Genomic DNA, 72,089 nt, shown 5'->3' with positions numbered 1-72,089 from the left:
AGGTTCTTTTGAAACGGGAATGGAATTCTCCTTGTGCGAATTCTAATCTAGTGGGTATAACTGTAAATAAGGAATTGATAGTTATGGGGTTGGAATTGTCTCACAATTCATGAAAAGTCCCAAATTTGTTCACTAGAAAGAAGCAGAGTGAGTCATCAGGTTTTAATGAAGGGAACACCCTATTCGTAGGAAGATAACTTGAAATTAGTCGGGCATACTATTTCTCGTCTTATTGTACATGTGTGCTTTGAAAAGATGACCACATTGAAGGACTCAATAACTACTCTGGTAAAGTTTATATATGTTAAGCACTTATGAGAAAACCGATTGCTTAACGACAATAGAGCATGGAATATGTCAAAGGATTCAATTATTTAGTCAGTCATAAAAAGGAAGTTGGTGTAACTAGCATCTTTCCAACAAATCAACTCCAACCATAATGTGAAAGGTAGGTTAACTACAAAACCTCTTTCCCACTTTGTAGTATTGTTGCCTTGAATTCCAATGGTATCTGGTTGCTTAGATCCACAAAACTCATGCCAGGTAAACTTTGCAAGATACAATTGTGACGTGAAAGCTTGACACATGCTCTAGTTTCCCTCTAAATGAGGATAAGTCAAAATATTATGACAAGATTAACAGTAATTTGATCATACACTCTTGAGGTATTGCATGGAATAAACAATACACTATCAATTCACTAATGAATAACTCAAGATAAACTAATTTCTTATGCGTCACTCTTGGGATTCTAAGATAAAGTGCCTAACATGCATGGGAAAAGCTTCCTAGAATATAGTACCTCCTACTTAGAAGTATGTCCCCTACTCAAGATATAGAACCCTTCCTTACTATGCACTTTTCTTAAACATAAATTTGTGCATAAAACAGAACTAAGAAAAACACCTAAATTAAGAAAAGTGAGTATCTAAGTCAAACGATAAAAGAATACTAAATATGGTTCTATCTAAGTTTGGGAAACACTAAACAAGCATGCTTACATACAAAAACCACAAGATTCCTAAAATTGATGCACTTCTTTCATCGTTGCTACACCCTCATACGAAAACTATAATCTACAGCATGTATCCCAAGGCTGCGTGCATCTACTAAAGGTGCAGACTGAAAGGATCTATTGAGAAGAAGTATTTTTGAAGGAGAAACACCTTCAAAACAACAAATGGAGTCTAATGTGCATTCTACCCATCTGCACACAGGACAAGGTTGCTACTCAGTACACTTTTCCCCTAAATGGAAACTTTAGTATATTGCTACTCTACTGAAGGAGAAACACCTTTAGAGCAACACAAATAAAAATCTAACATATATTGTCACTAAGGTATCAGTTGTAGAAGATCTCATCATATAGGTAACAACTTCGGTAACTGAAAAACCAAAAGGTGAGCTACATAAATCATTTGAAATGATAGATTTGGGCATACTTTATTATTTTTTAGGAGTGTTAGTATTGAAAATGCGAGGTAATATGTTGCATCTTTATGTCATAGACCAAGGATGTGATTAAATATATAGAATATTAAATAACATGGTACAAGTCAGTTGCAGGTTCTTTTGAAACAAGAATGAAGTTCTCCTTGTGCAGATTCTAATCTAGTGGGTATAGATTTAAATAAGAAATTTATATTTATGGGGTTGTAATTGTCTCACGATTCATGGGAAGTCCTAAAGTTGTTCACTAGAAATAAGTAGAGCGAGCCATTAGGTTTATGAATGGAACACCCTATTCAGAGGGAGATAACTTCAAATTATTCGAGCATATTATTTCTCATCTTCTTCTACGTGTGCGCTTTGAAAGATAACCACCTCCAAAGACTCAAGAACAACTCTAGTAAAGTAATATGTGTGAATCACTTATGAGAAAACCCATCACTTAATGACAATTGAGTGAGGAATATGTCAAAGGACTCAATCTTGAACTCAGTCATAAAAAGGAAGTTGGGGTATCTAGCATCTTGCCATTAACAAACCAACTCCAACCATAATGTGAAATTTAGGTTAACTATGAAACCCCTTTCCCACTTTGTAGTATTTATGCCTCTTGAATTCCAACAGGTATCTTGCTGCTTAGATCCACAAAACTTGTCCCTGGTAAGCTCTGCATGATACAATTGTGACGTGAAAGCTTGACGCACACTCTAGTTTCCCTTTAAAAGAGGATAAGTCAAAATATTATGATAGGCTTAACTGTAATTTGATCATACACTGTTGAGGTATTGTATGGAATAAACAATATACTATCAATGCACTAATGAATAACTCAAAATAAATGAATTTTTGGTTGTTATAGTAGTGCCACTCTTGGGATTCTCCAAGGAGCCTTTAATTTATACACATTTGGAATATTTACTTGGTCTACATAAAGATTAAAAAGTAGTAGTTATCACTCTTTGCCCTCCCATGGAAGGTCTATACAAAGTCAACAATAATTTGATTTAAAAGTGAGGTATATCCCTCACAAATAGGAGTCCGACTCTGCAACTCTAATTTAGTGGCAAGGAAATATTCAACTGTAAATTCCTGATCTCCTACAGTGTAAATTTCTAGACAAATGGCTAGCCTAAATCTATCCATTGTCCACATATCCTAGAAAACCATGTATGTCTAGACTCTGGTTGTGTGTGAGAGAGGGGGGAGATCACATAAATAATCCATTATCAAAAGAAAAAATTAAAGCACAACATTCTATGGAGATTTTTTTTAAATTTTATTACATACCTTAGAAAGTTTGAAATGACATAACTGAAGCTTCCCTCTCCTTCCACACTTCATTAAATATGCCCCTTCCAATGCAGATGTGGCCTGCAAAATCACAATCAACAAACAAAATCTGAAAAGTAATTTTAATGAATTAAAGTAGCTTTGTTATACCTCAAGCAAATGGACTATGAGAAATTGGATTCATCATGCTCTACAAAAGATGATATAGAAAGATCTAGTCACATTTTTAATTGAAACAAAGCTAAATTGGATTCATGCTCTTCAATAGACAATATAATGAGATCTAATGACATTTTCAACTCAAACAAAGGTAAGTTGAGTAAGCTCAAGCTCCAAAATGATGGCATCCAACTTCTGAGTGGCAATTACTGTATATATCTAGCTAGAGGCTATAACATAAAGATATTTTTTATATGTGAAGATCAAAAAATGAAAGGAATGTGAAATTTTGACCATCAACTATAAGTTCCTTTCAAGGAATAGACCAAACCGTAACATTGTTATCAAGATAATCAACTCACCCATGATAGTACACTTCTAGTAGTTTCATGATAAAAATAAAACTCAATAAACTTCAAACAACATAAATTAACCAACGATATCTCTGAGTTTGGTTACCTAAGGATTATATCATACTAAATTTAGGGTAGCTTTAGTGGAACCATCGTCGACCTGTTGAGGCTTTTGAATGTTTTGAGGGTGGAATATACTAATTGTAGTCATCCCAACTCAATGGCCTATAAAAATGACTAGATCTCTATAACTTTTAAGATATATTGAACCCAGAACCATGAAGGAAAAAATAAAAAATAAATAAATCTAAATGATAATGCTAGTGCAGATAAAAGTGGGAGTTTCTATTGGGTAGCCAGACACACTTATGTTTTTGTTTGATTATTTGAAAATTTTCCAGCTAGTCATAAGGATAATTATGAGATTATGTTTTTTCAACAAAATTTAAGTGAGGTAAGTGATAATCATGAGATTTGTTTTTGAATGATCCCATTTTTAAGGCTTTTAAGTAAAATATTTATTATTTCATGATTTTAAGCTAATTGATATTTTCATTTTCCCAATGTATATGCATGAAAGAAAGGAATCTTGTTTACAATGTGGATCAAAGTTTGATATTTAGTTAGTCTTTTTCTGATTGATAAAGTTCCATAACCTTTTGGGAACACAATTCTTCAAGTTCTGTCACAAACATGAGTCCTAGTAGATTCGAGTCTGGAATATTTGAATCCATTTCCAATATCTTCTTGAAAATTAAATAAAATTATGGATTTGCATATTGTGTATCTTCCTAGGAGATATAGAGACCAACCAATTGCTTGAAGAAATGTTTGAGCTAGGACCATTGTAATTTGCACCCTATATATTAATACAACTAAGAAATATAGTCAACCACACAACATTATAATTGGAGGAATCAAGAGAGATTTAACTCCTAATTCTAGCAGATAAATGAACATGAATACACAACCTGTGGCATCATAAACATAATCTATTTATTTATTAGCTCCTCCTCTAATCTTTAATGCAGAACACAGGTCCAAACCATGGTTTCCAGCAAATGATTAATGCCACATGCATACTAAGACTCCTCTGAGCACATTATCTCTTTGTTACATAGAGGCAGGCTTGTCCCCTTATACACAAATATTACAATCATTATATCCTAAATTTCTTGAAATAAATACATATAAACCCCCAAATACCAATACTGCCACATTTTTTGGGTGTTAGATACCCGCTACGTAGTGCATAGGAATCTGATTCATGGTCTTACTATAATTTCTCTTCTTGCGATTTCGCTCCAAAATCCATCCCTAGCTCCACATGATTAACAAACCCAACAACTCCCATAAATGGGTCAATAAGTGGAGGTGTGTCATGCTCTACTGCCCCTACATTGAGCAGAAATCTATATAGTCTCGTGTCTAAGATGCACTTCCCATCTTGTGAAGCTAGAAGTTGCAGATCTGCTATTTCTATATTTCAGAACTCAGTCAATTGTCTGCATTTGATGGTGTTAGAGTCGGTCTGGTCAGTCCTCCGCCAGAGATCAAAACTCTTTATGCATTTCATTTTTAGGAGTCCAGCTCCATTCACCCAGCTGCATTCCGCTAGGAGCACGCCATAATCTGACGGAAAAGGTCATGCTAGTCATTTCCCCTCATGTCTGGCTCCTGCTGGCTTAGGTCTTTTGTCAATGATCACTAAAGTCCATGACAGTCAAGGTCTGGTCCTTTAATGGACAAAAGTCATTTTCGATAATTAGGTCTAGGGATTAATCAATTTGGCCTTCAACCATGTCCAATAAAGCCATGCAGGCCAGAGTGAGGCCCTTACAAAGTTACGATTCAGTGAGTTTCATCGTCATGTGGACAAATTTCGACTGTTCTTCAAAACTCTGTTTTGAAGAAAAGTCAAACGGTGTCATTTGTGATAAAATTTTCAAAAAAGTCATCGGTTGATTTCTTCAGGTGCAGTCATGGTTTCCGTGGCCAAATGCCCTATCATGCAATCCCTCCAAAGAGTGTCGAAAACTTCATCATTTTAGCTAAAAATTCAAAGGGAAAAGTGAAATTCAATGTTGCATTAAATCAATGAAAAGTGTCAAAATGAAACATTATTAAAGTGGGTTTTGAAGAAGCAAAAATTAAACCTATGACTCCAAGGACTTTATATACGAGTTTCCACAAGCAACCAAATCATTGTGCACACCAAGGTCATAGAGAAACATAGCAAAGTGATTGAGGGTGCAAGCATGCATTTGGAGTAAGTTTGGGGTTAGTTTCAGGAGCGGGGCGCACACACAGAGGGGCGCGACGCACATAGCAATCTCTATATAAAAGTTGAAAATAACAAATTGCTAATTCTTGTTGTTTATGTAGATGATATTATCTTTGGCAGCAATGAAGAGACTATGAGTCAAAACTTTGCCTTGGTTATGCAGAAAGAATTCGAAATGTCACTACTTGGAGAATTGACATATTTTCTTGGATTGCAAATCCAACAAAATGAAGGAGGTATCTTCTTATCTCAAACCAAATACCTCAAGCAGATCTTGAAGAAGTATGGCATGGAAGAGTCAAAACCAGTATGTACACCCATGGTTACAGGATGCAGCCTCAGTGCAAATGATGAATCAGCAGCAGTTCACCAACCCACTTATAGATCCATGGTTGGGAGTTTGCTTTATTTGACAGGTACTCGACCAGATATTACACATGCAGTAGGAATGGTTGGAAGATTTCAAGCCAACCCAAAGGAAACTCATCTTCAGGCAGTCAAAAGAATCTTCAAATATCTTCAAGGGACCCAAAACTATGGCTTATGGTATCCTAGAAATACAGATCTCACTCTTCATGCTTACACAGATGCAGATTGGGCTGGAAGTGTGGATGATAGGAAAAGCACAAGTGGTGGTGCTTTCTTCATGGGTTCCAGATTAGTATCTTGGTTCATCAAGAAACAGAGTTCGATTGCCTTATCTACAGCTGAAGCAGAATATGTGGCTGCAGCATCTTGTTGCACACAACTTCTTTGGATGATGCAGACCTTGCAGGACTTTCAAATCACTTGCACTCCACCCGTCTCTATCTTATGTGATAATACAAGTGCAATCAGCATTTCAAAGAATCCAGTCATGCACTCAAAGACCAAGCACATACCAATCAAGTACCATTTTCTTCGGGAACAAGTGCTTGAGCAGAAGGTCAAGTTGGAGTATGTTCCTTCTAAGGAACAAGTTGCTGATATTCTCACAAAACCATTGCCCAGGGAAACTTTTGAATATCTCAGACAAAAGCTGGGAGTAGTTGATGCTTCATCCTGCTGTTGAAGTTTGTTTACAGAAAAGTTAGTATACGCAGGTTACGGAAGGGATATCCGCGTATATACGCCGATTTATGCGGGGTAAGTCGCGTGTCTGTTGGACGCTTGTTGCAGAAAGTATATCCGCGTACATACGCAGTTTCATGCAGGAGAAATCGCGTATATGAAGTTCTGAACAGCAAGGGCAAACTCTGGAGTTCTGAACAGCAATGGGTATGTCAGAATTCTTCAGGCACAGTTTCAGGGGGTGCAGCAGGCACAGGTTCAGGGGGAGCAGCTTAAAAGTCTCATAAAGCATTGTTGGCATTCAGATGTTTTGATTGTTGATTTCAGGAAAAGGAGCTCAGAAAGAAATCCTGGTTGCTGATCTAAAAAGATGTTTATCATATGTTGCTGGTGACTTTCATAAGTCTTGGTCTAGATCTGTTGTCTCTATGTCATGTATCTCTCTTGTGATATCTCTTTTATGGTGTCAAGGTCATCTAACGGCCTATGTTGGTTTCCCCACTATGCCTGGGATGAATGATGTAATATAATTGACTGTTTCTGATGTGTCCCCTCTTGGTAGGGAGTATGGATGTATGTATTGAGTCCTTTGGTGATAGGAAGGTCCCTTATGGTGTATAAGTCTTGGTTCTTGTTGAAGAACATCTTTTGCAGATCTGGCCTACTGTCAGGGGGAGCATGAGTCAGCACAGCCAAGCAGAGGTATCAGCATGGCCTCAGGGGGAGCACAGCCCTTTGCCCTTGATGTCAAAGGGGGAGAGTGACTTGGTGTGGTGGTTGCCATCAAGTCCAAAGGGGGAGATTGTTGGCATTATGATTCAAGTGTTGTCCTTGATGGCAACTCACTCAGAGGTTGGTACAGGTGCTCAGAGGTTGGTACAGGTGATGGCAACTTAATCAGAAGACAGATCCTAGTACAGCATGCCAAGGAAGTTCATATACGCAGGTTCGTTAAGCCCAAGTCGCGTGTACACGCCGGTTGGCTTCATCAAAAGCGCGTGTATGTGGAAAAGTACCTTTGGTCCATGGCGGTTAGTCCTTGGAAGTTGTGCCTATGGTTTCGGACCATTGTGTCTCGACGGGCGTGTCGATCCCTAGTTTTGAAGTTGATGGTATTGTGTTACTATGGTTTTGGCTCTTGGTATTGAGCAAGGCCTAAGGCTATATAAGGAGAAGAAGATCATTAGGCAAGATCATCTTTTGAAAAGGCTTGAATATCTGAAAAAGAAAGAGATCTGATATGCAGGTTCTGGGTTGCTTGATCTAAGCCAAGGAGAGATCACATAGGTTGATGGAAGACTAGATCTAAGTATAGATCGGGATCTAATGGTTTGAAATGCACTATCATGATATGGTTGATTATGCGTATTTCTAGATCTGCATACTGTCGCAATGTTATGTTCTGGGTCTAACTGATGTCTGGTACAACTGCAAATTGAGAGAGTTTATTTTTAGATCTGTACGCAGGTTGGCTTCGGTAAAAGCGCGTGTATACGCGGGTTTTGCTCATTGAAGTAGCATATATATTTTGAAGCTTGATTTTGGGTTTACAGTTGGGTCTGACTGTTATTGCAGAGTTCTGTAGTCTACTCTGTGTTCTGGTAACTGGTGATTGACAGGGCTCAGTGGTTCAGCGATTCAAAGTTTGGGTGTTTTATGCTTCAATGATCTATTATGAAAAGTGAATGAATTGTGGTCTTCAGATTGTAATGTTGTGCTTCAGGAATATCCAGTCTGAAAATGTATGAAAAGTGGTACCTGAAAGAAAGAAGATTGTAGGTCAGCACCTACGTACTAGTATCTTGGCTAGTACAAGAGCAAAGGGGGTTGGAGCTCCCTTCCAAGGAAGTTTGGAGAACGAGAGAAGGTTGTAGCCTTCTGCAGGTTGTAACCTGCGTACTGGTATAAGGCTGCACCAGTACAAAAAGATTGTAAACTGAAGTTTCATATTAAAGAAAGATAGAGACAACTTGCAGCAGGTGGTTTTCACCCACATTGGGTTTCCACCTTATATCTTGGTGTTCATGTGTGTGGCTTTTGATCTGTTCTGTTATACTGCACCTGTTTATTGTTAATGTGGTGAATAATGTCCTGATGCACTTAACTGAAGAATAAGCTAACTAAATTATGAGTTTTCCTCTTATACGCTGTTTTATTTAGTCACAGTAGCGTGTACACGCTGGTTCACTTAACTGAAGTAGCGTATATGTTTCTGAGCATTGAAAAAGTTTGATTGATCTGATAATACTGATTCACCCCCCCCCCTCTCAGTATTATTTCCAACATTATCACCCCTCATTTCCCCTTCTTACCATTTTTCCCTATCCCCCCTATCCCATTTTTTTCCTATTCTCCCTACCCTAAAATATTACCAAACCCCTATTCATTATCCCTCCACTCTTTGGTCAATATAAACCCAAAAACCCTACCCTACCAAATCTCCAAACCCTCCTATATATCCCTAAACAAAACCTCTCCCCATAACCCCCATTCCCATCATATTATTCCCCTCCTAATACTCCCTTTTTTCATTGTTCCCCTTGGTGGCAGATATCACAACAAAACCTAGTTTCACACCATCATCAAAGGGTAGCCCAAGTACAATACACACAATATTCATGTCATCTGAGCATTCATCAGAGTATGATATGGAGACACAAAGTGATTCATCCTCGGAAGAACAGGCTCTCAGGAGACATCACAAGAGTGGCAAACATGTTAGGGATGAGCTGACCACCCTCACAGAATTGTAGGCATGCCCTTTTGCTATGTCATGTTTCCAACATATATCATTTTTTGAATTTCATCAGAGGGTGGCTAATGTTCGAGTTCATCATGAGTTGGCCCATCTTTTTGTGCTTCATGTACATGGATATCACTCTATCTTGGTCTGGGTCACCTTCACACTGACACCTGAAACTGTCTCATTAACAACTGGCATACCGAATGTTGGAGAACCGTGGCACAAGAAACAAAAGGTTGATCGACAACATTATGAGCCTTACATTAAGGCTAGTTGCTTGAGGCAGCTCACAAGAGTCTTTCCATTCAGATATTTGAGAGATGAATATGCTCCACTCATGAGGTTGATCATGAAGTATTTCAGCTATGAGGGGAGGTTCTCTCATCTATACGCCTATCACATCAGGTTTCTCATGCACTTTACCAGGGTATGGATGATGAACATCCCATTTTTCATTTGCAGGGGCATAGAGAGGATGAACACCTTCATGCAGCACAAGACCCCTCAGCAGCAACTTGACAGTGTTTATCACTTTGCCCGTATTAAGATTTTGGTGGTTCATCAGCTGGGATTGCAGGGCATTACTTGGGATGATTTCATCTCCCGTGACCTCTTCAGCACTTCACGGGTATTATCAGAGGTTAAGCATAAGGGTGAACCTTCTCATCAATATGAGCGCCATGAGACTACTAGTGTGTCAGTTTTCATCACATATCAGAGGGGTGCTAGACATTTGTTTGCAGCAGCAAAGCGAGTGTTATCTCCACCCGGGGTGGAAGGGGCCTCACTTCCGACATCAACACTACAAGTACAGGATAGAGGTAAGGAGCCAATGCATGATGAAGGGCCTTCAGGTGGGACATCAGGTGAACGAGAGACCGAATTCATCTCATTCATGATGATACAGATACAGAACCGACAAGTGCACAGCTTAGAGAGATCATCTAGGAGAAACAATCAAAGATCAAAGCCTTATCCCTTGACTTGGAGAGGGCTAAGTGGAACATGAAATATCTAGAGCAGAGGAACAAATAGCTTGAGGATCAACAAGCGATCATGGAGCTACAAAACATTTGTGAGCATCACCAAGCTGCACAAAGGAGAAGAGTTGAGCTCACGTCATTGGAGCAAGAGATTAATGAGGATCGGGAGTCCAATCTCGAGAGAGTTAACATGCACTTGGATAGGTTGTTGGACAAGGCCGACAAGGACCATGCATTGCTGAGACACATGGCTTTCCACTACATGGCGTGAAACAAAGTATGAAAGGCCCGAATCAATAATTTGAAGGCGAAATTGAGAAAGGAAATCAAGAAGAAAAAGAGGCAAGGGGAGCTCGATCGACTTCAGATATTGCCTAAAGCCTCTTTGGCCCAGCATAACACTTGATAGGGGTAATTATGGTTACATGGAAAATTTTTGGTCACAATGCTTAGGATTGGGAGCTCCAAATCACAAATGGTTTGCATTTTTGGATTCATCACGAAAAATCATGACTACTGGTGTTTGGACAAGAAATTTGGGCATGATTTGAGTCTCGAGGAGGTCAAAAACACTCAAAAAATGACCTCTCTGCCCCTATTTTGACACACAGGAAGCAGTCTTGGGAGAATGAATATTTGGAGGGGCAAATGCGCACCCAATTCAGAAATTCCACTTGGGTTGGAAAGTAGACAGACCAGGCTTTCCAACAAACACACTTGGGCACATTTTGGACTCTTGTAGATGCCTCAAAACATCCTACAAAGTGGCACAGTGCATATAGAATTGGGTGCGACGCATATAGAGAAAAGGGCCAAATTCACCTCCGTTTCGCGAAATTTCAATTTGTGACCTTCTCCAAGTGGGCCCACTCATTTACACTATACTTTTCTTGACAACTAAGGAAATGTTTAAAAATCATTTTCACTAAAGGTGGGCTCCTATCCAAGTGGCAAAGGAAGGCGAGCAGTCACCCAAGCCATTTGTAATTTTTTTAATGCTGCACCTGTAACTAATGGTTGGCTTTCCACTTCCACTTTGTAATGATTCGAAAAACTCCCCAACTCTTGGTCATTCTATTTCCCCATGGCATAGTCTATTTATTGTATGCAAACCATTTGCAAAAGGTTGGCTTGTAATTTTTAGGGGACTGTGGGAGAGAAACTCAGTTCTTCATTGTATATTTTGGCAGAGGATTAACGAAAGGCAGCAGCTCTATTTCATGAGATTCATGTGGTTGTGAGGGTAGAAAATGTGTCTCTTATGTTTCATATGCACTTTGTAATGTTTCACAGTTCATTTCATATTCATTTCCCGTGAAATTGTCTAAGTTAGATAAGGTAGAATTCATTTTTATTGCTCTTCCTGTGGGAAAATTTCATGTTCAGTGTTCTTCTTCTGTTGAAAAGGATTCATGTACTTATGCCCTTTTCACCCTCCTAAGCAATTCCTCCATTCCACATTATTTCAAACTAAATTGCTATACTTTCCGCTTGTCTTGCCTCACGAAGTAATCTGTGCATTTGTATTAAATTCTCTGCTCATTGCTGTCCAATGGTCCCATACCATCCCAAAAACTCAGTCATTCATAAAAAAATTGTTTCTTGTATCCATATTTACTTACTAGTCTAAGATCAACATTTCATTGTTAGTCATCTCAGACCATTCCGTTTACTTATTCGCTAAGCATGACTTGGAGAGAGCCCTCTCCTGTTCTGGTAGGGCTAGCTACCAGAATGAGCGTGGTTTGTGGTTACCCTAAATTTTTCCTTCCTTCAGCCTAAGGCAAATTTAGGTCCTAAAAGATGGATCCTCAACCTTAGGAACATCTAGGTAAATATCAAACTTGAATCTAGATAGGTGCTTGCGAATGTCATATTCATGAAGTCCTTGAGGCATTAATTGCTAAGTACTTACCAAGGAGCATTTATTTCTTAGTAGGTGGTTACATTTACTTTAGGAGTTACACTCCCTGAGGGATTTAATTAGCCAATAATGGTGCGTTCCTTGAGGCCATTAATGGCCAGTTTTTAACCCCCTCCTCTTGGATTTTATAATGATAGAGGGCACACTATTATTTTAGGTAACAGAGTTGTTTGTGTTGTATCTTTCACACATGTGTAGAGCTTGATCATGATGTCAGACTGCTATAATGTTTCCATGTGGTGACCATTAACAAAAGGGACATGATAGATCTGACTCAACACCTAGTTTTTTTAGAGTTTCCTTATATATTTCTAAAAGATTTTTTTGGCCTCCCACCCACGTGTGATCTCAAGTTCACCATTGAACTCAATGCGGGATTATTCCTATATTCAAGGTTCCTTATCAAACAATTTAACCAAAGTTATATGAATTACATATGCATCTATAATAATTGTTGAATTTTGGATTGATCTAGCTTAATGCAACATTTTGAAGTTACTAATTTTGGTGATGAATAAGTATTAGTCCTTGGAGGTTTGCATTTCCTATAGATTTTTGAATAACATCACCATCTAGAATCAATATTAGTTCTCATAGATTGATGACTTCTTTGATCAAATGAAAAGGACCATAATATTCTTAAAGATTGATTTGTGATTTTAATACCACCAATTAAGAATTTAGAAGGGCATCCCAAATATTGCATTCAAACCATGATTAAGCAATTATGATTTTATTATGTTATTGTTTAAGTTTACAAATTCCCTCGTACTCTTCATGAAAGTAATGAATGGGGTCCATTCTTTGGGCTACATTACTTCTAGAGAAGGTATAGTCTTGGACCTCGCCAAATCAAGGCCATTATGGAATTCCTGACACTGAAGGATGCTCATAAGCTACGCTATTTCAATGGATTGGTTGGGTATTATAGGAGATTCCTAGAAGAATTATCCAAGATATCTAATGCCATTACCAAGGTCAAGAATAAGGTTAAGGAATTTGTATGGATATAATAGTTTCAACAGACCCTTTTAAGGCTTACAAAATTTTAAACCACTACTCTAGTCCTAAAATTGCTAAAAATGGGCCAAGATTTGTAGTATTTACATATGCTAGAAATCATATTATTATGTAATGAGTAATTTATCATTTTATGGAGTGGTTCATTAGTCAGGAAACAAGATCATTGTGAAGGCATCAATAGGAAGTCCTGATTAGTTGGCTAGACACTTGTGTTCCTCAACTATGCATGGAGGTCCCCATCTTGAATTAAGTTACCATCAAAAGTAGATGAATTCCTCATTGTTTACTTCACAACATTCCTCCATCTACGTTAATCACATGTGCATGTGTATGTGTATATACTATCATTTGATCAAGAGTTTCATGAAAATTCCCATGTTGTAAGACCCTATTTTTTCATCTTGAGAAAATGGAGTCCTTTCCAAGTCACTCGCATAGTTTATGTTGTCATAAGAAAAGTAGGTGCTTTTCCTTAAAATGTGAACATTTCATTTAAAGCATTGTGATAATGTGGTTTCAGTGAGGCATACAAATATGGAATGAGCATGCACATTTGGGATGATAGTGTTATTTTTTTCTTGAGGCGTGAGAGCACATCTAAGAAGACTCTAACAATGGTTGAAGAGGTTGAATAGTTAGAGAGGTTCAGGGGTCGTAGTCTCACTTAGAGGTGTACACAAGAAAGTTAAGAACTATGAGAATTTTTGAAGCAACCTTAAGACATTTTATGAGCTGAACAAAGTCAACTTAGTAGTGGTACTAAGTGAACATTCCTTGATCGAAGTTCATACCCTCTCCTTGGCACTACCACTTTTCAAGATGAAGAAGAAATATGAAATATATGCACAATCCATTAAAGAACTTGGCAAGGTTGTTGCAACATATATAGTGGTTTTATCTTATTGCAAAAGGTGTTGGAACTTAGAACGTGACCAGTGTAGTAGATTTGTCATGGAGTGTTAAGGAGGTGCATCTGATAAGGAGTGAATTATACAAATCTATCAAATAGGCCATATTGTGTTAAGATATTATTATTTTGGGACATCCAAAGTTGAAGGTGTGTTTTATTGAGGTGTAGTCTAGAGGCCACATCTTATGGGTATCTTGGAATTTTGGTGTGTGTTAGTGGTGTTACTACATTGTGTTTGAAACTTTGATGAGAAGTAGCTAGAATGTGTTCCATGAAGGAAGAAAGCCCACAAGTTTGAGATGGCTTAACCATTTGGCATTGTAAGGTTTTTTATGCCCTAGTTTTGAGGAGATAATTAGAACTAGCATAGAGTGTGATGGGTTGTACCATGGACTTAGGTCGACTTGCATGGGTTGAGATGTAAAGGCACCCCGTGAGTTGAGGAAAACGATTGCAATTCTTACTTGTATAAAGTGTTTATAATATAAGATTAATGATTTTTTGATGAAGAATGGAAGGGGAATATAAGAAAGGAGAGGTAATAAGGTTTGTTGTAAATAAATCAAAAGCAAGGAAAAATGTCTCCATAGTAGGATTTTTCAAGTTTCCTCCTCAATAGGACTAAATTTTAGTTGGAGCTAGGGAGTTGGCATCACCAAGACATAACATACCCAAGCTAGTCCATTAGATATATTCGTCTTTGGCAAAGGTTGCAAAGGCTAAGGTGAAAATCTCCCCTTTTCTAATGTGGGTTTTTAACCTTCCATTTGAGAATGCTAAAAACAAGGTCATGATCTTGAAAGCTTGATTTTACCAAAACTCAATGTCAATGCTTAATCCATGATGTGATTCTTTCTATTTGGGTTTGGCCTTGAACATTGAGATCTATCTTTGGGTCTAGTTATCAGTCTATCGTTTCATTTATGTGTTGAGAATATTTTAAGGGATATAGGGGATAAAATGGTTATTTTCCAATACCCCTCCCTTGAAACCCTAAAATGAGATGGTGTGCCCCTTTTTTTGTCGTAATATTTCAACCATGAGTTCTTCCTATGTGGATGCCCTTGTTGAAACAAAGGAGGGGTATACATTGTAGGTGTCTTTAGAAGTCCTGACAAAGGTGAATGGGAATGGAGTTTACATCTTATTGAAATGCCTTCTATTCCACCATTTGAGGTGTTAAAGGGCACTAACTTTAAGGTTCATAGATGAAACCTCACAAAGATCTTATAAATGAGAAGGTAGGTGTGATTTAGCATATGATTGATTCTTCAACGGTTGACTTTTTGGGTGAGATTTCCCAGTAAAGGGAAAATATTGAAGCCTTACCACCTATAGATTAAGTAGAGTATCAGTAAATGTTTCCTAAGATTCAAACAGTCTCTCCATATTTTGTCCATGAGATCCATGGCAATTATGTTCAAGTGTCAATAACTCATGTTAAGATATCATCTTTGATTCAAGGAACATATACTTCTTCAAATAGTGGTGGAGAGTCCAACCAATGAGGAGGCAACATTGTTCATTTACAAGGTTGGCATCAATCAAGTATTATCCCTCTCTGACCAACTCTAATATAAGGAGTGTGCACAATGGACGTATTATTGTAAAAACTTGCAAACATTGGATTATCTTGAATTTCAAGGGCTTGAAGTGGTTACCTCAACCTACAAATCTTTAAAGGAACTATATGTTTTTCAATTAGACCCTTGTGGTCAAAGAGATGCAAAAGAGGAAGGCCTTATGGCTATTTCTAGGGGCACAATCTGTCATTTTTTGTGAGATTGGTTATGTTTTTTCTTCTCCTAATTTAATGTTAATAACCTAGTTGTGTTTTCATTTAGTAGGTCTGTAATTTGCTAGGTCAATGGATTGTATGATGTTAATTTTGCAGAAAAAAATAACATTTATGACAAAGTTGAAAGATCTCCCTTAACCAAACAATCTAATGACATAATCCATGTCATTGTATGGATGGTGCTAAAGTTATTTCTAAATTTGATAATTACTCAAAAAGAATAGTGAGGGAATATTTGGAGATCAGATTGAATCAAAGCAATATCAAGCAATATATTAAGAGGGATGATGGTACCAAATTCATGAAGCATGGACAATTGATGCTTCAATCACTGCAAAATTCTTCAGAAAACAAAATTGCCCATAGTTTTCCATATATATATATATATATATATATATATATATATATGAAGTATTGAGATCATTTTAAAAATGTGGGCAATTCTGTTCTTATGATGATGATCCATGAGAGTGGATCAAAACATAGAGATTTATCAAAAACTTGAATGCAATTTCCTTAAATTATGTACATTAACTACGAATTTGAAACTATAAAAAGACACAACACAAGATATTATGTCTTTCAAGTTGTTATCAAAGTAATCGTTTTTTAATATACTTATAAACAATATATAGGAAAAAAGGGGTAATTAAGAAAATGATATGCTTTTAAATGACATCGCATATTCTATTTGAGGGAATTTATGCCCCACTTAAAGACAAAAGATCAATAAAATCTTGGTTCCTACTTCTCTCTCAGATTTTTCTATCAGTGTGCACTTTGACCCTCCATTCTAGGAAGAAAGGTATCAACTACCTTTTTCCATACTAACCATGTCAGGTGAAAGAGGATGAGCAGGTGTTGCCCTAGTCTAGTCTGAATTTTCCTTATTGAAAGCTTTGGTCCTCTAGTTCTGTGCAGTTCATTATTGTATCTCTATTATACTCGGAAATCACTTGAGTTTTGACAACATGATCATTTGGATATTTTTTACTTCTTATGAGTTTACCTAATAGGTTGAACCATAATAACTAGTTTAACAGTCTATATGAGGTGAAGTGGTGCTCATAGTGATGTGATGCATGTCAAAATAAGGTATATTATCATAGCAGCACAAACTTCATAAAAATCATATTTGTGTTCGTAAATAATAGTGCAAAGGCAATGTGAGTCTCAGGGGGAAGCTCAATTGCCGATCGAAATAACGTGAGTCTGTGGTAACTAATCAATCCAAGCTTTAAATCCCCCCTTTTATGACCTGATTCACAAAAAGGAGGACAGGGCATAGACCCCATAGGTTTATTGCTAGCCCCATGCCACATGCATTGCCAAGTTCCTCTAGGTTAAAAACAATAGTGCAAATGTAATGTGAAATGATATTTCTAGAGAGACAACACTTTCATATAAGAAAATATCGGAATTGATAGTTATAGCAACGAATATATGTTGAAAAAAATGCAATTTAAATATTCATTATTAAGATGTTATGTGTAGAAGTAAAATCCGACCATAAAATATGTTAATAAAAACAACATAAATATTAAAAGCTAAGTTTAATCCAAATTGGTCAGTGGACATGGTAGCATGAACATGAAATCAACTTGATTCACATAAAATTCACATAAGAAACACTTTGATATTTTAACCAATTTGATGTGCCACTGCAAACTACTAAAAAGCCTTAATTAACTTAGCTTCAAATATGCAAGCAAATAAAATTGACTAATGATAAATAGAAGATAATTAAATAAAACTAACCTCTATAGCTTGTTATTCTTCATGCTTAGCCAATATATTCTCTAATCTCTCTCTCTCTTTCCAGTCTCTTCACAAATTCCTCTCATTCTTTTATTGTAGATTTAGCAACTTCAATAGCTTCCACATGTGCAACCATTTGTTCCTTCTTCATTTTCCTCTGTATTTGTTCATGCCTCTCAACTTCGGCAACCTATGAATCAGATCCCGAATTTGAATCTGTATCTGTGTCTCACCTTTATTAGTTTATGATGAACTACCATGGACATCATCTAATTCAACTTTGGCTCTTTCTTAGCCTTCGTTGGTGCATCTTTTCATGTCCACAACCTGCAACTCTAAAAAATCTACAACGAACATCTTTCTTTACCATGTACACTGTCCCATAGTATGGAAGTGATTTCTTTCCTAGTTTTCTCAACAGATGCACGGTAGGAGTCTTCCCCTTTCCTGTTGACTGTCACATTTTTCTAAGTTAAAATTAATCATTTGAAGTTCTTCAACTTCATATTTTCATCCATTTTGACCATGGCATCCAACTTCTTTTAAAGTCACTGATATATTTGTATCTTTAACATGAAATTCAAATGTGAATTGTTCCCATGGTGTCAATCCCAATGAACGTTGGGTTGTTATCGATGGTCGGGATGGGCTCTTCTTGGTTCTTGGATTGTACTAGTTATTCTTACATAGATCGGGGCTAAAAGGCCGATTACAAATGGGCCGGATGGATAACAAATAATAAATATTTCAATGGCGTGACTGCTTGCCTATTTGCTTCTGGTTCATTGGCCGGATCAACTAGATTTTTGTCTCGATCCATTGATGAATGAAGACATCCAGAATTGCTAGGATATACCCACTTACCTTTATTTTTGGTGTTACCAGCTACATACCAACCTATTAATACTGTTGCACATGAATAGATAGGAATTCCCTATACTTACTGTGTTGGACAAGAAACCCAACTCAAAGCTACCATTCTTAGAAATCCTAGTTTCTCTACCCATCAGAGAGGCGCCTAACACTATTCTATCCCTGCGGTTTCATTTGAAGAAGCATCATAAGGAAGATGAGGAGGTGAAGTAGTTGTAAGATTTGGTCTGTCATCCTATTTTCACTTGCCATTCTGAAATCTTTCTCCATAGTAGATGATAAAAACACATAGATTCAGGGAGGAATCTTATGAACTAAAAATTAATTCGGATTGGACCTAGGATTTGAAATTTGAGTGATGAAACTGTAACATTGAAAGGGTCAATATGTTGTATCTACAATAAACATGGAATAGACTTCACAATTGATCCAAATGGTCGCCATATCCAGACTAAAAATGGGCTGGCTGACAGGGAGATTCATGTTGAACTAACTTTGAAATTGACTCAAATCGCCTCTACACAGTAATGTTTAAAATTAGTAACTTGAATCTCCTCCACACAATAATGTTGAAAATAAGTTTGGTGACGAAGCTCTCTATCTTGAAACCTAGAAAACTAACATGAGAGGGGATGGATTTCACATTTACTCTATTCCCATATGAGGTACTTTACATATCCCAAGTGAGGATGATATACTTCGAGAGTAGCTAATGCATTAGATGAACTGGCATGTATGATATCTACTCCCTCATACAAAAATTCTTGGTTGTTACTCTCATACCCGATGGATGAGTTACCCAGAATATTGATAGGAAAAGAACCTGCGTAAACCTGTGTCAAGAACGAATTTGCATTAATAAAAGGAATGGCTAGTTTCTCTCATTCATAAAGCATCAGCCTGTGTCCCTTCAAGTACTCATTCGCACTCTTTCCTCCTCTTTAGAAATATTTACCAAAGTGTGGGAAAACCAGTTGCATAACACTGAAAGTAGTCAAATCCATGCTTTGGTGAGCCTCAGACTTTAAGTGGAAGATGTATCTATCCCATATTTCTATCTAACCACCACGGAGATCTAGAATCCAAATGGGTAAAAGTTCGAGGGGGTCCCAACCCTTCATGATCTGCAAGAAACAATATATATTTCTAGAGTTTAAATGTTCAGTAATACCTTTGGGGAGGTGTTTATCTCCAACAATTCCATAAAACCTATCCCTTCCAATCAGTGATGTCCTGCCTGAGCCAATGAACCAGCAAAGGTTCTCAATTGACCATTTCCTAGTCATTAATAGACTTCTCCAAATGTATGATGCTAATTTTGTGCTTTTTGCACCCTGTTTGATCCAGTCCATAAGGTCTCTGTTTTCACAGGTATTTTCCCCTAATGATGTCATTCCAAATCTAGAGATAGCCCACCATAAGCTCATGGAAAGTAGAGCCCAATCAAAGAATTCAATCTTTTTGATACCCTGTCCTCCAAATTTTATCCTTCTGGATAAAGTATCCATTTTAACTAAATGTCCGTAGCACCTAACGATATAAGTTTTGTTATGATGACCTCAATGTGGGAGATGATCTCTCTAGGATGTCTAAAGAAATGCATCCAGTATAAGGGAATTTTCTATAGTATATATTTTACCAAAACAACCCTGCCTCCAAGGTACAACCACTTGTGAGTCAAATTATTTACTTTCCTACCGAAGATGTCGATGAGCCATTTCCAGTCTGAATTTAAGCATTTATTTTGTTTCAAGTGAAAACCCAAAAAATAAGTGAGGAAGGATTCCACCAGAGCATGTGAAACACAGAAAATATCCTGCACCTATGCATCCTCTACCGCAGAGTGAAAAATGTTTGATTTATGTTTCTTTATAATCAAACCTGATGCATTATTGAAAGAGAAGATTATTTGTTGAAGATGTAGCCATTGATAAAAAAAAATTCACAAATATGTCTATCGGCCCTACAAAAAGTAATACAGCTAGAGATGCAAAGTTTAGGCATATGTACCAAAGTATGGGAAAAGCAGTTTCGTAACATTGAAAGTCTAGTCAAATCCATGATTTGGTGAGCTGCAATCTTTATCCAGCTGATCGAATTTTGTAAGTAGTATTGGAAGCAAAGAAAGTATAGCCACGAGCAGATAAATCATATGCGGTGGAGGATGTAAAGACAAATGCAGGGGTAGGAGCAGAGCGTGTTGATTCGAAACCAAACAGGCTCTGAATATAGGGGGTAGGCAAGAGATATGAATATATTTACATGCTCAAGTAAACTCTATGCCACTTGAAGCTTGGAGAAATGCATCCAACAATTATTGTGAAGCACATCTAGGGTGCTCAGCCTTCATTCTTTCAATTCTCTGACTAGTCTTTCTTTGTGCAAACCCTTTGAACCGACATTCAAATTGAATATTTTCATAGCGGGGTTCAAATTGACTACTTTTAGCACATAAAATTGTGGTGGAAAACCTAAGCTTAAATTGTTGTGGGAAAATGATTAAAAACTCAACCAATACAAAAGAATATGGTTTGACAACAACTTCGTAGATACTACTTTAAATAGGTAATACATTAACATAAAGGAAATTGTTAATACATTAAAATTGTGGTGGGAAACTGATTCAAAACTCAACTACTACAAAATAATATGGTTTGACAACAACTTTAGTAGATACTACTTTAAATAGGTAATACATTAACATAAAGGAAATAGTTAATACATTAATATAAATGATACAAGATTCAAACTCAAAATATAGCACATAATATTTGAAAAGAGTAAAGTGATTCTTTTTAAATATTTTATTTCTCTTTTTATAATTTAGTTTAATTTATCTTTGAAGATATTAAAACACCATTTATTTTAATGAAGATGAAATAATTTTTAATGAATAAAGTATAACTCCCCAAGGTAGATGTTACACAATTTGAAGAATCCAATAATATCATAAGAAATTTATTTAATTCCACTCAGACCAGTTTGGGATTCTTCCAAAGTGAAACTTTGAAAAGCTCAAGGAAAAAATTATTTCACCATAGAAAAAGTGAAAGTGTCTTTTAGATGTTTTTAGTCCCCTTGTTATCCATACATCTAATTATTGTGGAAGAACTCCAATATATATCTTAATTGGAAGGAATAGTTTCAACAAGGAAATTGATATGACCCTCAAGAACTAAATCCAAGAATTGTTCTTTGTTTAATATGATACAGAAATTCATATTCTCTTATAATATACCCACTCCCCTATGTGGCATTAAGGAGGTGAGTTAATGAAAATTTTCCTCTGTAAGTACTATAATAGGATCTCTTTTGAGCTTGTCTATGTATTTTTCTCAACAATAACTTTCCAACCATTGTATTCTTGCTTAACTATGAGTCATGTATAGAAAGATACGACCTTCTAAAAATTATTCATGTTCTCTTTTTCTCAACCACACTAGCAATCATACTAGTGATGTGGCAACAAGTTCACCATGCATTTGTATTATGCCATGTCACAATAGTATAATTCACCCTCGGGTTCACATTTATTGAGACATTCATCTTTTCTTAACAGCTTATTGGGTTTTTTATTTGTTGTGTATGATAAGCATTATCTTATCATGTACCCATCCCTCTAAGTGGCCTTAAGGAGGCGAGTTAATGGATTTTTTTCCTCTATATGCACAATTATAGGGTCTCTTTTGAACTTGTATACATTTTCTTCTCAATAATAACTTTCCAACCATTGTAATATGGCTTAATTATGAGTCATTTGTATATATATATGACCTTCTAAATATTTCTTTAAGTTCTCCTCTCAACCACGTTGTTGGGTCGCTAATATACCATTATTATTGTCACTTTTGAATACTTATTCCACCCATTTCTACCATTCTTCATCACGTTATTTATCATAATTTATCATATAATTCCATTTTACAATGATTTATGCTCTTATGTAAAAATATTATTTATTCTCCTTTATTTCTAATAAATTGATGATTATGCATGATTTTATCAATGATAGTTTTAATAAATCAGTTGTAACATTATTCACCATTTTTAGCCTCCAAGATAATTTCCAGATTGAAGATTTGATCATTAAAAGTGCCAACTCAGAAATGCGATGGAATAAGAAGTGACAGTTTTGCGGTTGAGATTCTGAGGAAATGAAGATGAATCTAGAAAATCTAGAACATGGGTTTTGTCCAGAACGGACCAAATTAACTTTATGAAATAATGGTTTACACAAATTCAACTCTTATTGAGATAAACACAGGGTTCTTTGAGCAAGATTTTCTCAGATTCGCTATCTGGCCGTTTTCCAAATCTCAGCTGCAAAGCCAAATTTGCCTTGCTCTTGTTGAAAGATGGAAGGAAATATATCTTCTTGTTGATCAATTGGTTGGAAACAATCTAATTTTGTAATAGAAATCATGTTGTAATTAACTCTGTTGTAACTTCTCTCTGATCTCTCTTTATTTAAATGAAAACAGAGATCAGAGAGCGGGATGGAAAAATGATGGAGAATTGAGGATTCAGAATTAGAGATTCAAGAATGATGATGGGATAGGATAGAATAGGAGGAAAAGGAGATTGTTGCATTGCCATCGTAATTCTCAAATCTTTAGCTATTGTAATAATTTCACAGTTTGATGATGAATAAATGAAAGGGTCGTTGTTCACTCTTCTCATCTGAAGTAGCCCAGCAGCATCCGCTGGCGGCTAAGGGCCCAGCCACTGGTGGATTATGCTGCTGTTGTGTATTATATCTTTCCAATTTCCACCGTGTGATGGTTTGATTTAATTCTTATTTCTTTGAATCGTATTGCCTTACAGTTTCATGTTTTTGCAGCGAGCTGTTATAATATTTTATGAAATTGTTTTATTGCACAAGCTAAGATTGAATCGCGTGGCTGTTCTTTTCCATCATGACAGAGGTTATCATCCTTCTCAATGTATATTGTTATGCTGTTCATTTCAAATGTAAAGCTTCGTTGTTCATTCCAGACCTTGATATTCATTATAGACTGTTGGTTATTCGATTCCTTTAATTACAGTTTGTTGTCCATTTACTTTGTTGTTCATTTCTGTTGATTAATTGCAATAGTTTGCTTTTAAAGAGTTTTCCTAGTTTACTTTCAATGGCAGCTTTAGTTCAATTTCTATTTCCTTTTAATTTCTTTAAAACATGACTGTCAACTGTAGAGAACATTGGTTATTGCTTCCTCATTCCCAGATTGATTGTCTTGTTCTAGTTTGATTTCAATTGCATCAATCCCTAGAGGAATGAGTTATTGCTACTGTATCCTCAATTGATGTTTGCTGAGTTGGATTTCAGAGCATTTGAGTTTATGTTATTGTTAGATTTCTTTTTCAAGAATTCATTTACTTTTGGATTTTGAGCACTATACTACAAAACATTACTCTTGAGTAAATAGCCGCCTTAGACTAAGTACACTCTTGAAATAAAAAGTCGTCATTGGGTTGACAATTAATGTGAAGGTAATTAGGAGTTAAAAAGACACCTATTTATCGCTCGACATTTTGGCACCGTTGCTGGGGAGAGTGTAGCCATTTTTAAAAGAGTAGTGTGCATCCGATGAGTGTCTGTTAGGAAATAATTGGGTATTAAAAATGGAAGGTAAGAACCTACGTACGGAGCATGTAAAAGCCCTGCTCCCCCGCTCGCTTTTCAACAGAACTGTTAAAGAACTTAGAGTAGAAATAGATGTTTGAATTCTTGTGTGAATGACTAGGAAAAAAATAGTTGAAAAACGAATCACATGATTTCACTCAGTGGTGATGTAAGCACCACCCATTTCACTAACTAATTGACAGGAACATTTGAAGAAGGAGCCTCGAAGAAACACATGAAGAACATCTTCTATTATGGTAAGAAATGGCTCACATTTTTACTTTTGAATTTCCTATCAAAGATCTAGGAGGAGTGACAAAAATGCACATAATTCCCCCATCTTTACCAAATTTTCATGGTTTAGCAAATGAAGATCCAAATACATTCTTATTTGAGTTCGAAATACTTTGTAGAGGATATGATTATTGTACTAATGATCAAAGATTGAAAGTGTTTCCTCTTACTCTAAAAGGAGCAGCTCTCTGATGGTTCATGAGCCTAGTTGGGAATTGTATCCAATCATGGGAGGACATGAAGAACATATTCTTGAAGAAGTACCAAGACTATTGCAAATCCAATGAAGATATTTTCGGTATGATACAAGGGGAAGATGAAAGTTTGGAGGACTATGTAGATTGATTTCAATACAACCTTCAAAAGTCAAAATATAAGCATTTGGAAAAAGAGATCTTAAAAACACTCCTTCTTAAAGGAATCAAAGATAAATTTTTAGAACTCTTAAATATGATAGGAAAAGGTGATGTTTTTCAGTTATTATATGATGATGTTTGTGAGTTGTGCATAAGGTATTCAAGAGGAATCTCCAAGGCTGGTAATAATTTTAGAGATGTTTGTTCTTTCTTTTCCAAATCTGCTACAAGAATAGGAGACATAAGAGCTGAAATCAATGCTTTATTTGAAAATTTTAAAGTTGATTTTGTTAGCTCTCTAAATGAAAAATTGGATGTTTTGCAAGTTCATAAAAATCAAGAATTTGATGAAGTGTTTTTCACTCATGACCAAAAGGAGCATCCCATAGATACTCACTCTTCCTTATCTAGGATGGAAGTAGCATATCAAAGAGATAAGGAAGCTGAAACAAGGTCAATAGGTATGGTTCAAAACATTTCTTCTCCATTCTCTTACTTGCATAATCCATTATGGAATACTCACATGTTAGAGCAGCCACGCGAATCACAATATAACCACCACCAATCTTGTCTACAAGTTTGGCACGGTTCGCCTTATGATTGCCTGACTACTCTCCCTCATCTTGTAGCACAAGAACATTCTCCATATTCTCCACCAGCTCTTCCACAACATCCTTCTTGCATATCAAATTCATCCACTCAACCCAAACAACCACATTATCACAATGCTCCATTCCTTACACATTTTCCTGCTCAACTAATTCCACACCCTCACCAAAATAAACCAGTACAACATGCTTACAGTGTTGAACTGCCAAACTTACCCAACCTTCCCACCCATTCTATCTCACATGTGCCACTAGAGAAAACTTAGAATGAGATTCAGAATGTTTCAAATTCAAAAATTGTAGAAGCTATGGAAGAAAATGAGGTTTCTTTTAGGTTGCACCAACAAACCATTTTAAAAGCTCAAGAACTTCATGGTATGATGGGAAATCAAGAAAGTAACGGATATATTGAAGATTGGTTTCACTCCATCACGTGTTTGCATCATCACTCCATACTTCAACAATTTTTGTTACCATTTTTTCAAGGGAAGTTGGCTTCTCATACCCTAATTTTTATCAACATGCATTTTTCAAATTTGGGTATGTGCATACGTAAAGCCTTATTTCTAAAATGGTTCCACTGGAAATACTCTTATACATAAACACATTCGATTCTCAAATAAGAGTAGGATAGTGGAGAAAATAAAATAAATAAACAAATAAAACAAACACATCTTTTTTATTTTTGTAAAGCTAGTTGTTTTTTGTTGCAACATGCTATGGAAATCAACATCGCTGATAACTTTTTAATTCATTTGTGTATGTAGATGACTTATAATGGAAATAATAGTTTTACAAACACTCATATTCACTTTTATCATCAATTTGAAAAAATGCTTGAATATCACATTTTTTTTGGCTTGTGGGCTTGATGAAATTTCTGAAAAACAGTCAGGATAGTCATGTTTTGAGGGACCAAAATGCAATATTTTAAAAAAAGTTTCTATCCTAAGTAGCCCTTGATGTATACTTTCCAAACCAATTTTAATCACTCAATTTTGATTTGAAACGAAAAAGTTCGAACCAAAACATTGACAGGGTGTCTAGCGGGTAGCTTAGGAACAGAGTTGGGACAGTTAGTTTTTGGAGGCCTAAATGAATGAATTATTAAAACCTATTTATATGGTAGATTCCCCTATGAATATAGTTTACAATGCAATTGGAATCACTCATTTTTGATATCTTATGGGGAATTTATGATCAAAATACTGACTGTCTATCGTAAATCAACACCCTTAAAACTATGTCTTTCTGGTTGTTCCTTATAGTATTTGACCTATCAATTCTTCTTGTGTTAAAAACATGTTTCTATTGGAGATAACTAAATGAATCTACTTTCATTTCCAATTTGAATCATTCAAATACGACATCAAACGAAAAATTTATGCTTGAAGTATCAACTGTTGGTCTAAGCTCGGTAATTGAAAATGACTCTGTTATGCAGGTTGTTCTAACTAAAATTGAAATATCATATCATTGAATTTTTAAAAGCTGTTGCTACTGGAGATAAAAATTTTAATTAGCTCTCATTTGGCTTTGGAATCACTCAATTTGGACGAAAAACAAAGAAGTTGTGATCAAAACACTGCAAGTTAGCATGATTGGCCACTGCTCTCCCGCAAGTGACAAATAAATTTTACTTTGTTATTTTCTCCATGGATTTGTTCTATAGAGTAACTACTTGTTAGTTTTTTGCACAATTCTTGGATTAGGGGAGCCTTGAACCTCTCTTTCTCCATGATTTAATGTTTTATTGTAGGTAGACACTCGTTTTTTTGCAGGTCCTAGGAGAAAAAGAATGTCAATTTATGGACGAGTGATTATTGAAAGAAATTTTAAATGAAACAAAGGTATTTCATCCAACTCATTACCCAACGGATTCATAATAAAAGAAATGAAGAATTGATTTTCATTTGAAGATTCATGTCATGCCTTTTCTGCCAAAACATTTTTCGAATAAATCATTTTTTTGACATAACATCATAGCTGTTGTAACTTAATTTATTTATTTACATTTTTTTTAAATAAAATGTTGTTTCTTTTCTGATTTCTCTTATATTTTTTGTTTCAAGTGTTGCTTCATTCAAATTGTAACATATCTTCAGCATCAATGCCATGAACAGCTAATTTGATTTTTGGCATGTTTGCATTTTATGATTGTCCATTTTGTTGTTCCTTTTTCACGTTTTGCTGTTCATTTTTGAAATAAAACAACACATTTTGTTGTTCCTTTTCGAAATGGAATAACACTTTTTCACTTTCACATTTTGTTGTTCCTTTTCAAAAGGAAGCAGCACGTTTTTCTGTTCCTTTTCAAAATGGAACGACACTTCTGCACTTTCACGTTTTGTTGTTCTTTTTCGAATGGAACAATACTTCTGCACTTTCACATTTTGCTGTTCCTTTTCGAATGGAACAACACTTCTGCACTTTTCATTTTTGTTGTTCCTTTTCCAAAGGAATGGCACTTGCGTTTTTTGCTGTTCCTTTTCCAAAGGAATGACACTTTTCATTTTTGTTGTTCATTTTCTAAAGGAACGACACTTGCGTTTTTGTTGTTCCTTTTCTAAAGGAATGACACTTTTAGTTTTTGCTATTCCTTTTTCCAAAGGAACGACATTTTCATTTTCACACTTTTTTTGTGTATTTTTGCTTTTTGGTGTGCATTTCCTTTCTTGTTCCCTACATGGAACACCACTTTTTGAGTGTTTTTGTTGTTCCTTCAAAAGAGAAAAACTTTGGGAGTATTTTCGAGAGCAACCCTTCCTTCCTCTTGCGGAATTATTCTTAGTTCATCTCAACCAAATTTTACTGATTCCCTTTCATGGCATGAAGTACACTATTTTTATGAGGAAAAGAATTATAGATCCTATTGAAGCGAGTTAATATCATTTACGTTATGATCTTTAACATGACAGCTCCTTGATGACAATTTATTTTCAAAAGGACACAATTATTTATATATTATTTTACTGCATTGTTTTCTACTATACATGATACTGATTGATCATCTTAATACCATGTTGGTTCCATCCTTCCTGGTTATAATCTTCTCTGTCTATAATAAATGAGATTATGGGTATATTTTTTTTCTATTGACATGTTCAACTTCTTCCACCATCCCTGCTCTTAGGGAGTACTGAGCATCCCTCTTTTTATCATAAAAATGTGTAATAACAACAACAACAAAATTCACAGATGGAGGATAGGGGGTCTCATTACGAGCCAACCTACCATGTTCATAAGGCTGTAACAGAGTGACATTCCCATTATGGCCACCACACCAGGGTTATGATCCATTGGATAGCCAAATTATCCTTGGAACAAGAGGTCTCATCACGAGCCATCCTGATCACTTTTTCTACATCCCAGTGAATGGCAGTGTGGTTATCTGGTTACTACGCTAGCACACTGATCTCTTGTGTAGAACAACACTGTAACTCTCCATTTATAAATTGAGGATTCTAGTTCATATGGGTTAAAAAGCAACCCTACCGAGGCTATGGATGCCTGCTGGCAGCAACAGATCTGCTTATGGTATTGAAGTTATATCTTATCGTCAATTATTACTATAATACCCTTTTCTTATTCTTTGTTTTTATCAGAGAAGTTATTTCCTTAATTTTTTCCCCTGTTTTAAACCTTTATGCATGAGAAATTGTTTTATGATCAATCACATAATTTTCAGCTAGAATATCGTCAGTAAAGCATTTTTGTTGCATATTTTTGTCCTTTTTATCTTTTTCATAACTTATCATCAATCCAAAGTATCGTATCTCTTATTCATAACTATCTTTACACACTCTGCTCTCATTATAACCATAACTCCCGCTGTCCTATCATCGATATTTGTACTCTGCTTCATTTATTGTTGTATTGTTCATTCCCTTACCTTGTCATCAACACAACACCTTTCATATGCTTTATGGTCATGGGATCCCTTTTCCAATTGGAGGGGGGAATGTATGCATTACGAGATAGCATGTGATATGATTATTGCACTCTGCCATAACTTGTTGATTTGACAAAAGTTTTCTGATTAAAATTTTTTGCATGCATCTTATATGTTGCTATTCAAAGCTAACACTATGGATTCAAGAACATTGTATGCAAAATAGTGCTTTGTTTACAAGAGAACAAAAAGTATGGGAATAATTCTATTCACGACATGACCACACTATTGCAACTAATAGAAGAGGCTCGAGCAACTCGCAAACGTGAACAATTCTTCAGACATGATGTGCTTACCTGGATTCCACCTTTTGCATTACTTTCAACACCAACTCTGCCTACATCAGCTTCAACAATTGCCAGTCCATATATGTCATTCCACATTTTTCTTTTTGGAGGTAAAACTTGAGGTAAAATAGAATAATTTTCTGATTTATTACGAATTTAGGAGAATTTAATGAAATACATTTTGAGCATTATTTATCATCATTTATTCCACATATTTACCACTTTCCATTTTTCAGTGGCATATCATCTTTCAGTTTGGGGGAGTGTTGCTTTCATACATTTTTTTCTTATTACCATGTCATTAATATTCTTTATCATCCATTTCTATTCTTATTCCTTCTCAACACCTCCCTTATTCCATGTTGTTTTACACCAAGCATAGACTTCAATAGCTGGTAGCAACCACCTCTATTTGTATTCTAGCATTGCATGAGGACATGCTAATTCTTCAGAGAGGGGAGGAATTGCTACACATGATAGACGTTTTCTACTTTCTTCCTCATTTAAGGCATACAATTTCATTTTTACACAGTGCATAAATTGATTTCCATAATACTTTTAAAACTATGAACTCAATTCTTGTGATTTCTGGATAATACAGATGTATCATTAAAATACACATACCCAGATAATTTCAAGATAAATTGGTTCATTCGGAAATCATGCACTCTCACCCACAACCATTTTGTTTATATCTCATGATCCGTGCATCAAAACGATCTGATTTTTGGATCATAGAGGCATTCATATATTACAAATTTACTTGGAACATTCCAACAAAAAATGGTTTGTAGTTTCTGAGAAAATGGTTAATGAAGGTTGTTGTCACTTATATCATATTTTGCTGCAACTTCATTGTTATGCCTTCATCAAAATCGTTAAGTTTGAATATTCATTAATTAAGGAAGAATTCATTTGTTCTATCCATTTCATGAGCTGGGATGAACAATTTTTTTTATTGCTTGGTTAACACATGGGTTTTGTCTTTGGGTTGCATGAGGACATGCAACATATTGAGTGTGGGGGTATGTTGGGTCACTAATATACCATTATTATTGTCACTTTTGAATGCTTATTCCACCCATTTCTACCACCCTTCATCACGTCATTTATCATAATTTATCATATAATTCCATTTTACAATGATTTATGCTCTTATGTAAAAATATTATTTATTCTACTTTATTTCTAATAAATTGATGATTATGCATGATTTTATTAATGATAGTTTTAATAAATCAGTTTTAACATTATTCACCATTTTAAGCCTCCAAGATAATTTCCAGATTGAATATTTGATCATTAAAAGTGCCAACTCAGAAATGCGCTGGAATAAGAAGTGACAGTTTTGCGGTTGAGATTCTGAGCAAATGAAGATGAATCTGGAAAATCTAAAACATGGGTTTTGTCTAGAACGGACCAAATTAACTTTAATGAGGAATGGTTTTCCCAATTTTAGCTTTTATTGAGAGAAACACAGGGTTATTTGAGCATAATTTTCTCAGATTCGTTGTGTGGCCGTTTTCCAAATCTCAGCTGCAAAGCCAAATTCGCCTTGCTCTTGTTTAAAGATGGAAGGAAATATATCTTCTTGTTGATCAATTGGTTGGAAAAAATCTAATTTGGTAATAGAAATCATGTTGTAACTATCTCTGTTGTAACTTCTCTCTGATCTCTCTTTATTTAAATGAAAACAGAGATCAGAGAGGGGGATGGAAAAATGATGGAGAATTGAGGATTCAGAATTAGTGATTCAAGAATGATGATGGGATAGGATAGAATAGGAGGAAAAGGAGATTGTTGCATTGCCATTGTAATTCTCAAAGCTTTAGCTGTTGTAATAATTTCACAGTTTGATGTTGAATAAATGAAAGGGTTGTTGTTCACTCTTCTTATCTGAAGTAGCCCAGCAGCATCCGCTGGCGGCTAAGGGCCCAGCCACTGGTGGATTATGCTGCTACTGTGTATTATATCTTTCCAATTTCCGCCGTGTGATGGTTTGATTTAATTCTTATTTCTTTGAATCGTATTGCCTTACAGTTTCATGTTTTTGCAGCAACTGTTATAATATTTTATGAAATTGTTTTATTGCACAATGTTATAGACATTTTTGTGCCTTGCATCACTGAGCATGAAATGTCAATAATAAAGGGATCCAAAGTCCCTAAACATGTTGTTCCTACCCCTAGAGGAACAAGGCCAAGTAACCACAACAATTCACAAATGTTCTCCACCTGAAAACACTCAAAACAAGGCAATTCTGGATCATGTCAACTGCTCCACTGAGCATCTGCGCTGAATGTCAACTGCTCCACTATCTACCTGTGTTGAATGTCAACTGCAAAGAAGGCTACCTGCGCTGAGCGAGTTTGGACAAGTGGCAGAGTCATTCCTCAAGGTGTCAATGCCCAGGAAGCTTCCAAAATGACACTTGGATCAGGGAATTCGACTGGTGATGAGTAAGAGGTTCCAAATCTCCAAGTGGAAGCAAGAACCTCCAAGTGGACTCAAGAACTGAAGTGGGAGAGGACACTAGTCAGTTTTATACCAGCCTAAAGCTGACTCATCCTCTCTCCAAAACTCCTATATATAGATCTCTCTCCATGAGGTCAAGGGAGGCTGGAATTTGGTATTTGCAAAGAATTGATGTTGGTTTGTGGCTAGAAACATTGGGTGTGTTATGCTTTGAAAGGAGCTGAAGAAGGAATTCCATTCTGCTGGGAAGGAGATGCTGGGTTGGAGCCCTATGGGTTGTATCTCTTCCTGAATCCTGTTACTTTCAATAAAGCTATCTTGATTCTTTCCTATATGCTAGTGTATTTTGTATGATTGCATTAGTATATTTGATTTACTTCTAATCCTGAATCATTTATGAATATGTATATTTGCCTTTGTATTGTGTTCTTCTCTTGTCGCAAGTAGTTGTTCTCTTGTCACAGGTAGTTGTTCTCTTGTGATCTCGTGGGATTCAAGTAGCTGTTCTCTTGATCAAGCGAGGAGGCAAGTAGCTGTGGATACACAAAGAGAAGAGGATCTAGTTTGAGGGACAACCGCAAGACAACGGTAAGTCTGCCGGTCTCCTCTCTTTCATATTTCATAAAGGAAGAAATCATGATAGCTGTATTCGTTTGTTGCTAAGGCGCTGTCACACCTTAGGTGGATAGGATCGTCCTAAATAGGCATTTTTCCCCACAACAAATTGGCGACTCCGCTGGGGAAGAACTTGTTTATTCATTTCATTTGTGTTTCCATCATTTGTTTACTTCATAGACTTGACAACAATTCTTGAACTACATCTTTCCCGGATGCAAAGTAAAAGTTGTTGCTTTGATCCAGTATGTTGGACTTGTCTATGATCTAAACTAGATCCACAAATGATTTGATTGATCCTTGTGATAGTCTTTAGTACCCTATCAAAGCATCCCTCTGTTTATACCTTGCTTGTGTTTCTGATTTGGCCTGAAACAGTTGATTTTTGAGCATTTTGTGACCCAGAAACCAAGGGAAACGAGAGTTTCTCTCTTCAGCGCAGGCACTCTGAAGGCAGTCTGCATTTCAACGCAGGTCACGAAGGGGCTACCTGCGCTGAATGTCAAACTGACAGTGTTGGACCTGCGCTGAACCAGTGTGGCCTTGAGCAGCTGGGGTTCTTTGTCCTTTGTTGCCCTGTTTTGATCTCTGTTTTTTGCAGCCTTTAACCAGCATAGGTACTAGCCTGATAACCCTTTTCTTTGCCTGAATTCCGCCCCATTTTTGTACAAAACTATTGTGAATGTTTTTATGTGTTTGTGGCGTCATTTACAGTCTTCCTTTGCATGAGTAAAGTAGTCTTTCTGTAGCCTTTGATTCAGATCTGATTGAGAGTGATCTTAGAAGAGAGTTCATTGGCTGTCTGTTCAGATTGATTATAGTTTTACTTTTGCTTATTGGTTTGAATTTGTCTCTTTCAAAGTATCAAAACAAGTCTTTATTTCGAAAATCGCAAAGTGATTGTAATCTCTTCTACCCTTGTTGATTTCGAAGAAAGTGAACTTGTTTATTTTGATCATTGTAAAAGCAAATTCAAAGTTGTGCAAAAAGCTTTCTTTGTAGGCATTTATACTAAGAAAGTGAAAACAAACACCTGCATTGTGCATATTGCATTTGATAGTTTGCATGTTGGATTTAGGGAAAGTGCATTAGAGTGTGCTGATTGCTCTTTGAGAAAAGATAGTCGCTCTCTTTTCCCTTAATAGCTAGGATTTTCAAAGTTGAAAGATTGTAAAGCTTGCTTATCATCTTAGACTGCATTTAGGAATTTGTAACATACATCTCGTGGTGAACCTTGAAAGGCAAAATTTAAAAAGATCAACCTAAAATAAACTGAATGAACCTAACAACGCTTTGTAACATAACGCACAACATAGAGGTCTAGGCTAGAGACGTGTTCCGGCGTCGTTAAGCCTAGTGTCTGTCGATCTCTAAGAAGGTGGGTGATTCCTCCTGAGAGACGGTAGCGCTAGTACGGATTTGTGCTCCCACGTACCGTCGCGTATATATTGGGAGACCCCTATAGGCATATATCTTTTATCCTTAGGAAACCGTGTCAGCTGCCCTACTGATCGCAATTCAGTGAAAACAACATTCACGAAGATCGACCACCCGTACCGTAAAACGTATTCTGTGGTTTTGCGAAAAGTTTGGCACACCCTCTGCCTAGATCTCTTGAGCAGTTTCTTTTGGCCTTTTTCAGACTCTATAACAGAAAAATTCCATTCGAGCATTTGTCACTTCGGGCTCGTTAAAACATCGAAGGAGACTAGAGTCATCTTTAGCTTTTTCTCGACTCTTTAAAACTGAAAAAGCAAGTTGTGTCTAAAAAGCGTTGTTAACAATTTATTTTAAACGGAACAATCACCCTTTAATCCTGCGTTGATCTTTAGGTTGAAAAGATGGAGCACACCAACCAAGGAGTTCCCTTGGGTGGAAACCCTAGTCCCTTCTCCTCTTGGGGGGATGTTGGTGCGCCCCACATGGCCACATTGTCGCTTCCAGGACTGACAATTGGCCTACCAGTTTGGCTCTTTTCGACCAATGTCATTCAGAATACCACCACTCCTGAACAGTCGAGTCAACAGTTAGATCAGACAAGAGTTGCCTCCCAACCTTCCACTTCATCTTCCTCCCCTCCTTCCTCTTCGCTTGACGGAACTGGTCGATCAAAAAATCGGGTTCCTAAGGAGAAGAAGGAGAAGAAGAAGAAAGAAAAGAAGAAGAAGGAGCCTAAGGCGACTGGGGGCAAACAAGTGTCATCTAACAAAAATCCACACACCGCACTCGTAAGGCCTAAATCGCCATGCGTCATATGCAGGGGAGACCATTTCCATAGAGATTGTCCCTGTATCCCACGGATACTAAGAGACTGGTCCCCCCGCTTGCACAATTCGGGAGCATCGACCTCTGATAGCCATGTCGACTGCTCACCATCAACTAGTGGGAGTGAAGCTCCAGGACAGAATGGTAGAGTTAAATTTCCCTGCAGATTGTGTGAAGGCGATCACGCCATCCACCGTTGTCCCTTCTTAGACGAGGCAAAAAGAGTTCTGGAAGATCGCCCGATTTTACGAGCAAATCTTCCTCCTGGATATCAAAGACTCCTGCCAAGTCCCTCACTAGTTGAGAATTCGGCTGAGCCACTTAGATGGTTAGCCGAAACACCTGTCATTGAAGAAGAACCCTCTGGATCCATGCCTGACGAAAGTCAAAAGGTTGATACGGCAGTTGACCCGGTTTTGCCTTCAGAGGCTCCATCTTCGAATGACACCATCACAGAAGAGAATACAGACGAAACCGTCCAGGTTCTCTTCATCAGCACTGACTCTGATGATCAAGGGGGCAATGCCACCATTCCTTTGTCGCAGGAAGGAAGTTCATCAGAGCACTATCCGACCGTATATTCGGTCCCACCACCAAGCAACCTAGTTGTATCCTTTGATTGGAACCAACTAGGCAGACCCCGGTTGCCAGCCAGTGTACCATTCAGAATTATTTGTCAAATATACAGAATGGTAATGGTTGGCACTATCATTGATGAGGGGGCATCTGTGAGTATCCTTTCCTCTATTGCTTGGAAAGCGCTTGGTTCGCCAGCGCTTTTACCTGAGATGAGAAATCTATCAGGTTTTGATAAAGGAACCAATCGACCTTTAGGGATCCTCCCCAATGTGCCTATAACATTGAAAGGGAAGACCGTTCAAATGAACGTGATGGTCGTTCAAGGACCCTTGGATTATAACCTACTCCTTGGATGAGACTATATATATTGCATGGGAGCTGTAGTCTCCTCACTCTTTAGAGTAATGTGTTTTACGCATGAAGGAAGAATGGTCAAGCTCGTGGACCAACTTTCGTTTCCCGGATCACACATCGCAAATAGTCAGGTGCCATCCCTAAATGGTCTATTCATGCAAGAAGTGTCTCAACCCACGGTCCGTCCTCCTGATGAGCGCGAGTAATCTGGGAGGATATGACTGGAACCCAGGGGGCATGCGTCCTAGCCTGTTTCGGCAGGAAAACTTTGGGTATAGGGTAGGTTTCCGCGGGAGAATATGACTAGTCCGTACCCCGTCCGTGGGTGGAAGAGGGGTTGTTCTAGAATAGGATTCTTTTGTCAAAGTTACATGTTTGGTGCCAGAGTCATTCACCCTTGTCTATTTTGGTAGACATTGTCGAGGAAGTGTTTTGTTTGAAAGAGTAACGAGACAATCTTTGGGTAACCTGAAAGAGGTAAGCCTCTCTCGATTAAAACAAATGCTTTGGCGGAGGGTAAGTAGAGGTAACCTTGAAGCTCTGTTTTATACCTGGGGGCATGCAAACCTTTTTGAGTGCAAGCAAGGGACGACTATTTATTTTTTAAATTTTTAGGTCCTCCCTTTAAACCTGTAGGTCTAACCCTTTAAACTCGTAGGATTAGCCGTTTCCGAACTTGCATAAAGAAAGGAGAGGGAGCATAGCTTTGGTAAGGCGCAAGCTCGATAAAAAAATGGAATCTTTCATGAGACACTCTTATCTTATGACTGGGTAATCGAGCAGTTTTACCATAAATTTCATGCTCGTTAAAAAATAAACGCAAGATCCGAGCAATTTTAATGCGGTCTTCATGCTCGTTAAAGAATAAATATAAGCAGTGAGCAATGTTTCCTCCAGAGTTTAAGCTCATTTTTATCTAAAAAATGAACCTATCCCGGTAAATAACCACTGTGATCGTAAATTTATCAGCCATAAAAAAAACCTTGGTCGTGTTTGCACCTGCCACCTCCATCTTTCATTTGGCCGATCATTCACCTCCATATGATTGTTTACCCATTTTGAGGAACAGCTGCGAAGAGTGATTTCACCTAGCCATCCTTGTGACACTGCCGTGATTGGAAAATTCCAACCTGTACCTGGAATCAGTTGCTATCCCTGTTTATCACTCGTTCCTCAAAAGACGAGTCTTCTTTAAGCTCTTTTCAACTGACTCGTAAAATATGAAAAGATTGCCGAGTTTTGGCCTTCCAGCTCGTTAAAGGACATGAAGAGCTATCCCTCCTCTAGATTTTAATCTTTTTGGACCTGAGGGATTATTGCACAAAAAGGTCGAGCGCTTTTTTTATTCGGCTCGTTAAAGTTATCGAAAACTCATCCCTTTTGTATTGTTTTATACTTTTTCGGACTTAAGGGATTAGATGACGAAAAAGGAATTTTGGAGTTAACTTTATGTACCTTTTCAGACTCTCTAAAAATGAAAAGGACCGAGTTATCCTTGTCGTTAGACTCGTTAAAATGATAAATAGTGACAAACTTGTCTTTAGACGAGAACGAGTTTCCCTATCGCTAGGCTCGTTAAAACATAGCGATGGGCTTGCTCGAAGGGCAGGTTATAGAACAAGCATATGTTATCCTCCTCAAGCTTGAAAAAAATAAAGAGGTACTGGTCAGCAATGACTGGGGAAAAATTGGGAAAAATCAAGAAAACTTTGATGGTAGCAGGTCGCTCTTGAACATGACACTTTTCTTCCGTACCACAATCGGGTTGGGTTGTTTCATTCACCAGCCACATCACCATGGTCTTGCCATACCATCCATATTTGGGGTAATGCTACCAATCCATCGCATCAGTGTCGCCATATGTTCAAGAGAAGTCGTTCAGAAAGAGTCAACCGGGTCCCATCCACTGCCATACATTATCCTTCATCCATTCATGACTGCCACCCTGAATCATATGTCACAGATTGTTTTCACCTCCATTAAAATCATTAGCTCCGTTCTGTGTCACTAATGTGGGATTCATTAAGGCCCTCCTTTGACGAATCGCTCCTTGTCGACATCAGCTCATTATCCAAGGAGTTGATCTAGGAACAACCCCTTCAGTACTTTGAAGCTTGCATGCCTCAATGGCAAGTTTCTCACTTCCGGTGATAGGTATACATCAATGACCTTCAACCAGAAGATTTTGCATGGTGTTCGACGCCAAGTCCTTTATTCACACCGCGTGAATTGTACTGCAGTACCTTGAGGGTCATTATCATTATCGGTGATTCCTCTCGCGCTTGTTAACAGTTTACATCATTGACCGGTAATCAAGCGACGTCTTTCCATGTTCGACTTCAGCGCAATTCTCACATGGATCGACTTGTACTTAGAGTGAAGATCGAACGAGTTTGAAGACCCCGGATCTAGTTTCATCCATCCAGGCTGCGATATATATTCAGGAAAAATAAAGACATTTGACATGTACATCATTGCAGCAGATGATCATCCTACTCAAAGGATGATAATTTTCACCAAAATTATCAGTCTACCATCAGACGATCGTCTGTTCTATGTACAAAAATGAATTTATAAAGCTGAGCATGGGAATGCCCGCCTCAGCTAGATCATGAAAACAGTATGAATCATAATGTATTGTATTGTATTTTATTACAGGTCTCCTCCCAGCAGATGGATGAACTTCGGACCCTCCTGGATAAAGCATTTCACCCGATAAACGGCCTCATACTCTAGGGGGCAACTGTTATAGACATTTTTGTGCCTTGCATCACTGAGCATGAAATGTCAATAATCAAGGGATCCAAAGTCCCTAAACATGTTGTTCCTACCCCTAGAGGAACAAGGCCAAGTAACCACAGCAATTCACAAAAGTTCTCCACCTGAAAACACTCAAAACAAGGCAATTCTGGATCATGTCAACTGCTCCACTGAGCATCTGCGCTGAATGTCAACTGCTCCACTGTCTACCTGCGTTGAATGTCAACTACAAAGAAGGCTACCTGCACTGAGTGAGTTTGGACAAGTGGCAGAGTCATTCCTCAAGGTGTCAATGCCTAGGAAGCTTCCAAAATGACACTTGGATCAGGGAATTCGACTGGTGATGAGTAAGAGGTTCCAAATCTCCAAGTGGAAGCAAGAACCTCCAAGTGGACTCAAGAACTGAAGTGGGCGAGGACACTAGTCAGTTTTATACCAGCCTAAAGCTGACTCATCCTCTCTCCAAAACTCCTATATATAGATCTCTCTCCATGAGGTCAAGGGAGGCTGGAATTTGGTATTTGCAAAGAATTGCTGTTGGTTTGTGGCTAGAAACATTGGGTGTGTTATGCTTTGAAAGGAGCTGAAGAAGGAATTCCATTCTGCTGGGAAGGAGATGCTGGGTTGGAGCCCTATGGGTTGTATCTCTTCCTGAATCCTGTTACTTTCAATAAAGCTATCTTGATTCTTTCCTATATGCTAGTGTATTTTGTATGATTGCATTAGTATATTTGATTTACTTCTAATCCTGAATCATTTATGAATATGTATATTTGCCTTTGTATTGTGTTCTTCTCTTGTCGCAAGTAGCTGTTCTCTTGTCACAGGTAGCTGTTCTCTTGTGATCTCGTGGGATTCAAGTAGCTGTTCTCTTGATCAAGCGAGGAGGCAAGTAGCTGTGGATACACAAAGAGAAGAGGATCTAGTTCGAGGGGCAACCGCAAGACAACGGTAAGTCTGCTGGTCTCCTCTCTTTCATATTTCATAAAGGAAGAAATCATGATAGCTGTATTCGTTTGTTGCTAAGGCGCTGTCACACCTTAGGTGGATAGGATCGTCCTAAATAGGCATTTTTCCCCACAACACACAAGCTGAGATTGAATCGCGTGGCTGTTATTTTCCATCATGACAGAGGTTATCATCCTTCTCAATGTATATTATTATGCTTTTCATTTCAAATGTAAAGCTTCATTGTTCATTCTAGACTTTGATATTCATTATAGACTGTTGGTTATTCGATTCCCTTAATTACAGTTTGCTGTCCATTTACTTTGTTGTTCATTTCTGTTGATTAATTGCAATAGTTTGCTTTTAAAGAGTTTTCCTAGTTTACTTTCAATGGCAGCTTCAGTTCAATTTCTATTTCCTTTTAATTGCTTTAAAGCAGGACTGTCAACTGTAGAGAACATTGGTTATTGCTTCCTTGTTCCCAGATTGATTGTCTTGTTCTAGTTTGATTTCAATTGCATCAATCTCTAGAGGAATGAGTTATTGCTATTGTATCCTCAATTGTTGTTTGTTGAGTGAATAGTTGGATTTCAGAGCATTTGAGTTTATGTTATTGTTAGATTTCTTTTTCAAGCATTCATTTACTTTTGGATTTTGAGCACTATACAGCAAAACATCACTCTTGAGTAAATAGCCGCCTCAGACTGAGTACACTCTTGAAATAAAAAGTCATCCCTGGGTTGAAAATTAATGTGAAGGTAATTAGGAGTTAAAAAGACACCTTTTTATCACTCGACACATGTCAGCGATCATAATGGTGATGTGGTAGCAAGTTCACTAGACATCTGTAATATGCCATGTCACAACTAGTATGATTCATCTGTGGATTCACACTTGTTGACACATTCATCTTTGCTTAACTTCTTATTGGATTACAAATCTACTCCTCCAAAATTCTATCACATTCTCACTAATCTTCTCATCCCGTCAAGCCTTTTAAATCATGCGCCACAATGCACATGAACATTTTATCTATGCCATATGTCACTTAGGGGAAAATGTTATCCTATACAATATCACTTTGCATAACTTTTCTTTGTATGCATCTTGCTTTTCCCTGTGTCTTCTATGTCCCTCACATCTTCCTCCTTACTCTTTTATTCCTGTATCTCTTATCTTTTCCTTTATTTTTATTTCTCTCTTTCTTCATTGCATGATGAAACTATTTTATTTTGTGGAAATCTCCTTTCCTCATATTTCTGACATCTACAAAGACAATAGAAATGCAACAACCAACCGAAGTGTGACATGTGTCAACCTCAAAGTTTTCAATGATACAACAATGTGGCACATGCCACGGGACAAATATTTCCCAACTCATGATATTCCAATGAGTGTCTACCACATGTCCCTTCAAAATTATATGGCCTTTGTCATATCACATGTTTTTTTTTGTGAAATACAACATCTATCACATGAAAATAATTCCATGCAGTATAGAAAAAGCATTAAGAAAGCCTTGAAAACCTTCCAAATTTTTACTAACTTGTGCCTAAGTGTTTTCCATAGGGTGAGGCACTTCTCTATGACCCTTAGGCTTTTGCAAAACTTAAAAAAATACATGAATATTTAAAAAATAATTGGTTTATGTATTCATAAGCTTATTTTGACAAGGGAATAACTATGTTTGTCAAGGTGTTCATACCTACATCCCATTCCATAGAAAGCATGAACGGTGCACTCAATGATGTGTGATGTTCAACTATACAAAATGGGTTCGAAACAAATCAATTTTTGGCATGTTCAAATTTCAGAGATTGAAATTCTCTTTTGAGTAATTTTGAATTTTGTGAGTGATTAATTATGATAAACATGAATGAAATAAGGGAAGACAATCACCCAAATCCTCTAATGTAGATCTCACATCTCCTTTTCCTTTTGGATGAATGTTATGTGACATGTTTCCTTACAAAACTTTCAATGATGATTATCTTAAAAAATAAACCCCAATAGTGTTTAATTATTTGTAATGCAATTAAAAAATAAAATATTTTTGTATTATGAGCAAAAAATAGCCATTTCGTTGGAATTTCGACAGTTGTTGACCAGAGAGACGTTGTCCAATTGGAAAAATATTGACTTTGTCAAATGTCGATATTCTGATAGATAGATAATTCACCTGGCCAAACTTCGGATATTTGACGAACATTCAAGTGTCATTACATATCTAACGAACAAAATTATTGTCAGATATCTTACTAACATATTGTCAGATATCTGACGATAATTTTTTTTGTCAAATATCCGATAATTTTAGTTTTTTTTTTTAAATACAAGAAATATTTGCAAGAAAAGTCTAACAGTCTGACCGAAATATCAAAGTACGATGTTGTATTTTCCATTCATATATATGAGTAGGGATCATGGGTTAGGTTTTAACGATCACATGTTAAAAGGATAATGGGTTAGGGCTTAGTGGGTTCATGGATTTTAGGTTAGGGGATAATGGCTTAAGGTTTAATTGGTCAAGGGGTTAATGGATTATGATTTATGAGTGTACAGGTTAAGGGATTATGGATTAGGGGTTAAAGGGATAGGGAATTTAGTCATTATGGATTAAGGGCTTATGGGTTGTGATAATGGGGTCCCTAATTCCCTTATCACCACTATTTGGGGTTCTTACCTTCCATCTAAGAATCTTAGCCCATATGGCATTAGGTCCTAAGCAACCTTCTCATTATCTAATTCTAGGATTATAGATCTTTCTGAACCATGCTTGGTAGTGGGCTCCAGTATTGTATCAATAATGCGACAACTCCTGGGACTCCCTTCTTTAATCTTATCAACCCGGTAGTTCGTAACAAACTTGGAAGCGACGGTGTTGTATGCACAAGTACTAGCTCTTGCCGCAGCTGTCACTTGGTCAGCTGGCACAAGTCCGCTAGGAGCTTAAGACAACTTCTATGAGCTCTTAGAAGAAGCTTTTTAATTTATGGATGAAAGCTAACTCGAAGGAAGCTAATCTAATTGCAAAAAGGAAACTGAAAGTCAAAAAGAAATGCAAACCCTAGCAAACCCTAATTCTACCAACTAGTCCTACTAACGCAAAGGAGAGCATGCAAACTACTAAAATAGATGCCATTACTTCTATGAAGGTAAAATACATGTGTCTAGACTACCTCTATCTGAAGAAAATGTCTTTTTGTATTTTGATTAAGTTGTTGGGATTATCATGCATGTGCTTTTAACTATTTTTTACTGTGCAGAGGTGGATCAAGGAGGAGAAAGGCTTGGAAAAGGTTGGGAAGGTTCAGAGGGGGTCTAAGGAGTCCCTTACACCCTTCCAGAGAGTTTCACAAAGTTTGGATATCAAGAAACCTCATTTGTGAGCTTCTACAGGAAGTCTACAGGGGTTCTACAGGATGTTTCAGAATTTCTACAGGATGTTTAGCAATTCCTACAAGATGTTCTACGATTGGATTTTGGATGATGGGTGAGTGGAAGAGGATGCATGGATGGATAGGGAGGTAGGATAGGGGTTTGTAATGACTTAGTGACGGAGAGATGAGGTGATGAGAGGGTGTGGAAAGATAGCTTGTCTTAAAGAGGGCAGAGGAAATGGAAGGCCATGAAGGTAGGGTGACGTGGGCAAAAGAGTAGTTGTGAGACGAGGGATCTAATTTGGAGATGAGCAGTTGGCCTGGACGAAGCTTAGATGGACGAGAGAGTGATGGAGATGCACCGCACAGTGTAAACTTAACCAAATCATCCACGTCCTACACATAATCAAAATATTAACTAATCTATCCTAACTGTTAATGAAACCAATGAACAACAACGTTATTTCTAAAGAGAACCATGTACAGTACTGAAGCAAAGAAACATTCCAAGAGGTCTGAATGCATGAATAACTCTTACAAATGAAAACATTGCACCAAAGATTGCATGAGTAAGCAAACTACTGTTTTTGTTGGGTAGCACTGTCTACAATTCCAGCCCCTAGAAAGAGGTGAAAATGAGAGTGCAGGCAACCCTTTTCTGGAACTCTTATCAATTCTTATCTCATTACTCTATTCTAGACATCTGAAGCAACTCTATCTTTCAACAATGACCTACTTAACCACACAACGAAATCTAACTCAACAAATTGCGTTTCAAATGCATGTAAAGAAAATCATAATGCTGAAAGGAAAGATATCAATACAAAGAAGGAGGCCCTAGGCTCTCAGGTTGGGCCCAACCCCGAGAGCTATGGCTCCTCTAGAAACTCAGAGCTGAGATCAAATCTGACTGCTTCTCATTAAAAAATAATAATCATAAGTCAAGAGGTATGCCAATGATGGCTACAAAAGAGCAAAAACAGAGTTGGCAGCTCGTAGTGCAGAGTGTGCAACAGTTTTTCAAAAGTCCTTTTCAAAGGCTGAAGCCTTATCATTTATACATCACGAGGCCCCAAGCTGGCCTCCTAAATCTATGGGATTTGGCTGACCAAACTGGGAGTGAACAACTACTTCCACAAAATCTGTTTGGCTGCCTTCTAGATCCGGTTTTGGTGGCTTTTGGAGCTCGGAGTTGGCGGTGAAGATCCCGAGGAAGGCTATTTAATGTTGTGGACAACCCCCCTACGAATCCTCAACCCCATCTTGGCTGTCTCCTAGCCCTTGTCTTCTTGGTTTTGCTCCAACATGTGTCAAAAAAACCTTAAATGAGCACATGTTAGCCACCTAGGAATAGTGACTACCCTTACTCATACAAATGACATAAACATACTAAAAAATGATGCATAAGTTATGAAAAATGAAGGATTGAGCAAGGGTAGTTAGGCCAAATGAGCCCAAAATGTTACCAAATTTGGGGCTCATCATCACCCCCCAGCTAAAATGATTTCTCATCCCTGAGAAACTAATCCAGCTCCTCGTCCTTCATTTCTTTCACCGCCACTCTCACATCCCAGGCTTCTGAAGTAGTATCGTCCTCACTGGCATGGAACCCAGCCTTCCTTTCCACCTCTTCCCACTGCTTATGCTCTTCTTTTTCTATGCTGCCTTCCATCAATCCTAAAAGCAAAGGTGGGCTTAGCTTGAGGCCAATCCAGCTGGCTTGGAGGTTCTGTATGGACTTCTTGTAGAGGGGAACCCTTACTAGAGCTTCCCTCATTCAAGTTGGAGTGTGATATTCCCTGATTTTGAGGCTGTGGGACAATGTGTTCCATCGGTGGGTGCAAGCATGAACACAATTGTCCCCTAATAGTCGCTCCATATCCTCGAAATGTGCTATAGCCTGAGCCTGCTGATCCATGTATTTCAATAAAGCTTGAGAGTCGGTTGCTAAGTGTTGGTGGGTCGATATCAATGCAGTGGGGTCTCCTGGCTCTGCTCTAATCAACAGTGGCTCATGTAACTATCGGTTCATGACCTCTTTGACCTCTGCTGCTCTCTTTTCTTCATGGTTCAAACATGAGGCAAATGCCGTCAACTGCATATCTCCTACGACTGTGTTGGGATCCCATGAAGTCACATTAGGAAGGGCAAAATTATGGAGATAGAACTCCGATAGCTTGGCCTTGTCCTCTGATGAACTACTATTGCATAACTCTGTGAACTGCTGGGGGTTTTGGATTTGGGAGATACCCCTCTGTGCCAATGCATTAATTTGGAATTGCAGCCACTGGTCCCGTAGGTATAGGCCATAAGATTTGGCCGGTTGTCTACATTGTAGAGCATCCATGGCCCAACTAGCCATGCAGGCCAGTTATGCCTCTTTTTGTTGTAACTACTGTTTGAGAGCTTGTATCTCGATTTGTGCTTGCAATTCCCTTTCCTGTAGGTGTTGGTTTAGCTCCCCAAGACCAACTTGCAGTCCTTCTTTGCCTTGAGGTTCTGTTGTAGTGTCCCCTGATGCTGTGCCCCTTTCTTTCCTCTATTCCTGTAGCTGCAGTTTGAGTTTCTCATTCTCTTCTTGTAGGAATACCCGCTGGCAGTTTCCCATGTGTTTGTCCATAGCTAATTCTCTTCATGCCTCCTTGATTTGTTCCTCCAAGGGGCCTATATCTGCCACTCCTTTAGATTTAGCTATCCTCATCCACGTGTGGGTTCTCACTCTTTCTTCCTCCAATGCAAAGAAAAGCGGCACTGTGAATTTCTGTGGAATAATTTTTCCAGCCTCCAAAAAGTTATAATACAAGCTCAAGATTGGCTGGGGACTAGGTTCCTGAATATGCTCTACCTCTTCTTCCCTCGGTGGCTCTACTCCGTCTTCCCTTGGTGGTGATGTGGCTACCTCTCCCTCCATTCTTTCGGTCTCGTTGAGCCTGGCCAATGTTTCCTGTAGAACGGCCTCAGCATCCTGTAGCAAGGTTTTTGAAGCCAACCTTGTCCATTCTCTCCTTCCAGGAAGTTGTCTTCGGGCTCCCCCGCTCATAAGTGACTGATATTTTTGAGGGGGACCTCTCCCTTGGTGAGGTAGGGGTGTCTTCTATGGTAATTGGGCTGCTAGATGGAGGTTGGGGCCTGCTTGTTTTGATTCTCACACTTCTCCTGGCTTTGAAATACAGAGGGATCTCCCTCTTTCATTTTTCCTTCGGCTTGGGAGGGGTACTGAGGGTGGCCAGCACAGCTGATGCCTCCCTTGCAAGGATTTCGGCTGTCTTCCCCTTCTGTTTTCCTTTCTCAGGACTTCCTGTAGAAAGCCCGGTAGCGGCTGATTTCTGGCTTCCTATAGAAGTCGTTTTTGATTTTCCTGTAGAAACAGGTGGCACTGTTTTAGCCTGTTTGGCTGAGGGTGCTTTGTCTTTTGACTTTGCTGAGGCTGCCTTAGAGGTGCCTTCACTGACGTGGACTTGTTCAGTCCTTTCCACCCTGCTCTGTAACCTTTTCTCCCTCGGTGTTAATGTGGTTTTGTCATCCTCTGTTTTGGCAACCTAGTGTTTCTCCTGTTTCCCCTTTTGTTCTTTCTTTGGTGCTTTGGCCATGGTTTCTTGGCCTTTTCCTTTCTTCTCTGTTTGAATTGGTTCCTTCTCCTCGCTGCTGGAGGAGGTGAGCTCCTCAGCCAACATTTTGATGTCACCATCCTTAGTCAAATTTCGAAAGGCTTCCCACGAGAGAGGGACGGTGTATGTGTGGATTGCATCCTCCACAAGGAGCTTAATGAGCCCATGATGGGCTACCTGGTCTGGCGTTCCCTCTCGTAATTTGGTGGCACATTCAGTCATGGATTGCAGGAGGAAGTAAGGAATACTTAGCTTGTTTTCTGAGGGTAGGTCCATTTCATGCCTAAGTTCTTTGAGCAGCTGGAAATGGTATCCATACATGATGCTGAATCGCCCCTCGCACGTGATATACTTCATAATTTGGAGGCTGACCTCACTCCAGAGCGGCTGTAGGCTAGCTCTTCGAACTCCATCCTTATCCTCTGAGAATTGCTCCTCCGGCAGAAAGAACTCCTTCTTAGCCTTCTGGCCTAGTTTTCTCTCCTCCTTATCCCACAGTACCCCCATCGGGAGATCAGTGACTCTGCTGATGAAATGTGGGGTGAGTCTGAGATTCAAACCTCTGAAATTGACAACAGCCAGCGTTTTTGATTTTGGCTTCAAAGCTCGCAGGAATTCATCTGCCACCTCATCATTGTAACCTCGAAGCTTGTCGCAGAACGACATCCACCGTTCACGAGAAAACAGGTCTACCACCTCAGGGTTTACCCGTAGCTTCTTTGAGTATGTCGGTTCTTTCCTAATGAACCCACCCGACATGGTGAAAGCTTGCTGCGTTAGCCGGAGCTGGCTGGCGCGTATCAAAAGATGGACCTTTGGGATTTCCTTAGACAGAGCGCAGAATTATGCCTCTGTCAAGCACACAGTTTGAATTCACGACTATCTACAGGTGAGCCTTGACAGTGGATCAATTATGAACCAAATCTTGTAGAAAACCTCGCATATACACTACAACGAAAATTCTCATGCAGAAGTAAAACGACACTTGCAAATTCATGCGCAGATTGCAATTCTATTTTTTTAGGACGTCGACTTCGCCACCCTTCGAACCAATTGCATGGGAGGACTAGGTTTAGGCTTACCTCATTCCAACTTGCCACCTTTGACGTGAATAGATTAATTTCCTCCGTAGCGGTGAGCTTCCTGTAGCGCAGCTTCCTGTAGAAGTCGTGCACGGGTTTTGGAGAGCGCGTCAGTGGTTTTGGGCCTTCTGTGCAACCACCGGACGTTTGAACAAGCCGAGGACTCGGAGTAACAGTCTTCAGGGAATTTCGGACGCTTACTCGACTGCAAAGAAGCTGAGGATGAATGAGTGGAGTGCCATACGTGATCTAGCCGGTGGAGTTGAATCCCCGCGGAACTCGTGGCGCGGGGGTGAGCTGTCTCTGCCAGACCATTGGACGACGTCACCTGTTATCATTCCACTGTAAGTCTGCCTGACCACTGAATCATTCCCTACATACCTACTGCCGCCATTTCTGTTAGATCGCCACTTCTCCCCGACTGGACGCTTCCCACGTGTCCATTTCCTGTCTTGTTTGACACAACCAACACTTTCTGAATCGGACGAGACCATCAGACTGGTCGTGGTGGCCAGTTGAATGGCTACCCGACTGGCTCAACCCATTCATTTCCATACTCACACACATTTTAAGCATTGTTCATGTAATTTGACGAAAAAGGGTGAGGCAATTACCTATGCGGCCGCGACGTTATTTTCAGGCTTCAGGATGAGGGTGACGGATCCGCTTGTTACTGCTTCATGCACAGGCACGAGAGTTCCTTCTTCCTGCTGCTGGTTACGAGACCAGTTACCTTGCTGCGGATGGTGCATGTGCCCGCTCTCTGAGTTGCAGGTGCCTTCATGGTGTATGCTCTAGGCGGATCAACTGCTACAGGATTCCTGTAGGATATCCTGTAGTCGTTTCTCCTCCTAGGGTGCATGCCGAAACGGTGGAATCACGGTCATGGTCACAGGGTCCTTGGATGGATTTGATAAGCAGCGCATGGGGCCTCTGCATACTTTATTCCATTTGAGAATTGTTTCTTCTGAGAATCCAACGTTCTGATTTGACTGTGCAGGTATTTCCATTGCATGGCAACTGGGGTGGTGGAAGGAGGCGACAACAGTGAGTGATGGAGAAAAACATTGGTTTGCATGCCTCCGTATTGGACTTCGGGCTTCAAATTCTTCCACACATTCGGTCGTGGGCTGTCCAAAGATTCTACAGGAAGTTTCCTGTAGAAATACAGAACTTCCTGTAGAAATCCCTGTAGCTTCCTGTAGAAGGCTAAACTGTGATCAAATCGTGCCCAGACCTGGGAAGAGATGAGTGTTTTTGGAGAGAGTGCTGGTGAGGTCATCTGGTAGCATAGTAGGAACCCTTGTCCTTAAGTAGAGAGACCTCCTTTTCTGCATGGAATGCCTGCAACCTGCATGAATTGTCAAATCTTGAGCCTGTTTTCCTGTTTCTGCTTCCTTCTTTTATGTCTTCTTTTTCTTTGCTTGTTTTTTCTTTCTTAATTTTTTTTTTCTTTTTTTTTTTTAAGAGAAAACAGGGGCACCTCAGTGAAGTTTTCACCCTTACCATCTGCCTTGAGCACCTCAGAGAGGTTTTCACCCAAGGGTCTTTTTTATTCAAAAATTTTCAGAAAGACAGCAGGGGCGCCTCAATGAGGTTTTCACCCCTACCATCTGCCTTGGGAGCCTCAGAAAGCTTTTCACCCAAGGATCTTTATTATATATATATATATATATATATATATATATATATATATATATATATATATATATATATATATTGTTGTTCAGGGTATGCCCAAAACAGAGGCAGAACCCTTCTCTATGACCAGCACTGATTTTTCCACAGTTTTGATGAATTCTTGCCTTGAAAGAGGTTTTCTGTATATCTTTAGTCGATTCCCATTGAAGAGCATGGGGATGGCTTCCTCATCAATGGTCTGAATAAGAACAGACCCATTGTCATTACACTTTTCCACTGCATATGGTCCCAGCCATCTTGTTCTCAGTTTCCCCTTGAAATCCTTATGTCTGGAATCGTACAACAGCGCCCAATCTCCCGGCTGGAATTGCTTGTCATTGAGGTGTTGGTCATGCCATACCTTCCTCTGAAGTTGAACCACTTCTGAGTGGAGAAGGGCCTGCATTCAGTGCTCGTCCAACCCATTCAGCTGCAATAACCTTTCTTGTTGGGCATGGCTGAGATCTAGGTCCAGCTGAGCTGCCATCCTCAAGGTGTTGTACTCGAACTCAATTGATAGAAAAGCTCTCTTCCCATAGACCAGCTCATAAGGTGTGAAGCCGGTTGTGGTCTTCCAAGTGGTGTTGTAAGCCCAAGTGGCCTCAACCAGGCGATCTGCCCAATCTTTTCTACTGCTGCTCACCACCTTAGTCAAGATCCCTTCCAATGCTCTATTGGTGACTTCCAGCTGCCCATTTGCTTGAGGGTGATAGGGGGTGGAAGTCCTATGCTTTCTTTTGTGATGAGCGAGTAGGTTTTCAATTAAGTTGGAGGTTAACTGGCTTCCTTGATCGGTGACTATCTCTCTTGGGTATCCAAATTTGTAGAAGATGTTTTCTCTTAAGAACTTGGCCACCTTTTCTTCTGTCGCTGCTTTGATTGCCTTGGTTTCTGCCCACTTTGTCAGGTAGTCTCTGCACACAATGATGTAAGACCTTTGCCTCGAAGGAGGATTGATTGGACCCACAAAATCCATACCCCACTTCTCAAATGGCTCAAGAGTCACTTGAGGTTGGAGAGGCATTTCGTCCCTTGGAGTCGGTTTCCCCATCCTTTGGCATCGGTCATATTGGCTGATATACCTTCTGACATCTTGATGAAGCGTGGGCCAATAGTAGCCTGCCTGTAGGATTTTGAAGGCAGTTCTTTTGGCTGCAAAATGTCCTCCGAAAGGCCCATCATGACAGGTTAGGAGGATGTCAAAGACTTCCTCCTCCCTTACACAACGCCTTAAGATCTGATCGGGGCCAGGATTGAACAGGTTGCCCCCGATCCAAGTGAATGAGGCACTCTTCCTTACGATTCTGCTCTTCTCTCTTGAGGATAGGTGCGGAGGGAATTTTGCTGAGACAAGGTAGTTTGCTATATCAGTGAACCATGGAGAGAGTACTGAGATAGCAAACAGATGTTCGTCTGGCATCTGGTCATCCACTGTTCCATCCTCACCTGCAGGTAAATCCAATCTAGACAAGAAGTCAGCAACAACATTTTCTTTACCTGGTTTGTCAACGATAGTCAAATCAAACTGTTGCAACAAAAGTAACCATCTAATAATACGAGCATTCACATCTGGTTTATTCATTAAATATCTAATTGCAGCATGATCAGTATGTAAAAATGTTTGATAGCTAGTAATATAATGTCAGAACTTGTTCAGTGCATGGACCACGACCAAGAATTCTTTCTCAGTTACAGTATAATTCAGTTATGCCTTGGATAAGTTTTTGCTGACAAAGTATATGGCGTATGGAAGTTTTTGTTCAACTTGTCCTAAGGCTGCCCCTATGGCTTTGTTCGAGGCATCAGTGTGGATGTGGAAAGGTAGGGCCCAATTTGGACCTCTCAAGATTGGGGCAGACACCAACTTATCCTTTAATTCATTCAGAGCCTTCTGACAATCGTCAGTCCATTTAAACTCAACATCTTTTGCCAAGAGGCCAAACAATGGCAAGGCTAGCTTACTGAAGTCTTTAATGAATCTCCTATAATACCCTGCTAAACCTAAGAAACTTCGAACATCTCTTACCTACTGAGGAGGTGGAACCTTTTTGATGAGAGCAATTTTGTTAGGATCCACCTGTAACCCTTGGTGAGAAATGGTATGTCCTAGCACGGTCCCTTCAGTCATCAAGAATTCACACTTTTCAGGACTAAGGGACATGTTGATCTCAATGCACTTGGTTAGGACTTTTCCCAGATTGGACAATGCTTCCTGGAAGTTAGACCCATAAGGAGTGAAGTCATCCATATAGATTTCCACCGAATCATGGACCAGCTCAGAAAAGATGCTCAAGACGGCTCTCTGGAAGGTGGCAAGAGCGTTGCATAGTCCAAAGGGAAGAACTCGGTAAGCAAAGGTACCCCAAGGACAAGTGAACATGGTCTTATCTTCGTCTTCCGGGCTGATTTGGATCTGATTATACTCACTAAACCCATCTAGGAAAGAGAAAAACTTCTTTCCCGCCAGTCCATCCAACACTTGATCTATGAAGGGTAGAGGAAAGTGGTCTTTCTTGGTGGCTTTGTTCAGTTCTCGATAGTCCACACAGATTCTCCACTTCCCGTTTTTCTTGGGAACCAACACCAGAGGGGACACCCACTCGCTATCCAAGATGGGGTAAATGAATCCTGCATCCAACATTTTTTGCAATTCGTTAAGGGCTGGATTCATTCTCCTTTGGGGTTGCCTAACCAGTTTACAATATTCTTTGATGTAGATGTGATGGGTACAGACTGAAGGATGGACTCCTTTCATCTCCTTATAGCTCCAAGCAAAAGCATCTAGATGACTGACCAACAGACTACACAGCTCCTTTTCCTGGGAAGGAGATAGGGAGGAGCTGATCTTTAACGTTCTCTCGGGGCCAAACTCCACATTTTTGACTCTGGGAGTGACTGGATTGGTCACAAAAAGGTCCACTAAGGTGCTGGCTTGGGCATCCTCCACCAATTTCTCTAAGGACAATGCACTTGGAGGTGGATTCTGAATCAAGGTCTCAATCAAATCATCCTCGGTTGGGGGACCTCCCCTAGTGGTGTCTAGGGTGTACAAGGGTGCAGAGTACACCTCATCCTCTTCTCCTTCCTCCAACCAAAGTGGTAAGTCATGCTCTAATAAGGGTTGGGAAGGAGGGTATAGGATTAGCTGTTTGGACATAGGACCATTTTTGATGGTCATGTTTCCTGCACGGTAGCTTATGTAAGCATCTGCAGTGGCTAACCAAGGCCTTCCAAAAATAAGGGGGTATCCAGTAAGCTTTGCCTTTGGTTGAAGAACCAAGAAGTATGCAGGGTATTCCCAAGAGTCAACAGAGACCAGGACATCCTCTACAATCCCTTCGGGAGTCACGGTGGAGCAATCTGCTAGTTGCAGGACTGTCGAGGTCTTTATCAAGGAACCCTGAAGGTTGAGTTTGAGCATGGTATCTCTGGTCATCACATTAATGGCAGCCCCCAGATCAATCAATGTGTGTGGTATGATGGTGCCATTGATGTGGACATCAACTACAGGACTCCCAGGATCCAAATACTTTGGGCAGATTACTTGCCCCAACATAAGATCAGACAGTTGTCCTATGACGTTGATGGTTGAGGCTTCTCTTTTTCGCCTGCCTGGGTGTTATAGACATTTTCGTGCCTTACATCTATAAGCATGAAATGTCCATAATATAAGGGATCCAAAGTCCCTAAACATGTTGTTCCTACCCCTAGAGGAACAAGGCTAACAAACCACAGCAATTCACAGAAGTTCTCCACCAGAAATTGCTCAAAAACAAGTCAATTCAAGATCAATTCAGAGGCTCCACTAGTTGTATGCGCTGAAATGCAAAGTCTGCACTGGCTACCTGCACTGCAACGCAGGTAGAAGCACTACCAGAGTGCGTTGAGCGAGAATTGACAAATGGAAAGTTCATTCAACAAGGTGTCAAGACCCTGGAAGCTTCCAGAATCTTCCTCAATGACACTTGCCTCAGTGAATTCGACTAGTGATGAGTAAGAGGTTCTCAATATCCAAGTGGAAGCAAGAACTGACAGAGGGAGAGGACACTAGTCAGATCTCAAGCTGACTCATCCTCTCTCCAAACATCTATAGATGGATCTCTCCTCCATGATATCTAGAGGCTGGAATTTTGTTATTGCAAAGAATTACTGTTGGTTTGAGACTGGAATCATTGGGTGCTTAATGCTTTGAGGGAAGGTGAAGATAGGAATTTCATTTTCTGGGAAGGAGATGCTGGATTGGAGCCCTCTGGGTTGTATCTCTTCCTGAACCTTGTTATTCATCAATAAAGCTATCTTGGTTTCTCCTATATACTGGTGTATCTTTGATGTATGATTGCATTAGTATATTTAGTTTACATCTAATCCTGAACTAGTTATGAATATGAATCTATGTCTTTGTGTAGTGTTCTCTTCTTTTGATCTTGTAGAAACCTCTTGAAGCTGGGCGAGCGAGGAGGCAAGTAGCTGGGAACTCTCAAAGAGAAGAGAAACCGGATCGAGGGACAAACGAAAGACACCGGTTAGTCCATCCATCTCTCTTCATTCTTAATTCATAAAGGAAGAATACTAGGATAGCTGTCTCTGTTTGTTGCTAAGGCACTGTCACACCTTAGGTGGATAGGATCATCCTACATAGGCATTTTTCCCCACAACAAATTGGCGACTCCGCTGGGGACATCTGTTTAGTCATTTTATTTGTGTCTCTATCATTGTTTCTTTCATAGACTCAACAACAACAATCGAACTGCATCTGCTATTCTCAGATGCAAAGTAGACAGCTGCTGCTTTGATCCAATCACTGGATTTGTCTATGATCTGAACAATGGATTCACAAATGATTTGATGATCCTTTGTGATAGATCTTAGCCCTTCTTCAAAGCATCCCTTTGATTATACCTTGCTTGTTGCTTTGATTTGGCCTGAAACTGTAGATTAAATAGCAAACTGTGACCCAGAACCCAATGAGAAACTCTCGTTTCTCCTTCAGCGCAGACCCTGTGAAGAGGTTCTGCATTTCAACGCAGGTCTCGTGAAGGTTACCTGCGCTGAATATCAAAACCCCTGTGTTGAGGGTGTGCTGATCCAGTTAGGCCTTGTGTAGCTGGGGTTCTCTGCTCTGTTTTGCCTTGTTTTGATCTCTAATTTTTGCAGCCTGTAACCAGCATACGTACCTGTCTGATAACTACTTTTCTCTGCTTAAATTCCGCCTCCTTTTGTATAAAAAAACTGTGAGTGTTTTTATGTGTTTGTGGCATCATTTGCAGTTTTCCTTTACAAGAGTGAAATAGTCATCCTGTAGCCCTTGATTCAGATCTGTTGATTGTGATCTTAGGAGAGAGTTCATTGGCTGTTTACAGTTGGTTATACATTTACTTTTGCTTTTGGTTTGAGTTTGTCTCTTTTAAGTGTCGAAACAAGTGTTCATTTCAAAAATCGTTAAGTGTTGTAATCTCTTCTACCCTTTCTGATTTCGAAAAAGTAATCTTGTTTGTATTTGTCATTTAAAAGCAAATTCAAAGTTGTACAAAAAGCTTTCTTTTTAGGCATCAATATTAAGAAAGCAGAAAACAAACACCTGCACTGTGCATTTGCATCTTGATAGTTTGCATGCTTGATTTAGGGAAAGTGTGTTAGAGTGTACTGATTGCTCTTTGAGAAAAGATGGTGTCTTTCTTTTCCCTTTGTAGCTAGGATTTTCATGGTTGAAAAGATATAAAAAGCTTGCTTATCATCTTTAGACTGCATTTAGGAATTTTATCATACATCTCGTGGTGAACCTCAAAAGGAAAACTTCTAAAAAGATCAACCTAAAATAAATTGAATGAACTCAACAACGCTTTGCAACATAACGCACAACATAGAGGTCTAGGCCAGAGACATGTTCCGGCGTCGTAAAGCCTGGTGACTGTCGATCTCGCTGATGGTGGGTGATTCCTCCTGAGGGACGATAGTGCCAGTATGGATTGTGCTCCCATGTACCATCACGTATATATTGGGAGACCCCTATAGGCATAAAACCTTTATCCTTAGGAAGCCGTGTCAGCCGCCCTACTGATCGCAATGCACTGAACACAACATTCAGGAAGATCGACCGCCCGTACCCTAAAAAGTATTCTGCGGTTTTGCGAAAAGTTTGGCACACCCTCTACCTAGAACTCCAGAGCAGTTCCTTTTGGCCTTTTTCAGACTCTATAATGGAAAAATTCCATCCGAGCATTTGTCACTTCGGGCTCGTTAAAACATCGAAGGAGACTAGAGTCATCTTTAGCTTTTTCTCAACTCTTTAAAATTGAAAAAGCAAGTTGTGTCTAAAGCGTCTAAAAAATTCATTCAATTCGGAAACACGCTTTCCCCTTTTGTATTTTGGTTGATCGAGTAATCCGCAATCGTGGAAGAAAGTCAATTGAAACCCCATCGTTCGCGGAGGCTTACGAGTCAACCGTCTTTGTCTCTGGAATCAAAAATAGTACGGACAAAGCGAACTCGTTTAACCGGTTCGAAATATCCTATCAAAGTTAGAACAAGTGTTCCGACGACATCGGAGGTTCCGGTTACTCCAAACATTTCTGGAATCCTTGCCTCTACAGAAGAAGTTCAACAGCCACAGAGGGACAGTAACACTGATCCTAGTCTGAGAACAAACACTTGTGTTACTGAACCAGTTCCATCTGTAACCGGTTCAGAGAGTCTTGTTCTTCAAACATCTGTCGCTGTTGATTCAACCCCTTCTTCAGTACCAGAAATATTTTACGGACCTGACGGTCTTCCCCTTCCACCTGGTTTGATTGCGATAGAGGAAATTGTAGAAGATCCGCAAGTAAGTACTTCAACACATTTTGGAGTCGGGGTCACTCTATTTCCTTCTACATCAGAAGTTAGTCTACCACCAGTGGAAGTTCCTGTAGAATCACTAGGTAATCTCTTGGATAGACTCAAAATGTCTGAACAACCGTCAACATCTAGGACTGTGTCGAATGACACAGTCACAACAAAACTCCCTGCCGTCACTCTGACAATGTTTGCCGGAATGCCATCTGTCCCGACTAGCTCACAACCGCTAGAAGGAGTCCACCCAGGGACTATTTCGACAGTGTGGTCCGTTCCAGTTTGTTCCTCCGAAATAATATCCGGCAACTCTTATGTTGAAACTCGCCAGATTGATCCATTTGGAGGTCAATTTGGGCAATCTAGTCCCCAAGGACAAACAATTCCCTTGAGTTCTGGATTGTCACCGTATGGGGGGCAGTATGCCCTTTCATTACCCCCTCCGGGAGGGTGTCCATACGGGAGTTCACAACAGTATTCAGGTTATACTAGAGTTACATGAAGTGGTTGGGTACCTATGCTACCTCAAAAACCAAGGGTTGTGTATTCTATGCAACAATGTGTACCTATGTCGAACATCCCGACCACACCGGCTATTGTGACAGTGTCGCAAGTTCAAACGTTGCCTGTTGTATGTCAACCTCAGATTTATCAGGTTGTGATGCAACAACCCCTTGACCCTGTGACTCAACCACAATAGCCTACTGGTGGGGCAACACAGGTCCAAACGGGTACAATTACCCCACACCTTGGTCCAACGGTTAGTATAGCACAACAGAACATGGCTTCGCAACTGTGGCTAGTGCAATATCAACAACCACAATTCCAACAAGTATACCAAGGTTCTGAACAGCAGATCTTTGCGAACAGTGGACAACTGTACATTCAAAACGATCAAAATCAACCACTTTACGGTGGTCATGTCCACCAACCATATCAGTCATACCAACATCATTTACATTATGCTGGTATGCAAAGGCCAACTGCTCAGGCGATCCCATCATATCTTGGGTATGCTTCACCTAACCTGAATCAACAGTTACCATCCGTGGCAACTTTACAGTTACCCGATTTACACCGGTTAACAAACGATCCAATTACTTACGCCCCTTGGTGGCCAGCGATTCCCCACAAACTTCCTTCGGACATTCCTAAATTTAATGGAAATCCAGGTGAAGACCCATCGAATCACGTGATGACTTTTCATCTGTGGTGTTCATCAAACACCCTGAACGATGATTCGATAAGACTTCGCCTTTTTCAGAGGACGTTAATGGGTCCAGCGGCTAAATGGTATATTGAATTACCTAGAGCTTCGTTCGACAATTGCAGCACCTTAGCCACGACATTCTTAACCCATTTTCAATTACCGATAAGGTATGAAACGGGAACGGAAATCTTAACCAACTTCAAACAGACAACGGCCACTCACATATCTGATCATATACATGAGTGGCGTCGTTGTCGTAGGATGGTGAAAATGTACGTTCCTGATCAGCTATTAGCTGAATGGTTTATCAAGTCGTTACTTCCTGCCATAACGGAAGATGTGGCCAAGGGGGGAGTCGTAACGGAAGAGCAAGTTATTGCTCGTGCGCAGTATCTAGACTTAGTCTATACTCAGTCTGGCATGCTCTATGACAAAATACCTGACGCCCCTAGACCGAAATTTTCAATTCCTCCTCCTCCTAAACCAAATAATGACTCTCATGCCGACGATGGCGTGATTAGCACGACAAACGCGAAATCGACAAAGGTTTCATCCAAGAAAGCCCGTAAGATTTCAGATCAAAATGTAAAAGACGAAATTCTTGCTTCGGAAGTAAATGTCGTATCAGCAGATAAGGGCAAAGAAACCAATCAACCAGGAAGCAAGAAAAAGCAAAACAAAGGGAAGAAGAAGAAACAGGGTGAGTCATCCCCTGAAAAAACTTCTTCAAACCCTCCTGGGAAAGGGAAACCAAAAAGTCCATGTTTTATATGTGACGAGGATCATTGGACAGCCCATTGTCCATACAAAGCTGAGCTTAAAAGGTTCTTCAAAAGTTCGCAAACCTCAGCTGTGTTAACTGATCTGTTTCCAAATCCAGGTCAAAATCTGGTTGATAGTGGAAATGCTTCCCCGTCGCAAGTGCTAATGTTGTCGATCTCCAAGAAACAAAATGATGCTTTGATTTCGACAAGGAACAAAGATTACGGGAATCCGCAACTGTCGAACGACAAAGGTAAAGATCAACCAAGCCATTCGACAACATCTTCGACAGAAGTTGTACCACCTATCATTCCTGAATTAACAATAAAACCACCAAAGGGAGTAGTACACAAGTTGACATTTAATCCTCGCGCCAGAGCAGCGCAGCATTATAACATAGTGGAAGATTTGGCCTAATCGCCATCCGCTATGTCGACTCTTGAAGTACTACAAAATTGTCCATCCCAAAGGCAGGCTTTGTTATCGGCCATTAGTGGGGTTGATCCTAAGGATTCCAATCTTGTATCCTTTGACCACAAAGGATACGATCCTTAGTTACTAGCTCAACTAGCTTTCCTTATCCAAGTGAAAGCCCTCAACAAAACTGTTCACCGAACAATTATTGATGAGGGGGCATCTACATGTATGATGTCAATGAATTGCTGGAAAACCTTAGGATCTACAAACTTGTCGCGATCTTCGACAACATTAAAAGCATTCGACGGAAGGACATATACCCCGTATGGTATCCTAAACAACTTGAAGGTTGAACTAGGGGGAAAAACGGTAGAAATAGATGTTGAAGTCATCAATGGGAATCTTGATTACAACATCCTACTAGGAAGACCGTGGATCTATGCCATGGTAGTTGTTGTGTCGACCTATTTTAGAAAGATCGCATTCCCTTTTCAAGGAGGGATTACGATCGTCGACCAACAAAACTTCCTCCCTAATGGTTCTCAAGTTACGGGAAGCATTCCAATGATCCATGGGAGCAACCATTCGCTTCAAGATATTGGAGTAGGCCTACTGAAAGACCCCACAATAATGGGAACTTTCACACTTCCACCTCCAATCTATATAGGAGAAGTAGCGTTGGTAGAGCCTACAACATGATATCTTCCACGAAGATCTTAGAAGACGATATCAACATGGATCATGAAATGGTTTTTCCCCCAAGCCCTATAGAAATATTGTAGCAATCAATGTTTCGGGCATGGGAGGCGAACCCAAATCAACTCTCATCAAGCGTTTGGGTAGATAGGTCTAGAGAATATGGTACCCCATTAGATCCTTGGTTGAGAGTGCATGGAACCGACAAAGGAATCCTACAATCAATGTTGATTGAGGGGGCACCATGGAATGATTGTCACCATCGTTCCCTTCTTCCGGATTATGAAGAAGATACTCAACATGACGTTTACCACCCTTCATTTTTTGAATTCCTATCAAACACTGTAAATACGGTGTATTCCGAGCAAAACTTATCCAATATTGAAGAGACTATAGCCATAAATATCTCGACTAAAACAAATGTTGTAGAGAATATTTATGTCGGCAAAGGTTGTTATCCTTCAGAACTGGAAATATATAACGCTCTTTTTCGCGAGTTCAGAGATGTCTTTGCTTGGTCATATGATGAAATGCCAGGCATTGACTCGAGTATCGTTGAACATGAAATTAAGATGTATCCAGATGTCAAACCGGTAAGACAACGGCTCAGGCAGGTGCACCCCAAGAAAGCCGCTGCCATTAAGGCAGAAGTTGAAAAGCTTCTCCATGCTAGTTTCATCTACCCGGTTCCTCTAACCGATTGGGTATCGAATATTGTCCCTGCTATGAAGAAACAAGGGACAATTAGAGTGTGTGTCAATTATAGGGATGTAAACCAAGCTTGTCCGAAAGACAACTACTCTACACCCTTCATCGACCAGATAATTGATGAATGCACCGGATGTGAAATCTTTTCATTCATGGATGGATTTTCCAGGTATAATCAAATAAATATCCGCCCACAAGACCAGTCAAAGACTGCATTCATTTGTCCGTGGGGCACATTCGCTTATCGAAAATTACCCTTTGGTTTAAAGAACGCAGGGGTGACGTTTCATAGGGCAATGAATTATGCCTTCCATGACATCAAGAACATCGTTCAACCATACCTCGACGACCTTCTGGCTCATTCGCGAAAGCGGACTGATCATCCGCAGCATTTAAGAGCGATATTTCTACGTTGCTGACACTACAAGATAAGACTCAATCCGCACAAATGTGTATTTTGCGTCGGTTCTGGTCGTTTACTTGGCTTTGTAGTCTCTTAGGATGGGATTCGTCTCGACCCTTGCAAGGTTCAGGCAATCATTAATTTGCCTCCACCTTCAAATTTGCTTAAGATTCAGAAACTCCAAGGGAAAGCAAACTTTCTGAGGAGGTTCATTCCAAATTACGTAGAACTTGCTAAAGGTTATACTCGTCTTTTGGAAAGGGATGTACCTTTTGTTTGGGATCAGGTGGCGCAAGCTTCTTTTGACGCTCTGAAAGATTCTCTAGTAAAAGCATCATTAATGTATGACCCGGACTATCAAAGAGATTTTAACCTGTATCTGGCTGCAACGGATACGACCATTGCAATGGTTTTAGTTCAAGAAGTCGATGGAATTGAACATCCTGTATATTATTTAAGTAAAAACTTGAATGATACAGAAAGCAAATATTCTTACGTTGAAAATCTAGCGCTTGCAGCTGTTCAAGCGATACAAAGGTTTCGACATTATGTTCTCTTTCGGAAAACTACCATTCTATCATATTACAATCCCATGACTTATATATTGTCGCGACAGTTGCTGGGGGGCAAATATTCAAAATGGATAGCGATCCTTCAAGAGTTTGATATGGAATTTGTAAAATCCAAATCAAAGAAAGCTTTAGTTTTCGCGGAATTATTGTGCGATCTCCCATCGTCGTCCAACGATGAAACATCTGAAGAATCAATCCTGGACGAAAGTTTGTTTCTGATATCTACAAGCAATGAGTGGTATGGAGATATAATAATTTATCTCCAAACCCAAAATTCAGGCCTAACACCTCTCACTCAGAATAGAAACGTATACGATACCAAGCAAAATACTACATGATCGTCGGTGATACACTTTACTGTCGTGGTATTGATACAGTTCTGAGGAGGTGCCTCACCCATGAGGAGGCCAACAAAGCCCTGAATGAGTGTCATTCAGGCACGTGTGGGGGGAATCAATCTGGATATGCTACAGCACAGAAAATCTTACGAGCAGGATACTTCTGGCCAACCATGTTCAAAGATTGCATAACCGCAGTCAGAAGTTGCCATGCTTGCCAAATTTTTGATAGCAAAAACCAGAAGACCACCCGCACCTTTACAGCCAATAGTTGTTGTTGGGCCTTTCGCCAAATGGGGCATCGATTTCATGACATGTAACCCCACCTCAACCGGGGGGCATGGGTATATTATAGTCGCCATTGACTATTTTACCAAATGGGCCGAGGCGATGCCTACATTAGATAACACTGGTGAAACAGATGCCCTTTTCTTTTTCAATCATGTAGTCTCCAGGTTCGGCGTACCACAGGCTATAGTTACAGATCATGGATCGCATTTTCGCAATCACATGATGGTTGAATTAGCTTCCAAGCTAGGGCTATCTCACAACAGCTCTACCTCGTATTATCCACAAGCCAACGGACAAGTTGAAGCGATCAACAAGGTCCTGAAGCGTATGTTTCAAAGGATGATCGGAGTTCACAAAAGAAGGTGGCACCTAATCCTGTACTCAGCCTTGTGGGCTTACCGAACATCGGTAAGGAATGCGACCGGGTTCACACCTTTCCAACTGGTGTATGGCCTGGAAGCAGTCCTACCAATCCAGTGTGAAATCTCGTCTCTTAAACTCACAATTGATCTCCTCCCCGGAACTTCAGAAGAAGAGGCCCGTTTCTTGGAATTAATCCAATTGGATGAAACTCGTCGTGATGCCGCTTTGGCTAACGAAGCTCATAAGAAACGAGTCAAGGCGTAGTTCGACAAAAATGTCAAACCCCGTGTCTTCTCAGAAGGTGACTTGGTCTTGCTTTATGACCAAGAATCCGATAAATTGGGAGCAGGTAAATTTAATTCTTTATGGATGGGCCCCTATATTGTTAAACGAGTGTTAGCAAAAGGAGCCTACGATTTAATGGATTATGACGGAATTCCACTGGCGCAACCCCGTAATGGGTTGTACCTCAAGCGTTACTATGCCTAAATAGTAACCTGTATGCTTTTGTTGTATTTTGTTTTCGCTAAGTGTTTGTTTTGGTCGAGTAATCAACCTTTTTAAATTTATTGCAGATGTCAAACCTTCTGGATACATGTGTTGGATATGCCGACAGAGCGAGTCGTAGTTCACGGAACCTGTCCTCCGCAACCTGGGCCATTTTTGATCCAAGCGGCGAGTTAGTAAGTTTCAGAGGTGTATGTATCGGGCAATCAACGAATAACATCGCTGAGTATAGCGCGTTGATAGAACTACTCTCTGATGCCATCACCCATGGTATACGCCGACTAATCGTCAGGCTAGACTCACAACTCGTAATACTACAACTCAATGGTATATATTCCGTCCGCAACCTAGCTATTTATCGCATGTTCCTAAGGGTTAAGCTTTTGGAAAGACAATTTGATTTAATTCAATACCAACATATTTCCAGAAACTTAAACACATTAACCAACTCACTAGCAAACTATGTGTTAGATAGACATTTGCGACATTTATAAAAGGAAAAACATCATCAATGTTGTACATATGGATCACATAACTCAACCAGAATAAACCTCGAAAATCAAAATATATATATATATAAGCTGTTTATCGTTTATACATAATGTTCTGTAACCAAGACAAAAATTGGTCGCACGACCCAAAAACTCAAAATGCTAGGGGGCACCCTAGCCTAGTGATGCTCATGATAGCACGTCACGGCCTGTGCAATCATGCGTAAGAGACGAGTCCATCGTCTAGGCACACCAGTAGTATGCCGCTGCAACTGTAGAGCTAACTCATCGATCCTCACATCCGGAATGCCAAGAGTAAGGCTCTCAACCTGCTCCTGCACAGCTGTAAGGGTCTCGGCCACATCAAGGTCGCGAAGAATAACCCTCCCAGCAGTCTCCCCTGCTGGGGCAGCGACTGGCGCTCTCGGGTGAACTGCTGGACGAACAGGACCAACATCTGCATGCACACATGAGTTTGATTAAAGTCTTGATAGAATAAAGCACAAGGACATTACAAATAAAAACAGTAAATAGTGATATGGTTGAAGATTTTACCAATAGCGCCCCACTGTTCGCCATCCGGCAGTACCAAATCCGGATCACCTCGGAAATCCATGCCAACATATGGATACTCGAAATAGACCATCTCCTGACGCTCGAACCACCTAAAGAAGGTATCAGTGAAAGAAATCTGAGAATGACCAGCATGCCTAGACATGTGATCAACCCATCTCTGCATGCGTGGCTCGGTAGGAGAAGGCAAGTCGAGTGCAATGTACTGAGGCTGCATCAGTGGTATCTTCTCCAAGGCAAAGGCAGTCAAAATAGAACCAAATCCAAAGTTCTTCAACTTCCCGTCCTTTACCTTGGTCAACTGACTTTTCATCTGAAGAAGTACTGCATCACACCAGTTTAATATTTTCGGTTGGAGGCACTCCAAGGCGTGCTGCACATAGGATCTATTGACAACATGAAGAGATGCACTACCGACCATCCTACCAATAGTATACAGAATGGACCTGAGAGACCTGTCAGCAATCTCACGGATAACTATCTTGTCGTCTCTGCTCGGCTGAGATCCTTCCCTGCAATACTGACGGACATAATCTCTCACAGAGTCACTCCCTCGGGCCGAACCTGACAAAGAAATGGGGGCACCCCGCCTCGACAAGCCAGTCAAGAAGTAAATGTCTACCACGATCAAAGGGACGGATTTGCTCCTAATCTGAAATACTTGGTTGATAGGATCCCAGGCATCAAGCATATACTGCAATAAGGAGATCTGCTGTCTCATACTAGAGATACGGAAGAACTTCAGCAGACCACAGTTCCGCAGCGCATTCACCGTGACAGGGTCATGTAAGGCAATCATGTCCTCTTCTTCATGTTCTCGTTCTCGCCATGTAAGGGTCATTTTGCTCCAATAATCTCTGAAAAGAAAACATGAGAGGAGTTAGATCCTGGATTTGATGAGAAACTGGCAAATTTTTTATCAAAAACTGTGCAACAAAACTATTTTTCTATGCCCAGCGCAACTAGCCAGTGTTCCACCTGCGTTGAAGGTCAAATTGCCTTCATGCAGCTTGACATTCAGCACAGGTTTCGAGTGAACCAGGTGCGATGATGGCAGAGCGACCCAATAAAACCCCAGGAGCTCAGGAAAACAGTAAAACAGGGACAAAATGCAGAAAAGAAACCATGAAATGAAAGAGCTCAAGTTTAGCTCCTACCTGGTCCAGACGGCGCCGAAAATCGTCCGCAGAATCTCCCGGAATCAGCTGATGAAAATCACGGGGAAAGAGGCACCTCCAAAGCTCCAACAAACCAAGTTCAAACGAAATGGTAAAATGAGAGGTAAAAACACTTTTTAATTGCTTTTGACGTAGTTCAAAGCAAAATATTAGGGTTTAATCTCATTTTCAAGCAAATTTTCTTCATTTCTAACTAGTTTGATGCAGCAATTGAGGATACAGTACTATCTTTGAAAAGGGCAAAGCTAGTCATGGTAAAAAATAAAAATTTGACCATATAATCGAGCAGTTTTAGCACACAGTTCATGCTCGTTAAAAAATAAACGCAAGATCCGAGCAGTTTTAGTGCATAGTTCATGCTCATTAAAAAATAAACATCAGATCGAGCAAGTGTTTCAATTCGCGTTTAAGCTCGTTAAAAAATGAACTACCCGGTAAATAACCACAGTGAATGTAATATCATCAGCCATTAAAGCCTTGGTCGTATTTGCACCGTCATCTCCACTTTTCCATTGGCCGATCATTCACCTCCATATGATTGTTTACCCATTTTGAGGAACAGCTGCGAAGAGTGATTTCACTAGCCATCCTTGTGACACTGCCGTGATTGGAAAATTCCAACCCGTACCTGGAATCAACTGCTAACCCGTTTCATCACTCATTCCTCAAAAGACGAGTCTTCTTTAAGCTCTTTTCATCTGACTTGTAAAATATGAAAAGATTGACGAGTTTTGGCCTTCCAGCTCGTTAAAGCGACCGGAAGTGCTATCCCTCCTCTAGATTTTAATCTTTTTGGACCTGAGGGATTATTGCACAAAAAGATCGAGCGCTTGTTTTGTTCGGCTCGTTAAAACTATCGAAAACTCATCCCTTCTGTATTGTTTTATATTTTTTTGGACTTAAGGGATTAGATGACGAAAAAGGACTTACGGAGTTGACTTTACGTACCTTTTTAGACTCTCTAAAAATAAAAAGGACCGAGTTATCTTTGTCGCTAGACTCGTTAAAATCATTAAATAGCGACAAACTTGTCTTTAGACGAGAACGAGTTTCACTATCGCTAGGCTCGTTAAAACATAGCGATGGGCTTGCCCGAAGGGAAAGTTATAGAACAAGCATATGTTATCCTCCTCAAGCTTGACAAAAATAAAGAGGTACTGGTCCGCAATGACTGGGGAAAAATTGGGAGAAACTCAAGAAAACTTTGATGGTAGCAAGTCGCTCTTGAACATGACACTTTTCCTCCGTACCACAATTAGGTTGGGTTGTTTCATTCACCGGTCACATCACCATGGTCTTGCCATACCATCCATATTTGGGGTAATGCTACCGATCCATCGCATAAGTGTCGCAATATGTTCAAGAGAAGTCGTTCAGAGAAGTCAACCGTGTCCCATCCACTGCCATACATTATCCTTCATCCTTTCATGACCGCCACCCTGAATCATATGTCATTAGATCGTTTTCACCTCCATCAAAATCATTTGCTCCGTTCCATGTCACTGATGTGGGATTCATTAAGGCCCTCCTTTGACGGATCGCTTCTTGTCGACATCAGCTCATTATCAAAGAAGGTTATCTAGGAACAACCCCTTCAGTACTTTGAAGCTTGCATGCCTCAATGGCAAGTTTCTCACTTCCGGCGACAGGTGTACATCAATGACCTTCGACCGAAAGATTTTGCGTGGTGTTCGACGTCAAGTCCTTTATTCACACCACGTGAATTGTACTGCAGTACCTTGAGGGTCATTGTCATTATCGGTGATTCCTCTCGCGCTTGTTAACGGTTTACCTCATTGACCGGTAATCAAGCGATGTCTTTCCATGTTCGACTTCAGAACAGTTCTCACATGGATCGACTTGTACTTAGAGTGAAGATCGAACGAGTTTGAAGACCCCGGATCTAGTTTCATCCATTCGGGCTGCGATATATATTCAGGAAAGATAAAGACATTGACATGTACATCATTGCAACAGATAATCATCCTACCCAAAGGATGATAATTTCATCAAGATTATCAGTCTACCATCACACGATTGTCTGTTCTATGTACAGAAAAATGAATTTATAAAGCTGAGCATGGGAATGCCCACCTCAGCTAGATCATGAAAGCAGTATGAAAAATAATGTATTGTATTGTATTGTATTACAGGTCTCCTCCCAGCAATCAATGAACTTCGGATCCTCCTGATAAAGCATTTCACCCGATAAACGGCCTCATACTTTAGGGGGCAAATGTTATAGACATTTTTGTGCCTTACAGCTATAAGCATGAAATGTCCATAATATAAGGGACCCAAAGTCCCTAAACATGTTGTTCGTACCCCTAGAGGAACAAGGCTAACAAACCACAGCAATTCACAGAAGTTCTCCACCAGAAACTGCTCAAAAACAAGTCAATTCAGGATCAATTCAGAGGCTCCACTAGCTGTCTGTGCTGAAATGCAAAGTCTGCACTGGCTACCTGCACTGCAACGCAGGTAGAAGCACTACCAGGGTGCGCTGAGCGAGAATTGACAAATGGCAAGTTCATTCAACAAGGTGTCAAGACCCTGGAAGCTTCCAGAATCTTCCTCAATGACACTTGCCTCAGTGAATTCGACTAGTGATGAGTAAGAGGTTCTCAATCTCAAAGTGGAAGCAAGAACTGACAGAGGGAGAGGACACTAGTCTCAAGCTGACTCATCCTCTCTCCAAACATCTATATATGGATCTCTCCTCCATGAGATCTAGAGGCTGGAATTTTGTTATTGCAAAGAATTACTGTTGGTTTGAGACTGGAATCATTGGGTGCTTAATGCTTTGAGGGAAGGTGAAGATAGAAATTTCATTTGCTGGGAAGGAGATGCTGGATTGGAGCCCTCTGGGTTGTATCTCTTCCTGAACCTTGTTATTCATCAATAAATCTATCTTGGTTTCTCCTATATACTGGTGTATCTTTGATGTATGATTGCATTAGTATGTTTAGTTTACTTCTAATCCTGAACTAGTTATGAATATGAATCTATGTCTTTGTGTAGTGTTATCTTCTTGTGATCTTGTAGAAACCTCTTGAAGCTGGGCGAGCGAGGAGGAAAGTAGCTGGGAGCTCTCAAAGAGAAGAGAAACCGGATCGAGGGACAAACGGAAGACACCGGTTAGTCCATCCATCTCTCTTCATTCTTATTTCATAAAGGAAGAATACTAGGATAGCTATCTCTGTTTGTTGCTAAGGCACTGTCACACCTTAGGTGGATAGGATCATCCTGCATAGGCATTTTTCCCCACAACACTGGGTGTCTGAAACACTTTTCCTTAACCAGTTTGTTGTATATCAGTACATCTTTGATGGCTTGGAGAAGTGGTATTCTCACACACAACTGTTTGAGTTCTCCCAAAAGCTCATCCTCCTCTAGGTTGGGTTGTGTGGTTGCTGTTAGTCTCTCAGGAAAGGGTGGAATGGCTTTTGGTTCACTTTCCTGTTTATCTTCCTCATCCTTTGGGGGAGGAGGTTGGCGATTCAGAAGAGTCTTTCCAGATCGCAGGTTGATCTCTTGGATCTCCACAGCATAGGTAGGGCATGATGTTTCCCCAGTATATACCTGTTGGGCCTGTCGGTTGTTGGGGTTCGGGTTTGGTTGAGCAGGCATTTGGGGTTGTCTTGGGGGAGCAGGAGGTAATGGTTGTGGTTGAGCTGGTGGTGGAGGAAAAATGGTGGGAGGAGTGTTGTACTCGGGCCTCCACCCCGGTTGAGGTGCATTCCACTGAGGCTGTGGCTGGGCATGTGAGTGAAACAAATGAGTAGTGGGCTGAGTATGGTACTGAGGTGGGTAAGACCATGGGGGAGGTACAGATCAGGAAGGATGAGCAGGGGGACCCCAGGAAGGCATAGGAGTAGATTGGTTGGGGCTATAATAAGCTTGGGATGTCCCTTGCATCCCCTGTTGGTAAGGTCTCGGTCCATGTGGCCTCCTTTGGTTGAGGAAATAGAGAGGTTCAGTGGGCACTTCCGTCCCTTGGTACATGGCTTTAAGCCCAGGTAAGGTTAGACATTGGTTTGTGGGGTGGTCCTCCTCACAAACGAAACATACCTCAACCGAATGTAATGGGCACTCGTTCTTAGGGTGCTTCCTTATACACCTAGGGCAGAAGATAGCCAAAGCCCTCTCAGCTTCCTCTTTCCTCTGCTGGATTCAGAATGTATCAAGTTGCATGGCAATGTTCTGTCTCACCTCACTCTTGAGGTCCTCTAATTGATTTGCAAACTCATGTTTGGAGAAAGGAATACTAGCTGAGAGGAGGTTTCCTCTACCTCTTTTCCGGGATGCCCTAGAGTGGTTTCTAAACACAGTCTTTATATCTTCATAAGGTAGTTGGTAAATATCTCCTCCAGCTAGCATGTGAAGGGTATCTAAAAGGTCTTCAGGGACTCCTCAGAGCAGGACCAACGTGAGAGATTCAGGGTCAAGTGTGCACCTCGCCCGTTTATAGCTAAGTTGGAACCTTTCCTCGTAATCTTCTAAAGACTCCTCATTTTCCATGGTCATCCGAAAGATTTCTCCCTTGGCCTCCTTGGACCTACAGTAGTCCCGGTATTTGGTATTGAAAGCTTGCTGCATCTGAGCCCAAGTGCTGATACTATTCCCAGGTAAACCCATGAACCAGCGTAATGCTGCATCCTTGAGGGTAGAGGGAAAGAGTTTTAGTTTTTGCTCATCTTCGGTGTAGTCATAGGTTCGAAAAAGGACAACAAACTCAAACAGGAAGGTATCAGGGTCTTCAGTAGTCAGTCCATGGAAGTGAGGTAAAGCAGAGGGGCTTATGTTTTTCATTTTCATGTCTCCAGTTTTCTCTCGGATGTGGAAGGGACCTTCTATTCTCTCATCTTCTATCCTATTGTCAGCCATGGCTTCAGATGGAGTGTTCTCTAACTCTTCTTCTGTTATAGGATCTTCGTATATCTTAGGAGGCTCGCTGTTATAGAAATTTTTGTGCCTTACAGCATTGAGCATGAAATGTCCATAATCTAAGGGATCCAAAGTCCCTAAACATGTTGTTCCTATCCCTAGAGGAACAAGGCTAACAAACCACAACAATTCACAGAAGTTCTCCACCTGAAACTGCTCAAAAACAAGTCAATTCAGGATCATTTCAGTGGCTACACTAGCTGTCTACGCTGAATTTCAAAGCCAACACTGGCTACCTGCGTTGAATATCAACTGGAACAAAGGCTACCTGCGCTGAACGAGAGTGGACAAGTGGCAGGCTCATTTCTCAAGGTGTCAAAGCCCAGGAAGCTTCCAAAATGACACTTGCCTCAGGGAATTCGACTGGTGATGAGTAAGAGGTTCCAAATCTCCAAGTGGAAGCAAGAACCTCCAAGTGGACTCAAGAACTGAAAGAGGGAGAGGACACTAGTCAGATCTCAAGCTGACTCATCCTCTCTCCAAACATCTATATATGGATCTCTCTTCCATGAGATCTGGAGGCTGGAATTTTGTTATTGCAAAGAATTGTTGTTGGTTTGAGACTGGAATCATTGGGTGCTTAATTCTTTGAAGGGGGAAAAGAGAGGAATTCCTTTTGCTGGGAAGGAGATGCTGGATTGGAGCCCTCTGGGTTGTATCTCTTCCTGAACCTTGTTATTCATCAATAAAGCTATCTTGGTTTCTCCTATATGCTGATGTATTTTTGATGTATGAGTGTTTTATCTCAAAATCAAGCCCTGGAAGGCTGCAGACCAGGAAGACTTCAAGTAACTGTTTCAAACCAATCTTTTTACTAAGGCTTAGCCTCCTTAGCTTGAGAGGGCTCTCTCAAAGGGTTATTGATTTTGATTAAAAATAAGATGGCTAACTCTTGTGAAATAACAGTGACAAATATGAAGGATGGACAAACATTTCATAAGTTTCCATTGGGCCTATGGAGTCAATCATACTTCAGTAAATAATGATACTACCTTTACATAGAAGTCAGGGCACTTAGCATTTGAATATTCAGAACACAACACATATGGAACCACAGCTCATAAATGCACACAGGAAATCAGAGCACAATCAGTGAATTCTGAGTGATTGTACACCTATGCAACTGTAAAAGACATTAAGGAAGAAATAAAATCACACATTCAGAACATGGAAATCCTTCATGAATCCTGAGAAGAAAAGCAGCCAACTTATATTACTGAACTCTGTCTGTACATAAGCCAAAACAATCCTCTTTTATAAAATTTTCCAACCCCCATTACATTGTTGTTTCAGCTATATATAGAATCCTTATTCTAACTAATTCAAGCTTCCTCCTCCAGCATGAGGGGAGTCGATAACTACCTCTACTGACACCTATCAGCTATTGAACTAACTAATAAATACAACTAAAGTGCTGACTGGAGTTTTAAAGAGTTCTAAATTAACTATGACTCTAACTCCATTTTCCATGCATAATGGCCTGTCCTTGTTCTTTGACACCTGGTCCTCTTTCGATTTGGCTGAGCTGGATGTTTAATGTTCCATATTGACCTTGAACGCTGAATCTTTTAACTGCTCAGAAGTATTAGGAGATTTCCCTTGCTTCTCGGCTTCAGTTTTCCTCAAAATGCTAGAATGTACAAAAGCATGTCCTCTAGCTTTTAATAACCAAAAACATGGAACACTACCACGTTCTTGATGTGCTGTGAGCTTCATCGATGGACATGTGTGCAGGCAAAAGTTCCTTGTATTCACATCATTTGATACCTCTTGAACGGTGATAAAGGGACTTTATGACAAAAATCCAAAATTGGATTTGAATATTCAAGCCTTTAAAGCATCCACCTGTCTTGATCTGATTGACTATTGTTGCTCCAGCTGATGTCTTGCATACCCTTTGGCGTTTCCCTTTCAAATTCCCACTCATAATACAAAACTGCCTGTCTGTGTTAAAATCATCACCTACAGCAGTTTCGTAGCGCGCTACGAAACTGCTGAATTATTTGAAACAACTCGCCTTTGACCCGAGATCTTTATCACCCAAACATTTGATTGCCAAAAACTCCCTTTGACTTTTCATATGTATAACATGGATTTACATTTCTTCAAAACAATAAGACTAAGCGAATTTGACAAAATTTGGAACAAAACCTTTCTTGAAGAGAAAATTCATTTAGCAGGTAACCGGCCCAGCTGTGCCTTCAGGTCTTCAATTTTCTTCTTCATAGCTTTATTCCCAGCTCTTAATTGCATATTTATTCTTCTAATGTACATGGCCTCTTTGATGGCTGGTACTGTCCATGTGTGAAATTGTGCATGGCCATCAACTACTGAATTCAACT

The sequence above is a fragment of the Pinus tabuliformis genome, chromosome 2_2 (genome assembly GCF_031772625.1).
Source record: "Pinus tabuliformis cultivar Carrire ecotype Pingquan chromosome 2_2, CPIR1, whole genome shotgun sequence".
Classification (NCBI taxonomy): Eukaryota; Viridiplantae; Streptophyta; class Pinopsida; order Pinales; family Pinaceae; genus Pinus; species Pinus tabuliformis.
This window is presented reverse-complemented; position numbering follows the sequence as displayed.